Consider the following 69,984-nt stretch of genomic DNA (forward strand, 5'->3'; position numbering starts at 1 on the left):
ACTCACACCTCCTAGCTGTTGTAATAGGATTCTTAACCCACTGTGCCACAGCGGGAACTCCTCCGAGGCACTATTTTGCTAAACCTCTATGAGCTTAGTTTCCTCAGCTATGACACAGGTACAATCAACTCCTACAGCACTGGGTTCTTAGCGATTAAATGACTGACGCGCAAGGCCTAGGAGGTGCCCAGGGCACGTCCATTCTGTTCCCTCCCCATCTCCCTTGTCCCCCGCACCCCAACGCTTCCCTGGGCAGGGGGAATGGTGGCCCTGTTTGCCATCTCCCCAAGGACAAACGTCTCTATCCCAGGTCCGGCAGCGTCTGGCACACGGCCAGCACTCAGTGAACGCTGCAGAGCCGGATGGATGGTGGGGGCGTCCCCACCCTCGGCTCTGGACTGCAAACCGGGGACGCAGCTCAGTTCATCAATAGTCCGTGACGCAGAAAGCAGCGGTGAGTGCCACGGAGACAGTTCTCCTGGTGGCACGTAACTCTACTCTCGAGCCACTGGCAATTTTACGTTTTCCCCAGCAGAATGGAGCAGAAACAGATGGAGGTGATCCCCTGAGCCCTCCTGGCGGAGAAGGTACCAGAAGGAAGATGAAGGTATTCCAGGTCCAGCCCGATGTCTCAGGTTTCTCCCACCGGCAAACCCCAGCTCGTTCTTATCCCCACCAAGCCCCTGACTGCAGACATCCTTGTATATTGGGGGCATGAACCTCCCTTTCACCGTAGGCCCCCGGAGAGGCCAAGAGGCGGTGGGCACATAAGCACTTAAAACCCGAACCTGCAGGTCAGCTCTCCTCCCCTCCTCCCTCCTCAGCAGAAGCCCTGAAGCTGGAGGCTTCGTGGGGACAGATGCCACAGCCTTGGAGAGACAAGTCACATCCTCAGCTTCCTTCAACCTGTGCGAGCACCAAGTTGCCATGACGACGCTGCAGCCCTGAGATGCAATGGCTGCAGACAGCATGGGTGCTTCCAGGGCTCAAAGCTGAGGGTGATGCTGTCTGGCCCAGCAGGCCAGGCGACTGGGTGGGCTGGGTGGGGGAGGGGGAGAGGGAGCCCTCCTCTAGGATTGGCTGGTAATTGCCACTAAGTGAGGGGCTGTCACTGAACCCAACATGTGAGCGGTGGGGGCCCCTGGCTCCACACCCCATAATTACTGCACCAGACAGCACACTTGCTCCCTGTGCGGGGAGAGGTGGATGGAGGCGGAGAGCAGACAGGAAGCTCTCATCCACCTGAGCCAGCAGGGCTCTGGCAGCCTCTCCTGCCGCCCAAGCATCCTGCATCCCAAGCAGCCCCCTTCTTCTGGTCCTCCCCACGTCACCCGGCGTCGTGCGCCCTCTTCCTTAATCCTAGCTTCTGAGCTCACAGAACCCAAGGAGGGCAGAGGTACAGGAACCAGCGAAGATGCCACCTCAGGGGAGCCCTGGGTGTCACAGTGCCTGCAGAAATCTGCATTGTGAGGCTGAACTGGTGGCCGGAGACCTCGGTTCTCATCCCGCCTGAGTGCAGAGGCTCTGAGGACCTCAGGCTAGTCCCCGGCCCTCCTGGGCCTCAGTTTCCCCAGACACAGGATTGAGAGTGGGACGCAGTCATCCTGAAGAAAGCTACTGCGAGGGTTGGCGACGACGTAGAGCCAGCGGGCGGCCTCCTGGATTTGAGGGCCAGCTCTCAAGGAACACAGCCACGCCCTTCCGCTTCTCTGTCTCTGCCTGTGGCTGCTTTCCCGCTACAACAGCAGGCTTGAGTAGCTGCGACAGGGACTATATGGCTCCCAAATGGGAAATATTTACTATCTGGCCCTTTTCAGAGAAAGTTTGCTGACCTGTTTCTAAAGCACGAACACTCCCCTCGGCTTAGTGGACTGAGCAGACATGGCTCTGATCTGATTCGAACAGCTCCTAACGAGTCCCGTCTGGGTCTCCATCGGGACCCCTGCCTGGGCTTGGATGGTGGTGGCTGGTAGCGCAGGTTGGGGATCCGAAGTGTGGTGCGATGGCGCCACCTGCTGTGAGTGCCTAAAAGCTCCCGCAAGGCAGGGAGGCCAGGCCTCAGCCCCGCTGCACCTCAGCGCTGGGATCCCGCCGCTTCCCTCTCCATTTTATAAAGGACTGCAGTCTCCAGGGGCAGCGGGGGGACACATCCAAGGGGGTAAGCGAGGCCCAGGTCCCAGATCCACATCCCCTTCTTATAAGTTCCAAGGACAGGCGCGGAGGCACCCAGTCCTGGCTGTGCAGCCTGTTGTGGCCACTCATTTAGGGCTTCAGTTCCACGGCTGTTAGAAGGATTTTCCAAATCCATACATACATGACATTTACTCTGTTACCCATACTGACTCAGTCTTCAGAACAATTCCGAGGTAATTATCCACGTTTCACAGATGAAAAAACTGTGGTACAGAGAGGTTAAGTAATTTGCTTAAGGCCACACAGCTAGTGACAGAGTCAATGTTCAGATGAGGCTGTGAGAGCATCAAAGGCCCCAGAATGTGATACTCGGTACCTATTAAATTTTCCTGCCTGCAGGTGTGGAGGGGCCCCGAGAGGGCACTGGGGCTCCGTCACCTGAAGAAGGCCACGTGGGCAGGGAGGGAAGGGGAGAGGCCAGGCCCATGCCACCCCTCCCGCCCCCACACCTCCAGGCAAGGCAAGGCGGCCAGTGGACCGGAAACCCTTTATTTCCAAACTATAAATAGATCTGCTCTCTGGGAGCAGATCTCTGCTCTCCAGGTGACCAGGCCCCAGCGTCTCCATCCCCCATTTCTAACGTTCTGCAGTCCACACCCTGTCCCCTTAGCAACCCGTCAGAACTGCAAATCACCATCCTGGCGTCCGGGGCCTGGCGGGCGGCTGAGAACAGCCCACTCCCCTGGCCCGCTGTGACGCCAGCACAGCTCGGGCCCCTGCCCCGGGCAGCTCCGAGAGGCCGGCCCGGGGCTCACCCATTTGAGCAGCTCCCTACCCTGGTACCACCACCGCGCGGTCACGTGCTCTCCGAGGCCCAGCCCGGGAGGCGCCGGGCCCCCTGCTCCCCCGACAGGCTACTGGGTCCCGGAGCGGCCGAGGCGTGTTAAGGTTGGGGAGTGGCCTGCTTCTAAGCTGGTGCCCTGGCTGGTCACTGCTGCCCCTGGGCCACAAAGTACTCCTCCTCGTTGTCCTCCTCGTCCGGCTGGCTGGTCCGGAGCAGGAGCTCCAGGTCGGGGTTGGAGCCCAGCCCTTTCAGGGACTTAGGGGCGCCATCACCTGGGGACAAAAACAGCCAGGTTACAGACCCAGCAACGGGTCTTCTTGCTGGGCCCCACTGTGAGGGTGTGCTGAGACACCCAGGCCCCCACCCACCTCCTGGAGACGACCCCTGTGGCTTTAAGGAGTGGCGGTGGCAGAATCACCAGGCAAACTTCCTGAGTTAGAGGAACAGCTAGTACAGAGGCAGCTGGACTGTGCAGACAGTCGCCAGACTGGAACTGCTCTGGGAAGTCGAGAGCCAGCCTCCCGGGGGGCTGGGTGAACGGGAAGGCAGACTGTCATCAGGAGTCGGGCCTCCGTGGGGACAGGGGGAGGCTGTCATCAGGAGTCGGGCCTCCGTGGGGGCAGGGGGGCAGCTTGGTTACCTCGGGCGTGCAGGGCTTTGAGGGCCACGTGCAGGGATATCCCCGAGAGGCAGAGGGCGAAGCCCAGCCAGTTCAGGAGGCTGATCTGATCGCCCAGCAGATGAGCTGCCAACAGCAAAGTGCAGACTTCCTGCGGGCAGAGAGGCCGGAAGGGGTCATGCTCAGCAGGGGGAGGTGGCCCCCTGGCAAGCAGGGTTGGGGGGGGGACGGGCACCGGTGTGCCCACAGGGTGGGGCCAGACCTGCCAAAACTCCCACGGACCCCCACCTCGACTCTGCCAGGCAAAGGGGAAAGCTCCCCTGGGCTCGGGGACCCAGGCCTGCCTGTGACACGTTCCTCCCTCCATGACACTGAGGTGCAGCAGGGGAGCTGCTTTTCACAGAATTCTGAGAGGATTAAGAGGCAAGCCACATGTTGGGCTGGGAGCAATGTTGTCAAGCCCACCGCTGTGTCCAGAGGATGGAAGGACAGCTGCCCTTCCAGAAGACACCTGAGGATGAAGAGCCCTCTGCTACCACGAGGGAATGCAGTCACACTGGGCTCTAATGGACACACATTGGTCACGGGGTTCTTGGTCCACACTGGCTACAAATGGGACCAGTCCTCATTCTGAGAAAGATAACTTATGGCTCATTTTTTGGTTGGCAAGACCCTTGGGGAGCCCTGTGCTTCTGGTTTTAGGCCACATGCCTCTAGTACCAATTTCTGCCCAGTCCACGGCCCTGGAGCAGGAAGGAGTGAGAGATGGTGAGAAGCGAGGGCAAGTGTGCTGCTAGGCAGCAGTAAAGGCAGGACTGGCAAACACAAGGCACGCATGATACAAGCATCCCTTACTGTGCTTGTGGCAGACATTGCCAATCAATCCCAGAACCCTATACTGTCGAGTATGGCTCAATTCTGGCTTCTGGCCAAGGCCCGATGATCCGAGCTGGGATTCGTGGTAAAATGTAAATGTGTCGCAGGCCCAGTGGGGTCAGACCTGGCTTTGAGCCCCAGCTTGGCCACCTCCCAGCTGTGTGTCCTTGGGTATGAGCACCTCTTCATGCCCATGTCCCTGTCTGTGGAGCAGGGATGGCCACCCCCACCTCACAGGGCTGCGCTAATGACAGAGGCAGCGCAGGCAAGGGCACAGCACAGCATGCAGCACCCTGGCAAGGCACTTCCGTCTTCTCTGCAGGGCTCTGGGGAGCAGGAGCTGGGACACCCTCAGGGGGCTCCCCCCCAAGACAGGATTGGGGTCACCCCCAGACTGTACCTTAAAAATGCCGGCAATGGAGAGAGTGAGGCTGGAGGTTCTGGAGACCAGGAGGAACTCGGAGAAGCCCAAACCAAAGGCGAGAATCCCGCCAAGGAAGAGGCTCCCCAGAACCCGCAGGAGCAGCCCGGTGTCCTGGAAACGGAAGATTTTCTCAGATGTGGACAAATGGAGACCTGAAAGCAATGGGGGGAGAGAGCGGGAGGCCAAGTCCTGGGTGTGCCCGCCTGGGCGGCCTCACCCTACCCGGGCGACCAAAGTCTGCCTCTGCTGCACCACCGCACAGAGGACCTGCCACCTGTCTGAGGCCCTGAGGGCAGGGACACGCAGATGGCCTGGGACTTGGGGAAATCAGGGAGGCAGTGACGGCTGCCAGAGAGCCCTGGGGCGATACAAGCCGGAGATCCCAACCGGGAGAGACGGGGAGGTGCTTCGGAGCCTCCAGGCTGACATGGTCGGTCAGGGCTGGCCCCAGCAGAGGCAACCGGGGTTGACCTCCCCGTCTTCAGCAGGGGGTGGGGGAGGGTGACGTCACGTGGCCTTGGCAGCTGTGACACCCAGTGGGCCAAAGAGAGGCGGGGCAGCCCACCATGTGAGGCCGGCCAGTGCCCCAGGCCACAGGACGACCGCCTTAAATTGCAGGTGGGCCACCCATAAACAGGGACGGAACTCTATCCTTACAAACCTTGGCCATTTAATCGGGGTGGTGCTATTACGTAGCTGTGGGGTTTGGCCGAGACACGTCCCCTTTCTGGACCAGTTTCCCTGCTGATAAAATGAAAGGGTTGGGACTAGACAGGACGGTATAATTTGATGACTAGTTTTCAAAAATGAACACCCCCAACAAAGACAGGGCAGGACCACAGTCCCCTCTTCCAGAGACACTCGCAAGGCAGCCACACAGCAAGGTGGGCTTAGACTTTCAGAGTGTTCCTAGCCCTCCAACACCGCGCATCTGAGAGAATGGGTCTTTTTTTTTTTTTTGCTTTTTTAGAGCCCCACCCTTGGCATATGGAAGGGTTCGAATTGGAGCTACAACTGCCAGTCTACACCATAGCCACAGTGACATGGGATCCAAGCTGCATCTGGGATCTATACCACTGCTCATGGCAACTCTGGATCCTTAACCCACCGAGTGAGGCCAGAGATTGAACCTACGTCCTCATGGATACTAGTCGGGTTTGTTACCGCTGAGCCACAATGGGAACTGTGAGAAGGGGTCTTTGGGTTCCTCCCTGCAGGAAAGCCCCTGGGGGAGCAGCAGGTGTACAGGTCAGCCCTGGACGAGGAACAGTGGACACGTGTGGGAGTGGGAGGCTGGCCGGGGACTTGGAGATTTTGGAGGGAAGCGCCAAAGAAATGCAGAGTGACAGTCCCCGCCGGGCAAACGGCCTCCCGATGTAGGCCATCTTGTCTGGTGCTGGGCTCAGCAGTGCTGCAGAGGCAGAGGCTTCGGCAAATTGAAGGGAATTCGGGGAAGAGCAACATAAGTAATGAAGGCGCTTGGGGGATTAATTTACCAGAAAAGATTAAAGGAGCTAAATCCATGCAGCTTTGCTAAGTGATGACTACCAGGGGCTTGCGGATGAGGGTTTGCAGAGATGGGGAATGGTGTAAACACCGGGAAGGGGGGGAGAGCGTGGCGTTCCGTGCAGGGGGCACAAGGAAGGAATGGAGAGATTTTAAAAAGGAATGAAAAAATGAGGCTGCAGAACAGAAGTTTCCTGGACAACGGGGCTGCGGAATAATTTTCTCAGAAAGGTTTGAGATGCTTCACTGCTTGAAACTTAAATGGATGTGGGACAGAATTCTCTGTAATGACCCCGAGGGCAGAAGGGACTCTGGGAAGAAGGATAAACAGGAGACAAAGACTAACTCCAAAACACGGGGGAAAGGACGGCGATGGCTCACCCCCACCCCTGCCTGGGAAACTCTCCCTGCCTCCTCCCTGGGGATGACAGCAGAAGGGAACTGCTCACGGGCCAGGCTCCTGAGTGCCACCCCCACCTCTGTCCTCGAGGCGCTGGAAATGCACACCAATCCCACACACACCTCCCCACGCCTGGACCTCCTATTCTCACTTCCTGGGATGCCCGCCCCCATCAGGGTGTCAAAATCCCATCGATTCTCCGCAATGCAGTCTGGGAAGCCTGCCTTTCCCCCCACCACCCTGGCATGAGGTTTGGGAGGAGGGACTCCGAAGCCAGATGCTGGATCCACATTCAGCTCGTTTATGAACCGGGGGACCTTGGGCGAGGCCACCTCTACTTCTCTCCGCCTCAGTTTCTTTTGCCTATGAAATGGGGCGGTCATAGCACGGGCGCATGGGGCTTGGCGGGCAGGGGGGAGGGCGGTATTGAAGGAGTTACAGTGTTTACAACGATGAGAACAGCTCTGGCATAGAGCTCTCTGCATTCACCGTTATGACCGCCTCCTGTGTTTCACATGCATTTTCCATGTAGCATTGATCACGCTGGAGTCTAGCCATTTGGTTTAAGTGTCAGCTCCCAAACCAGGCACCGCCTGGGAAGGGACTGCCATATCTGATCTCAGCAACCTTTGCAGCTTCCAGTGACAGGCTTGGAGCAGGGCGGGGGACCCGCTGCACCGAGGTGCCCCGAGGTGGAGGACCCCACGTACCTTCAAATACAGCAAAGAGAGGGAACAGCCCCAGAAACATGAGTGGCTGCAGGTGGAACATGGTGTCGATGGGGTTCTGGAGCCCTGTAGGAGGCGACACGGGTGAGCTGTCGGGCTGGCCCGGCCGGTCTCCGACCTGCCTGGCGTCTGGGCCCCTCACTCACCAAGTTCCGCCTTTTGCAGGAGCATCTGGGTGAGGGTCCAGCGAATGCCGCCGATGAACGAGGCACCCAGCACCAAGGCAAAGCCCTCGACGTTGAACTGCGTGGACTTGTAGGTGAACATGAAGAGGCCTCCGGCGATGAGGAGAACCACCAAGACCAGCGCCGCTCGCTGAAAGGACGGGAAACCGCTGCCGCCAACCCGGGGTTGGGGGGCGGGGGCCTCACGTTCATCGTGTCTGGAGCTTGGGGGTCAGCAGCCATCTCAGCTGCCCCTGGGGCAAGACATCCTTCTGCCCAGGGGTCCTGGATAGCCCCTTCCCACTGATGTATCAGGACTGACATCCAGCTGGCATGGACCCGACCTCCCGAAGCACTATGGTGCTTTCTCACAGCTGTCCTAGGTCCCCACGTGGCCCTGGAGGCGCCCCCAACCAGCAAACAAAGGCCTCTTGCTGCACAGCAGGAAGCCTCCAGGACCCGCTGCCCCAGCCCTCGTCCCTGACCCCGTCTCCTGTGCTCAGTGCTCCTGCCACACCAGCTTCTAAATAGTCTCAGTAGGGCCCTGTCTGGGTCCTTCCTCGGTGAGTTACTGCCACCTGCGCTGGGCTTGTTCCCTCCATCACATGCTGTGACCAGCCACTGCTCAGATTCCTCTCTTTATTCTTAGCATTGGTGGGAGGAGGAGGGACGCAAGGAGAGCTAGGCCTCACCAGCTCCTCCAGCTTGAAGATCAGAGAGAAGATCAGGATGAAGAGGACAGCCGAGGACTTGGTCATTGTGTACCTGGAAGGGAAAATTACCCACGATGCACTGCTGGAGCCCGCGCGCCCAACCACTGCCAAGAGAGGCGCCCACGGCACAATCAGTGGGCTGGAAAGGGCCGGGGGGGAGACCCCTGACTTTCCTGAGGGCAGCAGGGTAACCAGGATACAAAAGACCAAAGGAAGGCAGCCCAGGTCTTCTGGGTTGATAGGTGACCTTTCATCGCAAGAAATCTCTGACTAAGAGGCCTCTGATTATTACCAGGGAACAAAAGCTGCAGGTCTGACATTGAGCTTAGAGCCCCATTATTCACCTACCCTGGCGGGTGGGGGCAGGAGAAGCGGGGAAAAGAGAAGGCAGAGACTGTGCTCGCTGAAGCGCAGAATCAGCTGGAAGAAATAGCTGCCACCTGCCCCCACCCCCGCCCCGTGCCCCTCTGTCCCCTGCCCTGTCACAATGCTGGCTGAGCCCCGGGCTTGCCTGGGCCTCCTGGCAGGGAGGCACAGCGTCCCCTCTGTGCCAGCTTTCTGCAGAGGCCGTGACTTCCAGGAGAGCTGCTGGGAGCCAGGGGGGCGGAGCGAGCAAGGGCCCATCCTAGACCCGCCCCCTGGCCCCTTGGCCCCTTGGCCGGGTAGCTGTGTGCCTGAGCCCCAAGGCAGGTGGCAGGCGGGCGGCACCGGTACTCACAGCGAGACGGTGATATAGAGGAAGCTCCAGTTGGACAAGCCCACGTCGAGCGCTGTCGCCAGTGCTGTGGAGACATGGGGCACCCGTGGGACCACAGCCAGGCCAGGCCGGAACAGATGTGCCAGCGGCGCACACACTTCTCTGAGGTGCCTGAGTGTCCCGTTCTGGCCTGGATGCCCTGGCTCTCTCTGGGGCTGATGAGCCCTCCTTTCTACCCAGTTAACTCTTGGCCGTGCCTGCAGCATGCGAAAGTTCCCTGGGCCAGGGATCAAACCTGTGCCAAGGCAGGGACAGTGGTGGATCCTTAACCCGTTGAGCCACCAGGGGACTCCTCCACCCAGTTACTGGAGGGTTAACCCCAGACTTCCCAAAAGGGGAGGGGGCTGCTCCAGCACGAGGGCAGGTGGCAGTCTACTCTGAATGGCTGGGACCTGTGTGGTCCCCACTTGTTGACAGTTTTGAATGTCCCCCGGGAGAGGGGAGGGGCGTTAACCTGATCTTGCCGAGCCCTTACTGGCAAACTCTTCAGAATGGCTCCCACCTGCCTCAGAATGAAACACATGCTCGCTGCTCGCTGCTGCTCTCGGAGGACCCGGTCCTCCAGGATCTGACCCTGGACCCCTCTCAGTTCGCCTTTCTTCTCACCTCCTCTCAGCATCTGGGGCACTTTCAGACCTACCCCCCCACCATGCCCCTGGCACCACACTCTCCCAGCGCCTCCCCCCACGGCAACTCAGGTGTGCCACTTCCCTCCCAATCTCCCCAGCATCCCCTTGCACACGAGGGCAGGGACTAGGCTCTGCTCACTGCCATCTCCAGGCTGTGGTGCCCGCTCAGGGCACGTGCATGCACAAGGGTGAGGGAACTGCTAGCTGAGGCGCAGCAGAGCCTCTGGGGCGCTGGGGGTGGAGGGAGGAAGTGGGAGGGAGGATGGGAGGGAGTCAGGGGTGGAGGTGGGGGTGGGAGCGCAAGGGGGAGGGCCTAAGCTTCAAGCCCGCAAGCTTCCTTTCTGGGCCTCTGGCTTTCCTTTCAGGATCCGGCCCCCTCCACCCTGGGGCCAGCCGCCTGTGGGCACATACCTGTGGGAGCTACTCTTCTGAGGTAGTCGGTCCAGCTGAGCACCACGCGGGCCCTGTGGCTGGAGCATTGAACCAGGGCCCGCGACAGGGCGGAGAACAGGAAGATCACGGCCAGGTGCAGCATCGTCATGAACAGGGGGAAGTGGAAGCTCTGCGGGCAGCCGGAGCACGAGGGCGCCTTTACAGCCCGCCAGCTCCCGAGGGCTCCCCACCTCCACCGGCCGGAGGAGTGAGGAGGGCTCGGCAGCGTATGAGGGGCCTTGACCCATATTACACTCGCCCCACCGCTGGAGGTCACGCAGGCAGCAGCAGGCCTAGCTTGGTGCCACCTCTGTCACTTCAACAGGCCCCCAAGCTGCCTGCTCTGGCCCCTCCCAGGCAGTACCTGCATGGCCCGAGCAGCTCATTACCAGGCCAGGCCTGTGCTGCCTCAGGCCCCCGAGGGTCCCCAGCTCCTCTTCGGTGGCTCCCCCTTTCCTGATCTCCCCTCCATCCAAATATTTAAGGGCCGTCCCCTCACTGGCGTGACCGGCTTCCAGTCTGCTTAGGTGAGGCCCGTGCCTTCCTGCTGGTCAATATCGGGGGGCGTTGTGGCCATGGCGGCGCCCCCGCCCCGGGGCCTGGGCCCTGCGAGGTCCCCGCGGTACCTTGGTCAGCCACTTGTTGTAGAAGGTGATGCCGATGGAGAAGCAGTAGTAGAGAAGGACCAGCCCCAGCGTCAACACCGCCCTCCACAGGAAGGCCACGTCGAGGGCCCACCTCCCCATCCGCGGAAGCGGCAGCTCCCCAGCTCTGGTCCGTGGGGGCGGCGCCTCTCCTGAAGACGGCCGGCCAAGCTGGGCCCACGACTCTCAACAGGAAAGTCTCCCGGCTGGCGCGCTCTCGGCCTCCATGATCCAGGACTGTCTGCTGAGCCCCAGGCACTGTCCTCACCTAAGGGGCTGGTGGCCTGAGCCGACCCGCTCCATGATCCACTGCATACACGGTTCGCCGGACCCCAGGGCTGAGGCTGGAAAGATGGAAAGGCCGGTTCGGTGGCTCTGGCAACGGGGAGGGGGGGACCCCCCCCGGACTTGTCACTCCCCAGCCCTGCTCCTGAGCAGAGCGGGCAGGACCCCCGGAAGGAGCCCGCCCCGCCTCTGGCCCAGAGGCTCACAGCTCCCCATCATGGCCACTCTCCTGTCACCTCAAGCTGTTCTCCATGAATTTCCACCAAAGTGACCTTTTAAAAATGTAAATCTGATCATGTTGGATCAGCCTGCAGCCCTTCCTTCGGTATTTCCAGGGCTCTTAAGATAAAGACCAAAAACCCTTCTGGCAGCTAAGAAGTCCTGTCCAGCCCCGCTGGAGGGCTTTCCTTTCCCCAAACACACCCGCCCTTTCCTGCTGCTGGAGGGAGCCCAGCCTTCATTCTTTCCTCTTATCTTCGGCTCAAACGTCCTTTCCTCAGGGAGCACGGCCCCTTGATGGGTCCCCCTGAGATACGGCCTGCTCCCCTACTTTTCCTCCATGGCACTTGTGCAAGACCTGATGATCTGAGCACCGGCTGGGTCCCCCGGGAGGCTGTGGGCTCCACGCAGACAGGAGCCCCAGCGGCCACGTTAGCTTACAGCCACCTGGCGCCCTGGTCGTTCCCCGTATGGTGTGACGGCGCAATGCAAGAGAGAGGGCACGTGATTTTCAGGAGACTGATTTGGTCTTTAGACGTTGAAAATGAACCAGAAAACCCACACCTCCTCTGCCAGCACCTCTAACAGCCACTCCCATAGGGGCGGTGCCTGCCTGAGGGTCTGGCCAGAGGAAACCAAGGAAACCACTCCCTGCCTCCTGGTCGACCCAGCCCAGCCTGATGAGTGGGGCACGTGGGCTCTGGGGGACCAGGAGGAGCCGGGTCCTGTGTTACCCACACGCTACTTCATCTGTGCGTCCCTCCTCCCCCCATCTCCTCCTCTGAGCCCTTCCCACCCAGCTGAAATGCCACCTCCTTCTGGAAGCCTTCCTAGAACCATCTGATCAGACAGAGCCTGCTCCCCCACCCCCAGTCCTTCCTGAAGGGAGAAATGACATCCAGTTCTGTACTCTGGAACCGGCTTATCATGTCCCCTCCCCCAAGGCAAACTGGGAGCAGGCACCAAGCTTTGCCTGAAGGACACCCTAGGCTGGGGTTCTCTTCGGGGACGCTGGAGCCCTGTGGTGTTTGGGGCGGGGGGGGGGACTCTCCTAGCTTTCAGTGAGTGGGGACTCCAGGGGGAGAGACCACAAAACTAAGAATTGTTCTGCATCCTGCATAAGTTCAACATTCACACTGGCGAAAGATCTAATTATAATGTCCTGCATCCAGAACCCAACTCTATTTCCCCTGTTAACACAGAGCAAATTCTCCATGGTTCTACCAGGCATGCAAGTGTCTAAGAACACCACGTACACTCAGGGGAGGTTGAACTGTTTTTGATAAAACAGTACCACGAGTTCCCGGCTGGGGAAAACTACATCACGTACGGCCATGGTTTGCCAGCTGCCAGCACAACCGGGTTGCAGCTGCAGGCCTCTGCATGGTGGCTTTCACGCTCCCAGAGGTTCTATGAGAGGTGAAAGCACGGACGGTTTCACAGTTGCTTCTAGGACTGGGCTGCCCAGGAACTCACATACTGAAACGCATTTTATTTTACTATCAATTACTTTCCTTTTATTTCTCTTCTCTATTATGGCTAAGGCATCATCAATTTTTTTTTTAATTCTGTGTGTAGATCGTTTTTATTCACCATAAATTTCATCTGAGGATAATAAAGCGGGGGTTGTTAAGGAAATATCTGTCGTTAAAAAGAGGGTGCTGCTTCCAGTGGGCTGAGAACTGCTGTGCTAGGTGGTCTCAGGCGGTCCCCTTCCTTGAAATGCAAGCTCACATCTCCTTGAAGTGGCTCCCTCCCTCTGACCTCCCCATCGGCTCCAGAAGAATATGCACTGCCTCCTTATCCTTTCTGCTTCGATGTCTAGCATCAGGCACCTTGGACCAAACCTGTTCAGGACTGACTCCTGTTTCCCAGGACTCATCCACCCTCTGTCCAAATCTTCCCACTTCAGCCAGCAGCACCAACATCTGGTTGCTCCGGCCAGGATTTTTTTGGGGGTGTGTGTGTGGGGGGGATACATCCTTGGCATGTGGAAGTTCCTGGGCCAGGGATCAAAGATGAGCCACAGCAGTGACAACATGAGATCCTTAATTGCTAGGCCACCAGGGAACTCCCAGAAATCTTGTCCTCATCCTTGACTCCTCTCTTTTCCTTGGCCCACATTCAATCAGCAAATACTGCCTGCTCTATCTTAAAAAAAAAAAAAAAAAAAAAAAATCCCATACAGGGTCCCATCTCCTGACCGCCACCACTAGGCTCTGAATCACCATGGTCCCCCCCCCACCCCAAACACACACACACAACGCACTGGTCTCCTCTGTGGTTCTCTCTGCTGCCTGCACCTCCACATCAGACTCCTGCTCACACAGCTAGAGTGGAGCACATGGGCACCAAATCCACATCTAAGAGAACTCCAGGCCCGTGCACCTTCCTCTCTACAAACATTTCTCAGCTTTGGAATGACTGACACTTGGGGCCAGATCATCTTCTTTGGGGAGATGGCCTGTCCTGTGCATTGGAGGATGTTCCACTGCATCCCCAGGTCTCTCCACCCTTGATGCCTGGAGCATCCCTTCCGCCTCATCCCAAGTTGTGACAACCAACAATGTCTGCTAAATTTCACCTGGGGGACAAATCTGCTCCCTATTAAGTCTGACTGCTGACATCCCATGGGCAACCCCAGGGCATGCCGGCGCTAAGACTGCTGTCCCCTTCCAAGCTCCCAAGCTGGGGCAGTCTGCATCCTCCTGGGAATCGCCTTCTGGCGCCTTCTTGCTTTTGGTGCGGTTCCTGCTCCATCACTGCCATGCTGTCCCTCCACTGTTCAAATCCTACCCTTCCTTCCAGGAACCAGTCCAGGTCCCCTCACTGCAGGGAGTCCCCATGACGACGGGAGCCCCCAAGGAGCACCTTCTCAAAGTTAACAAGCCTTCTAATTGGTATCCCTACTTCCTCTTCGCCCTCTATGGTCTGGAGTTCACAGTTCAGCGGGAGGGATGGCTTCAGCACAGAAAACAGACCAGGCCCTCACTGGCCCAAGAGGAAGGCCTCCTACCCTCTGGCCTCTGCCCACATCTGCAACCTCATTCTTCCCTCCCCTCCTTTCTGCCACGCTGGCCCCTGGTCCAACACAAGCCTGTGTGCTTCCTTGCATGTGCTGTTCCCTCTGCCCAGTACACTCTTCCACCGACCTTTGCTTGGCTGAACCTCCAGGGGTGTGGGTAGGGGACCCTCCTAATCCTCGTGGCACCTCCCACTGCCTGACGTTTCCTCATTTGCCTACGTGATTACTGTTCATCTCCAACTCCCACCCCACGGCGGGATGCGGCCTCTCCAAGGGCAGGGCTGGCTCGGCGTGATGCCTGCCTGGGTCACGTCTCGGGTGCTCGGGAAATGCCGGGGGGTGGAGGGAGAGCGGAGCGCGCGCGGAGCCTCGGGCTCCTCCAAGACGGGGACACCGAGGCCCGGGAGGGGCAGGTCCCCGGTGGGCCCCAAGCTGTGGCACGCGTTGCCAGACTGGGACCCCGCTCCCAGTCCTGCCCGGGTCCCCCCTCCCACCGACCCCGGGAGCGCGCCGAAGGCCCGCCGCGCGCCCACTCACCTCGTAGCGGGCGCTTGGGATTCCTCCTCCCGGAAGTGCGAGGCCGAGCGCCGCCACCCGCCCGGGGAACTTCTGCCGGAAGCCGCCGAGGGCGGGGCGGGGCGGGGATGGGGGCGGGGCGGGGGCGGGGCCGAGGGCGCTCTGCGGAGACCCCGTGCAGCGCGCCCTCGCTCTGCTTCACGGGTTGCTCCCGGCGCCCCGCGCCGAGCAGGGTCTTGGGCTGTGGTTGTTTGTCTCCTGGGTTCCACCGGGGTCTCGGCCTGGAGCCCCGGTGCCTCCTGCAGACCCCTGCGCACCTCTGGCAGCCAGAAAACCGTCAGCTGCTTACAAATTAAGTATTTACTTTCTCCAAGCTAGTGCTGGGCAACCATGGAAACACTAAGCTCTCTCCTGGGCTTTTTCTTCTGGGAGCTCAAGCCAGCTGGGGAGTGATGTTAGGGGCTTTAAATATTAGGACTTAGAAGATCCATGAGAGGTAATAAATAATAAACATTAAACATTTTCTGAATGCCTGAACCTTTAAAGAATGATCTCAATTTCAGTGAGTCGGAGAGCATCCCAGACTGAGGAAATAAGGAGGCCAGAAGAAGACTGGAGCCTGGCTTGGAGCCCACTTGTTTATAAAAAAAACCATGGTTGGAAAAGTAACCAAGGGGCAGGTTGCAATGAGCCCAAAAATGCCAGTAGGGAGTTGGGATCCTCCTCATCTTGCAGGATGGATTAAAAGGCCGAGAGCATATGGAGAGAGGGAAACATTTGGAGGCTAGGGCAGGCTAGGGTTGCAGATTGAGGCCCAGTTTGGGACTTTTTGCCTCCTAGATCTGTAGCTCTAAGGCTGGCTGCAAACAGGAGTCCTTGCAATGGACTCAGCTGGGCTCCCTGGCCTCGCTGAACAGAAGGATGGAGGCCAGAGTGTCAAAGCAGTTCATTATGCAAGCCGCTGCTGCCCAGCCCCACCAGCTGGCATCACGCAGGCATTCGCTCATTCAGCACTTACCATCACCTACAATGGCACCCAGGCTCTGGGCTTTATTCAGCCCCCAAGGCTGCATGCACTTGCTGTGCCTTTTGAAAGTGCTGATTCTCAGCCTCTTCTCCCTCAGAGGCAGGATGCAGTATCTACATCACCGTCCTCATTCTAGCCTCCCAGCTACCAAGGCTGAGGTTTGGAGCTACGGCGTAAAACACCAGCTGGTAGGCTGGGCACCAAGCATCGGCAACACACAGGGTGAAGAACTTGCCTTTTCTGTAAGGCATGAGGACTGGAGCTGTTCCTGGCTGTGTCCCTGGCAGGAAGAAGAGGGAGGACATGTCCACGCGGGTGTAGAGTATGCCTTTTCCTGCTGTACCCGGCAGGCTTGAGCAGAAAGCACTTTGTCTTGGTGTGACAGTCTGTGGCATCATTAACCAGCAGGGGTGTGTGTGTGTACCCGCGTGCACGCAGGCATGAGCTTGGTGGGGGCAGAGTCCTTGAAGAGGAGGAAGGGACTCTTGGAAGGGACTCTTGACGGCTCCAGTTGGAGCTCGCTAACATCTCCCAGACACACTGCAATGAAGCCTTGTCAAGGTGAAAGCTCCCTTGGGCAGGGAGCAAGTACAGAGAAAGAGCTGTTAATAGGAACGAGTTTGTACATGAAAGAGTATTTATTGAAAACATGGTTACTGACAGGAAGCTCCCAGCCACTCAGGTTACAATCTTAGCCCACAACTGGAAGTGTTACCTTTTTGTTTTTTGGCCTCCCATTTTATTTTCCCTCCAACATTCCATCCTAGGATAGGTAGATCTTATATAAATATATATACACGTCTGTATAAGTATGGCCTATAGTAAAGAAAATATATAGTACCCTCTTCATTGGGCAGTACCCACCATGCCAGGCTACCAATACTGAATGCCCCTGTGTTTACACGTGGCCAAGGAGAGAGGCTGTGCGTGTGGTTTACAAGCGCTGCAGCACCAGGGAAGGCCCACTGGCACAGCTGTGGCCTTGCCTGGCCCCAGCCGGCTCCCTGAAATCAAAGCCAATGGGAGGAACCACAGCGCTGGGCCAGAGAGGAAGGACAGGCAAGCCTCCTGAGTCTGGAAGGCCAAAGGGAAGCAAACGGGAAGGCTGCCATTCAGGTTAGGGGGCGATTTCTCCCCGAAGAAGGAAAAGACAAAGGGGGGGACGTGGAATCTAGTGACCTCACCTCAGTCTGGGCCGAGGCCACATCTAGGCTTTCCCTGTAGAGTCCCTTGAGACTAAGAGGGTGGGACTTAGCCTGCTTGTCTCTGACTTGCCAGGATGAGCGACTGAGGCCTTGTAGGGAGAAATGTCCATCTGCCCACCCAACTGTGTGAGCAGGAGGATCCGGTGGCTCTGGAGACCAGAGATGTCAGAGCCAGACCTCGGCGGCGGCAGCAGCAGCAGCAGCAGCGGCAGCAGCATGATGGCCTTGGACGAGGCCAGGATGAGCCCTCACGAAGACGGCAAAAGCAGGGGCAAGGCATCTACTACGCAAAGGCCGAGGCCTCCACTTAGATCTGAGACACAGGCACGGGCTCCCAAAGGCAGCCTCCCCATGGCTCTCAACACGCTCAGCACATGTGTCCTCTGCAGGCAGCCTGTCCTGGGCCAGCTCTGGCCCACATGGAGAGCCAGCTGACTGGCGAGCGGGCTCAGTTAGAAAAGGTGAGTGGCTGTTCTTAACTCCAGCTCAAGAAGCAGTTTCTTGGCCTGGAAGGCAAGGGCGTGTGCTGTTCATTCCTCACGGCCCGATCCCAAGCTCCACGGTGACGGGGCGGGCAGAGCACCCGCCTTCACGACTCAGAGTGGACAGGGACCAAGAGGAAGCTCTGGGTGGTCCGAGGTGGGTTTGAGGAGTGACTGGCATTGACTGGCCACCACAGTCACTACAGATTCTGTACAAGCAAAAGACAAGGCACCAGACTGTGAATGTTTCTCCTGGGCCCCAAGTCCCTTGCTGGGTGCCGCTGACTCTGGCTCTGGCCTCAGCCGTAGTGATAGACGAAGTCATAGCTGCTGGGCTCCTTGGGCACCGGCGGAGGGGCCTCGGGGATCTGGATATTCTCCAGGTCCAGCAGCCGCAGCTTCATCTCCATGCTTAGCAGGGTGTCCAGGTCACTCTTGGTCAGCTCGCTGGACATGTCCTTCCCCAGAAGGGCACTGAGGCCATCGATCCAGATGCAGTACTGTGGGGAGCAAGTTGCAAAATGTCACCTGGTGGCCCCTGGTCAATGGGAGGTCCTGCCAAGGTCCCTTTCCTAAGAGGGCTCACGCCGTCTCTTGGGGCCTACTCGGTGCAGGCAAGGCTGATCTGGGATGACAGCAAAGATGAACTGGGAGGTGAGAGAGACCTTTCGGTTTTTCTAAGAGGTTTACATTTAAACTCCCTGAGACAATTTGAAATGGGATTTTAATTTTTTTAATTTAAAAAAACTTTTTTAGCCACATTCGCAGCAAGCAGAAGTTCCTAGGCCAGGGATCGAACCTGCACCGTATCATTGACCTGAGCCACAGCAGTAACGACGCTGGCTCCTTAACCCACTGAGCCACCAGGGAATTCCGAAGTGTGATTTTTAAAAAGGGAATGAATGCAAAATAAGAGCTACCAACAGGGATACCAAGTATCTGAAACTACCCGAGAAATTTGTAATAGTGGGCAGAAAATACATATTAGGTGAAAAAAGCAGGACACAAAAGAAATTACTGCAGTCTCAATTTTGTTTTCAAAAAAGTAAATGAAAACAAACAAAAAAAACCCCCAAAACCCAATAAAACTCAATAGATGTTAAAAATAAGTGCTAGAAAAGTTGAACTTGAGGGTCTCATGATAAGAGGAAATAACAGAATTCTCATCCTTAACCCATCCTTCCCCGCTCCTCTTCCCATCCTTCCTGCTCCTCCTGTCCATCCTTCCCCATTCCTCTTGTCCATCCTTCCTACCTCCTGTCTATCCTTCCCCGCTCCTCTTGCCCATCCTTCCCTGTGCTTTTGCTCACCTGTCTCCCACCTGCTAGTTCTTCATTTCTTCCCAATAAAACCCACTGGCAGCTCAGGCCCTAAGTGTCTTCTCTTCCAGAAGTCCCATCTCCAGTTCCCTCCAATGGCTCTCAGAGCTCACCAGACATGTATGCTCTCAACCAGTTACTTTTCATTATCTGTATCTTCCAGCGCTACAGATGAACCTCTAGGGCCCACATCAGGAAGACCAGACCCATCCGGCTTCAAAGCCTAGGTCAGACCCACCACAGCATGTGTCCAGGGGCCCCAGGAGGGAGCATCTGTCAAGCTCACTTGGGTGAGTGGCCACACAGAAACTGAAAAGAGAATTTTCCTAGCATCCGGCAAATAAATTATCCTCAGCTGACCCTGTCTTTCTAACAGCAACCTGCTGTTGCTGCTAAGAGTGACCGGGAGAGCCCAGCTCAGGGGGGAGGAGCCCCAGCGCGGCAGATCCTAAGTGTCAACAGCCTTCGTGACACTGTGCTGCCATCCCTGTTCTGCCCACTCCCCCCAACACCCCCAGGTGCAGAGTCACAGAGAGGGCTCAGCTGTCCAAGGGAGCGCCACACTCTTCACCTCATACTTATTAGGTGCAATGAAGTTTAAGGTCTCATCGGGGTCATACAGGATGGAGAAAGCCAATTCCAACACTTCCTAAAGGAAGGAAAAGGGTTTCAGTTATTTGGAGCCATTAACAGAATGGCCTGAATTCTACACACCAAGATCTTGGCCAAAGTCCTTGTACCTTGGGACCATCACCGAATGTGCTGATTCAGATGTGATGTCATCAGGGTCGCAGGGCTCGTGCGTAAGTGTGACTAGAGATGAGGCCAGTGATGATCAACCTTCACTTACCCACTCCCCACACAATCATGCCTAGGATGTGGTGACACTTTTTTTTCTTTTTTCCAGCTCCTCCTACAGCATTAGGAAGTTCCCGGGCTAGGGGACGAATCAGAGTTGCAGCTGGAGCCTAGGCCACAGCCACAGCGAGGTGCATTGGTGACTGCACTGCAGCTTACAGCAACACCAAATCCTTAACCCGCTGAACGAGGCCAGGGATCAAACACGCATCCTCACAGAGACAACTTCGGGTCCTTAACCCACTGAACCACAATGGGAACTCCTGATGATACTTTAACGATTGGAAAAAGCCATTTCTCAACACTCAGAACCTCTGAATGTCAGAGTCAATGACTGCATATTACCCTAAGTGTGTGTGTGTGTGCGCGTGTGTGTGTGTATGTGTGTGTGTGTGATATATCTGGGTAATTAAAATGAAAGCTGTAATGGTTTAAAAAACCACCACAACGAAAATAAACTGTAGCCAAAGATGGGACAACCTGAGCATCAACAATATACCTGTAGTGGACTGAAACAAATGTAATAGGCCTTTTAAATCCATGAGTTCATAATAATACTAAAAATCGAAACAAAATGCATGTACAAAATGGGTCACTGATGGATGATGCCAGGGAACTTCATGGTTTTAAAAGTAGGTACATAAGAGTTCCCATCGTGGCGCAGTGGTTAACTAATCCGACTAGGAACCATGAGGTTGAGGGTTTGATCCCTGGCCTTACTCAGAGGGTCGGGGATCCGGTGTTGCCGTGAGCTGTGGTGCAGGTCATCGCAGATTCGGCTTGAATTCTGAGTGGCTGTGGCTGTGGCTGTGGTGTAGGTGGGTGGCAACAGCTCCAATTAGACCCCTAGCCTGGGAACCTCCATATGCCACAGGAGTGGCCCTAGGAAAGGCAAAAAAAAAAAAAAAGTAGGTACGTAAAAGGAAAGAATCAAGCATTTTCCTTCTTTCTTATATAAACTGTACCACTGGGAAACTACAGTAGATGATGGCAAGTTTCTCTATAGAGAAGTAGTTCAGCTAATGATAAAAAGGGATGACTGCACTATAATACTAGTTTGCAAACCTTAACTTACTAATGAAATGAGGCGCTGAGCATCACGAGTCTGCTAACATCACAAAAAGAGAGACGGCCAGAGTTATGGGCCTCTGGATAGAATGTAATACCATCTAGGAAGGAGTCATGCCAAAACAAAAACGTCAAGCCTGAACTGGATCAAGCCTCTAGATCGCTCTACCAATTTACAGATCTGGGACAGAGGCACGAGCTAAACTATACCACGGGGAGACAGTCAGCAGATTTCAGACTCTGAGAAACTATCAAACAAGCAACCTGGTTTCTTCAACTGATAAGCTGCAGAGAGTGGGAGGAGGGGGAGAGCACGAGAGGACGGAAAAGACTGAGGGGGAATTTATGAAGTAGGAAACTTAAAAGATGAATTACAACGTGTAAATCCTATTTGGATTCTGATTAGCAACAAAATGGGTATGAGTGTGTGTGGATGTACATGTATGTGCGAATACACATACATATATTTTTATACAGAGAAACTATAATATTTTTAAGATAATTAGTGGAAAATCAAACATCAGTGGGATATCTGACACTAAATAGCAATCTTTTATTTCCTTTTAGGTGTAAAAATGGTATCGTGAGTATATTAGAAGAGTCGTTACAATTTAGAGACACATTCTAAATATTAATCGATGAAATGATAAAATACTTGAGATTTTCTTCAAAGTAATAATGGGGAGGCACAAGTGGACGGGGAGACTTCACCCCGGTTGTTGAGGCCGGACAGGGCATGTATGGGGGCTCTATCTATTCTGGTTTCTGTCCATAGTGTTTTTAATAAAATATTCAGGAATAATTTAAGGAGAGAGAATGGGCGAGAGGCCATGCACCTAGAAAGCAACCACCACGGACTGCTCCCCAGGTGTCACGGTGACAACAGCTCAGACCCAGGCCTGCCCCTCCACTCACCTTGTTCTGTTTCAGAGCGCTTTTCTCTTTCATGTGGGGACAGTCTTTCCCAGTGACAATGGCCTTAATGTCTGCAACAGGAACTGATACATGAAAGGACTTAGTTTTTGGAAGCTTTATGCTGCAAGTTGGTCCTCGCATCAGTGCTGGAAGGGAAACTGCAGCCCCCAGACTCACGGGGCTGTACGCGCTCAGGGAGGGTGGCCTGGGTTGGCCCCTCCTCCGTGGCCACCGTGCATGGCCCGTGGCTGGCGGGGCTGTGTCAAGTCTAACTGGGGGTCAGTTCGGGGCTTTTGGATTGTCTCCCTAAGGAACAGGGCCTCAGACACTCACCTCACTTCTATCTCGCGGTAATAAAGATGACAACGGACACCGTAGTAATTACTCTTACTCCCTGCCAGCCACTGTTGTAAGTGCTTTACACAGAGGACTCATTCAGTCCTCGGACAAGGGAAATGTGGCTGTTATCCTCATTTTCCAGAAGAATCCAAGGCAAGGGGGAGAATTAACTTGTAATTCATTAGAATTAAACTGCAAAGCCAGGACCTGAACCCAGGCAATCAGGCTTCAGAGCTTCTGCTCTTAATGAACCAGTGCATTGTTTTCCATCACCCTTTACAAATCTGCAAACCCACTCACATCTGTGCTCTCACTGAATTCTCCGGACAGCCCCGTGCGGCAGGCCAGGTGCAGATGTCCTCTGACCGAGGGAGAAACAGCTTCAGAGAAATAACTGGCCCAAGGCCAGATGACCAGTTTGAAACAGCCAAGACTAGAACCCAGGTCTCCTAACAGCCTGTCCAGCTCCCAAGACATCTCAACAGAGAAATAAACCTACTTTTCTCCTGCAGGGATTCGAACGTCACCTCCCCTTGAGGGTTGTCATCCAAGTCTCCGTAGTGCAGGACCTTGTGGTTCAGGGCCAACCGGCAGTACCAGAAACGTTCTGGAACACAAGGGGGGCCAGGCAGGTAAGCAAGGACAGTTCTGGGACAAGCCTGGGCACACGAGGGGCAAGAAGACGACTTGATCCCAGGCTGCTTCCTGCAGGGACTGTGCAGCTGCTCCGGGCAGTAAGGACAGAGAGCCCAGCGCCCAGGCCCCGGTCTCACCTTGCCTTCGGCGATTCCCAATCTTTCGGAAGCTGCTGCCCTCACAGAGCCGGTTCAGGCGCTGCTGCTTGATCAGCTCAAGGATCTCGGGCTGGATCTTCTCCCTGAGCTCCCTGGGGCGGACATGCGCCGGAGTAAGAAGGTCAGGGGACAGCAGAGCTTCTGAAGGGAGGCAGAGCTGGGGCTGCCCCCTGCCCTGGCCTGGACTTACACAATTGGCGGGGACTGGAAGTCATCCTGACTCATCCTCTCTGACTGGCGCAGGCGCAGAATCTCAGAGTAGCTCAGGCTCCGCAGTTTGCTCTTAAACTGGTCCAACGAGTTGGGTTTGGAGGGCAAGGCTCGGGTGATCTGCTCTCGGACTACCTGCATAACCTGAGAGGAGACAAGAAGGCGGCCCTGCTCCGGTGAACGGGCACCAGGCTCTGTGCGCCCCCGGGGCCTGGGCAGGGTAGGCACCCACTGGGTGTGTAAGAGCTTGGACTCTCTCAGGCATGCCTTCCTGGGCAGATACCTAGGACAAACGATGCCAGATAGTGACAAAGGCTTTATTTCTCACATATTTCAATTGTCACCGGTATGGTGGAATGAGTGTAGGCTGCTGGGGCCAGAGATAAATGGGTTCATACCCTCTGTGCCTTACTCTGTCCCTTGAGTGAGTCACTTAACATCCTCAGGCCCCACCTACTCATCTTGAAAGAGAGACAAAGGAAGACACATCTGACAGAGCCCGCCGTGAGGACTGAGATGCTATGTGGACACACAACGCCTGGCACGCTGGAGCGGCACAGCGCAGTGTTCACGGTACGTGTGACTCCCTTAAACAACCACAGCTAAAGGAAGAAGCAGGACTCCACCTGCACATCCGGTCAGTGCTCCACCAATGAAGGAAAAATCTATAGGAAAAAACAAAGACTAGAGGGAAACACATAAAAATGGTTGTGGTTGCTGGGTAGAGGAATTACAGATAGCTTTGTTTCTCTTTATATTTTACGAATTGTTTGCAACGAGATGAGCAGCTTCAAAAGAGCCAAGTCCCAGATCAGCAGCTCTCGGGGGCTCGCAGTGCTGTCCGGAAAGCATCGGGGGATGACTGCTGTAGATGCCCCAGCATGCATATCACGCTCTCTGCTCCTTGATCTCAGCTGACAAAACTGCAGCTCTGCCTGCAGAGGAGCATGCAGCAACACTGGGAGCAAGGCTGGGTGGTATGAGAACCCGGAGCTTCAGCCCCCGACCCCTGCTCAACACAGCGGTTCAGGAATCCCGATCTGATCACAACCCCAGAGCTGTGGCCACATAGATCTGAAGACACAGACACTAAATTCTTGCCTTGGGGCAGCTTATGAGACTACCTTGCTGGAAGGAGCCCCAGGGGGACCCAACAGGGAAGATGGGAAGGTTGGGTGACGACGACCTGGCGCCAAGACCACCACGTGCCAGTGATCAGTAAACCAGAGCTTTCACTGCTACACTATTCTCCTGTCCAACAGGAAGATGGGAGGGGCTCGGACGGGTCCACTGGGCCAACGAGGGCCCAGGGCACTACGGGGGAGACACATGCTCAGGGCTACTGAGGGGCTGAGGCTCTCAATGCCTTTGTCTTGTGACACAGAGTCGCAGAACCCCATGGGCTTCCAGCTCAGGGATTTCCTCAGGCTCTGGCCTCCTGTCACGGGCTGCGCTGGGACGGCTCAGCCCTGGGCCTCAGAGCTCTGCCACACGGACCTTGTTGAAGTCCTCGGCTGTGGCCCTCATCTCCTTCCAGGTCTTGTTCAACAGCTGGATGCAGATTCCAAACAGCTCCTCGAAGGCTCGGTCATGGGTGAAGAACATCGGGTGGTAGTCGTTGCGGCCTTCGTTTGCTGTGGAAGAAGAGAAACCTGGGATCCTCCGCACCGAGGTCCAGGGGAGCTAAACCAGACTGCGGGCCGGGCCTGGTGAGGGTGTGATGGGCCCGCCTCCACCTCCTTAGCCTTCTGCTCCAGGCGCTTTCTCTCGATCTGGCTCAATCTGGGTACAAACGGGCTCAGCTGGCCCTTAACACAGGAGTGAGTGGATGGCAGCGCAGCTACTGGACATGCTCAAATCACCAGCTCAAACAAGCCCCAGCCATGACGCCCATAAACAAGGCAAAGATGGATTACATCTCACTCAGTGGTTTAAAAAAAAAGGCAGGGGCGGGGCGGCAAGTTCCTGTCGTGGCTCAGCAGAAACAATCTGACTGGCATCCATGAGGATGCAGGTTCGATCCCTGGCCTCGTTCAGTTGGTTAATGATCCGGCATTGCCGTGAGCTGTGCTGTAGGTCGCAGACGAGGCTCAGATCTGATGTTGCTGTGGCTGTGGTGTAGGCCGGCAGCTACAGATCCGATTCGACCCCTAGCCTGGGAACCTGCATATGCCACAAGTGCGGCCCTAAAAAAGACAAAAATAAAAGAAGAAGCAAAAGCAAAATAAGGCTGTGCAGTCCCACAGACACCTGACTCTATCACCAGGTTTCTGAGTACAAGGAACGGCTGAAGGGGGAGGCGGCGCTGCACAGACTTACGCAGTTCCCCAACCTGTAGGATTTCACAGAGCATTTTGGTGAGCTCGATGGCACTGCGGCCAAAGGGGCACTCGTGTTTGTCTTCTCGGCTGCTGTTCTCCAATACGATCTGTCGGGGGAAGAGAGAAGGAGGGTTAGGGAGGGAGGCAGGCGATGTGGCATCCGCATGGAGGGGGCTGGTCCCCAACCTTTACCCGGATGTACGTGTCCTGATGGACTTTGGCCAAGTACAGCATGTTGTCCAAGGCCAGCATGCCAGGAGGAGTCTGGGTAAAGTCCATTGCTGGGTTGATGTGGTTCTGGAGAAATAAAGACAAATAAAGATCTGAGACTCAGTAGCCTTCCCATATTCGGTTTCAGCTGAGGGGAAGCCCGATTGCCCCTCTGCCACATGCCACTAGCACCTCACACTTGCCTGTCATAGCTCTTGTCTCGTGCCCACCTCTACTGCGGCCACTGGACTGCGGCTGCCCGTCTTGTATCCCCAGTGCATACAGTGCTGCTGGGCACGGAGTAGGGGCCAATATGTACTTAAATGAATGAACCCATCCTCAAGCTATAGCCTATCACAAAATACCCCCTCCAGCTTTTCAAAGAACATAGCTGCTCTGGGGAGAGGCCCCCTCTCCACCCATTGGCCGACCCCCCCTGCCGGGCCCTCCTACAGGTGAGTGTTTCATAGGGTCCAGAGTTGCACATAACCTGGTGAACCTGCCACAGCCAGGGCAAGCCAAGTGTCAAGGCCCCTCCAGCCTCTAGGGTCATCTGTTCCAGGACCACCGTGATGCTGAGGGAGAGCTGTCAGGGCGCTGTCTGGGTGGGCTCCTGTCTGGGTGGGCCCCTGCTTCCCATCGGGGGGAAGGTAGACACCAGTGTCTGGGCTCTGGGGAACTCACGGTAAATCCCAGCATCTTGTAGTCCTTGGTGTACATGGCTTTGCGTTTTTCAGTCCCACTCCCGGGGACGTTGCTAGGGTCAGACTCCGCATCAAATGCAATCCTCCTCAGTTCAAATATGATGTCTCTCTGAGCCTGGGAGGTGAACAGACAGTCAGCAGGTGAGTCAGCTAACCAAGAGGAGCAAGGAAAGCAGAGCGGGTCGGGCTTTCCCTGCAGAACTCTGGTCCTGATCGACTCTGAGGAGTCGCCTCTACCTTAGCTGGACAGAGATGGGCTTGGCCCAGAGAGTCTCCCAGCAGGAAGGGATCACGATGAGGCACAGAGCAGACACAACCCGCAGGGTTCCTGGCACACAGCGGGTGCTCAAGACATAAAGTGCAGCGCACACAATGCGAGCCAGGAAAGCTCTGTCCTGCTGAGAGCCTACCTGGTCGTTGGGGTCCATCTTGGTCATCATCCTTTCTTCCAGAAGGTTAAAGGTCAGGACTTGCAGGACATACAGCTGATGGGCCATCTCGGTTTTGATTGGGCGGTTCCCTCGGATCACATGCTGGAAAAAGCCAAGGCAGGGAGCGGGGGTGGGGGTGGGTTGGACTGACTTTCGCCTACTGAAGAGTCACATCCATGCAGTGAGGAAGAAGGTCTGCTGGGCAAGAGGTAGGGCTTTCCTCCCCCACAAGGGACTTTATGTTCTAGAAGGCGACAGAACACGAATGGGCCTGATTTAGGCGGAGATGATTCACTGCCGGCCCAAAGGGCAGCGTCTTTTTTTCTTGCACCCCCCTGGGCAGGGAAGTGGAGTGGGGTGGAGGCTGCCCTGTTAAGATTATGACGTGGGAGGTCAGTGGCTGGACCTCATGCCAACCGCCCGGACAACAGTGTGCGTGGAGGATCTGCTTGTGGAGCTGGACAGTACGATTCTTTTCTTCTCCCTTAGAAACTGTTTTGGACGGCCCCACCAAGGAGAGGTTTGGAAAAGATCACTCTCTTAAATGACCTCCGGACACCTACTCAAAGGGGGGCATCTGCCGCTCCCTGTCCGACCCCCTCATCCCCCTCACACTGGTCTCCTGCCCTTCCCTCCGCTCACTGTGTCTGTCCCCCATCCGGTGTCCCCTTGTCCCGCTCTCTCCTCTGACTCTGTCCTGCCCCCCTTCCCTCCTCCCTGATGCCCACCCACCTTGAGGGGTCCTTCTCCTCCTCTCATGCTCCATCTCTGTCCTGTTCTGCCTGCCAGTCCCCCATCTGTCCCTCCATCTGACCAGCACGGGTTCCCTTCCCGTCTCTCTCTCTGGGCCTATTCCCATGACCACGGTAGCCTCCTGCTCTTTGCTGCCTGCTACCTTGAATTCCTCATACCCTCTGTCTCACCCACCATCTCAAATCCTGTCATTCTTGGCCTCTCCTTGTCCAAGTGAGACTCTTGCCCAGTTTCTCACATGCGCCACCTTTGGGTTCCTACCCAGTCTAGCTCTGTCTCTAGAGCCGTGCTGTCCAATACGGCAGCCACGAGCCATATGTGGCCACATGCATCGAAGTCAGTTAAAACTAATTCAAGTAAAGCTGCAGGTCCTCAGGCACACTGGCCACACTGAGGGCGGCAAGCTCGGTGGCTAGTGGCCACTGCGCATGCTAGAGGGGATGTGGAACATTTCCATTCTCACAGGAAGTTCTCCTGGACAGCAGGACTCCAGAGCCTTCTAACTTGAGATCAGCTCTCTCTAGAGCTTGCTCTGGTTCCAGATCAACCTCTTGAGGCCTGTGCAGTCTCGTTTGGTAGCCACTAGCCACATGGGGCCGGTGCACACACCTGCAGTGTGGCGGGCCCAAAGTGAGATGTGCTGTAGCTGTAAATGCATACTGGCTATCAGAACCTTAGTACAAACAGAGAAAGGGTAAAATACCTCATTAATAATTTCTCTGTTGATTACATGTTGATATCATAGTATTTTAGATGTACTGGCTTAAATGAACTATATCATCAAGATTAATTCCCCCATTCCTTTTTTAATACTGCTTCTAGAACATGTGCAGTGGAACGAGTGGCTCACGTTGTATTTCCATTGGATGGTGGTGCTCTAAACTGCCTCTCCCGACCATGCAACTCCAGAGAGCTCTTCCCTTCTCTGCCTCTTTCTTGCTCTAGATCTGCACGGCCCCATAGAGCAGCCACAAGCCACAGATGGTATGTAAACTGAAATTTTAAAGAATTACAAACTCAGTTCCCCAGGTGCCCTAGACACATTTCAAGGGCTCGACAGTCACTCGTGGCTTGGGCTACCACTCTGGACACACCTCCACAAGTTCCACTGGCCAGCGCTGCTCCTGATCGCCCCGTGGCATGCATGCCGCGCCCTCACCTCCCCACCCACACCCCCAGCCCTCGCCCTCTCTCCAGCATGAGCTCTCTCTCTTCTCAGCTTTGTATGTGTCCCTCTGTCTCCCAAGCTTACTTCTCCCAGTCTGCTCTGCTCATCCTCCTCCCCACCCCACCCTCTCACTGCCCAGGCTCTTTGTCCTGCCTCGGCTACTTCCGCCACCTCCTGTGCCTCACTCTGAGCCTCTTCCTTTCTGTGTCCCTCCCTCTGCCATTCTGATTCCCCCCTGTCTGTCCATCCCTCCTCCTTCCTCCCCATCTCGCTCCATGATTCATAAAACCACTCTGAAGAGAGGTTAAAATGAATGGGATATTGGTTTTCATTCACTTTAACCCCCCTTTTGCACACTTAGAGATGTCATCGCGGGGTGGGGGGTGATTACTCTAGCCATCGATGGCTTGAAGAAGTACAGCTCCAGTCTGATCAAGTCTTATTTGACTGTCACGTATCTTGACGTCTCCGCGCTCTGGCTCAATCGTGTTAAATCCCCGGAATTTCGTGAGCATGCATTAACCGTTCGCTAGCAGACTGTCTCAGTGCTGAGTCCTAACTGCCTTCTACAGTGGACGGAACCTTTGCTTGTTCACCAGCTTGGCCCAGAAAGTTAGAGTTTAACTTCTAACCCCATTCGGGTAAGTAATAAGCCTTGAAATTCATTAAAGTTTCTTCCTCACTCCCACACGTGCAGGACAGCCCACTTGGCATGTGGACAAGAATGTGGGGGCCTGTGTGACAGGTCAGATCCCTCCTGCCGGCTGGGAGATGGCCTGGGAGATGGCCTGAGGGCAGGTGCTAGGTCTGCGAGGTGAAGTCTGACGGGCTTTGCACGTTTAGAGCAGCTGGTCGCTCTGCTTCGCAAGTGCTCATGGTTGCTCCTTGAACTCTACCAGCTTTGTATCGCTTTCACGGTGAAGGAAGCGCCCATGTGAGCAGAGTGCTCACCAAGTGCCAGGTACTCTGCTAAGCCCTGTATATATATTAGCTCGTTTGGTCCGCACATCCAGATGATCAAATCGAAGCCCACAGAAGTTAAGTGAGTTGCTCAAGATCAAAGATTGGTTACCTGCAGAGCAGGGGCTGCTGACTCCAAAGTTCACGTTCAGAGTTGCGAAGCCTTCCACTCTTGACTCCTGATTTCTCATTTCATTGCCTTCACTCTGATCTCCCAGTTTTATCTTGTTTTGATAACTGATAAGAAGGCCTCCTATAACCTAGCTCCCTGGCTCTCCTCGACCCCCCTTCCTCTCCCCCCCTCGCATCCCAGGTGGAACAGGGACTGAGACCTCCCTTCAAACGCCTCCCCTTCCCCACCAGAGCTGGCTCTGCTCGCCTCACCCCACCCCCTGAAACACACAGGTCTTGTAGTGGGATCTTTCTGAATGCCAGTGTGGTTATCTCACAATCCTCTGAGAGCCCCTCAACGGCTTTTGGGAAAAAGACTGAGGCCCGGCTTGATCTGCTCTTTGCCACCTCTCCAGCCTCGTCACAGATCCTCGCCCGCCTTCTACCCAGTCACAGTCTTGGAGGAATCCCTTTCCTGACTGGTCTGCTTGCTTATCCTCAGCCTCGTCTGAAGGCACGCCTCTAAAGCCTCCCGACATCTCTCCTTCCAGCAGGACTGACTGCTCTGCCTCTGAAACCTCCCAGGCCCCACACAGCCCAGGCTTCCGACTGGTGTCAGCTGAATGAATTCCTCTTCTGTGCCTGTTGTAGCACATGCCCTCTGGATAAAACTTTTGGAGTTGTGGGGCAGCGAACGGTACAGCAGGTTAAGCACCTTCTTAGAGGCTCTGCAACTGCTGGTGGGACGGCCTCCTAGAGACAGCTTGACTTACAGAGGATCACAAAACAGGCTCTCCAGCTTAGAAAGTATTTAGTACCTACTGGTAAGTTCCCTCTGAGTGTCCATCCCACTCCACAGTAACTTCAGTAATAATAATACAACCATAACAATAGTAATAATTGCTGCTAATAGTAAAAACATAGCTTTCTCTGGGAACTCACATTGAGGATTATGGACCGAAGGTGCTTCTGTGCAAATGCGTTGGCCATATCCTATTGAGAAGAAGAAGGGAACGTGAGACAAGGCGGCAGGCACGCAGCTGCGACAACTGTCAAGAGGAAGGTGACGTCATGGCGCTGGAGCTTTTTCCCTGAACATTTTTTCCTTTCACATGAAAAGTGGACAAATGGAAAGAAGTTCACGGACTATCAAATATGCACCTTACACGCTGAACAAAGTTCCCGCACATTTTTTTTCACGAGTACAAATTAACGCAAACAGGGCTTCCTTTCCCAATGGCACAATCGACTGAGTCATCTTCAGAGAGGGACAAAAACTGCTTCAGGACAAGACAACTGTGTTACAAGGATGCCGGGCGATGGACAATGAGCACAGGGCACAGAGCAGCATGATGGTCCCAAGCCACATGCACTGTCCCAGACCGGAACCACTGCCAAGGCTGAAAGGGACTCTAATGAAACCCTGACTCCTAACAGAGGAAAGAGCCTGGGCCCCAGCATCCCCCTCCAGCCCCCCAGCAACACGCCAGCACACAGAGCTGGGGCAGGACACGCCGAAACAGCAAGTGCTCCATGACTCACTTCTGGCCGGTTTAGAGAACAATGTGTTGGGTGCTTTGGGGTAATTTTTCATAATAGGGTCACTGTTTTTATTATATTTGATCCGGTTTTGACAGTAACACTTTATTTATTTAGCACACTCAGAAATAAAGTAGCCCAAGTTAAGCAAATCTTCCAGGGAATGAAGCCTTAAGGGTCCTCTCAGAACCATTATTTTGATCATTCTTATGCAAATCTTCTAAAAATATATACACTTCTTTATTTCTGAAGGGATAACCATGATTATAATTTAATCAGTGCTGAGGACTTGGCTTCATCAAAAACCCCACATTGGTTATTGTTCTGTGCTGTGACACTGCAATACCCTAAGGAGCTCCTGGGAGGGGAAGCTGTTTTCCCCTAAACAAAATGGTCCCAGATTACAATGCTTTTTATTTTTCTGACAGCTTTTCATAATTCTTCTGTCTCCTCCTTCCAATGTCAGCCATCACTTTTTATAATGTTAATTAGTATGACTTCACTTTCTAAACTGCTGCCTTAATTTAATTTTATAGATAATTCTAAATCAAAGGGCCTGAGGGAGCTGTCACACCCCTCCTCTGGAGCAGTATCTGTGAGCCCCAGCATTTTTCTCAGAGCTGGAAGGCCTTTTTCTCTCGCTTCTAGATTTCTAGCCATATTCCAAATGGCTGACACTGCCAGAAACATGAAGTTTTACTTCGCATCCCCTGAGCACACACTGGCTGGCAGGAAAAGGTAGACTAGAAACTACTTTAGCAGCTATGGGAGGCCGGTTCGAGATTAAATCTTGCTATAGACACTTACCAAGAGGGTAACTGACAGCGGTCTGCTGCCGAACATAAAGGCCTTTGAGCAAAGGCTTCTCTGTGGTGCCAGGGAAGCACCCGGCCAAGCTGACCTCTCTGAGCTCCCTCGAACCAAGAAACAAGCATCCGAATTCCCTTCAGTCAACTGTCGAAAACCTTTCCAATTCCTACAGACTAATAAGCATCCAAAAGGGCATGGATTTACCTTCACTCTTGGCTATAGCAAGCTGGAAGGCAATGCACCTGCTCTCATCTAGATGAAAGTCACAGGCTGTTTCTGAATCTCATCTTCCCTGGCGGAGGCACAGCGCCACGTGAGGGCAGGTTACAGAGGAGAGACTGGGCCACACTCCCTGGGGCGCCATTCCCTTAATCCTTTGTGTGACCCTGATCTGCAGTGCTCCTCTGAGTGTCCTGACAAACAAGATTTACAGCACACAACCTCTTCCTGTGTCTTCAAGTTCCCTGAACAACTAGATTAGATCGTGAGATTCCTGCCCAGCTTTGACCTCCCCACCTGGGAGAGCGCGGGGCCCCTCTCCACACGGCAACGCTACTTACAGTGACAGGCAGGTCTAGAGGATTAAGGTGCTTGTCCTGCCGGCAGAAAGCAAAAAGCACAGAGAGAAGCAGATGGAAGAATGAGCTTTCGGCTTACATTCAAAACAGGACTAGGAAGGGAGAGATTATCAGAGCAAGCCATCCAAGAAGGACAAGGACAGACAGAACCACAGATGCTCCTGGTCCTCCCACCAGAGTCTACCAAGAACTTGGTACATGATCACAGGAACCACAACTCACTGAGCCCACGGTACTGACAGAGGATCACAGTCTTTCTTTCGTACATCCCTTGGGCTTTTACCAGAGAAATCTAGGATGGTAGGGTTGGAAGGGCCCTTAGAGATCTTTTAATCTGGTCTTTTCATTTAACAGAAAGAGAAATGGAGACCCAGGGAGGCTAAAGTACTTGCCCAGCAGTGGCAGGAAAAGTATTCTCTCGGCCTCAGGGCCCTGGCCTCTTAGGGCCCTGCTGACTCTACTGCCCAGCGGACTCCTGGTTTCCTCACTCGTAAAGTAGGGATATGACATCCTTATGAAATAAACGGGCAGACGTTGTTGCACCCATACTAGAGGTGAGGCAACAGGGGTTCAGAGATGTCGGGTGACTTGCATCATGTCACACAGCTAGGGGAGAAAGACGTTTAGAACCTGGTTCAGAGGCTCTTCATACTTGAAACTTCGAGCTAAGCCCCTCCCCTCCTGCTTCCTTAAGCAAAGATCACATTTTGTTTTTATCTCCTTGGACTCAGGGGATCTCCTGTCCCTGCTCCTTGATCCTCTAGCCCAGGGATTGTCACACTAGGGCCAAGTGAGGCCTGTCGCCTATTTGTGTCTGGAAGGTCTATGGAAAGACAGCCCCTCCCACCTGTCTGCCTCTTGTCAGGGGCTACCTTTGGCTACAGTCACAAGGTTAAATAGTTGCCGCAGAGACCATAAAGGCCACCAGAAGAAAAATATTTTATTTATTTGCCCTCGAGAGGAAAAAGTTTGCAGGCCCCCTGCTCTGACCTAAGACCCAGCTGGTTTTCCTCCTAGGTCTCCCCTGGGTCGTCCTTAGCAAAGCCCCTCTGACGGGCTCTGGCCACAGAGGGACAGGAGGAAAGACTCTTGGAAAATGACTAGGTGGGTGAGAAGTTTTCTCTCGGAAAAGCCCAGATAAAAAGCTTGAAAAGGCAGACACAGACCTGTCTCTTGTCCTCAGGAGCCTTCAGAAAAAGTGCGTTAATCAGTGCAATGGCGTAGGTCTGAATCTCCTGGTTGGAGCTGTGTCAATGGAGAAAGAAGGCAGAGGGAAATTAGAAGACAGGCCAGCAAGACGACCCTTAGAGATGGTTTAAAACAATCATTCATAGACTGTAATCAAATCATAAGCGGAGGTGAAGGCTCAAAAGCCTTAAAAAAAGTGGGCAGATGTCCTGTCCCAGCAATTCCACTAACAGGAATTTATCCGAAGGAATTTATAAATTTTAAATATATATATATAATTTATATATCCAAATAAACAGGAATTTATTCCAAAGACAGTCATCAGAGAGCTGTGCCAGCATTACTGGTAAGATGTTTCACTGAAGTACTCTTTAAAAAAAGAGTTACATTTGGTAAATAATCCCAATGTTCACAGTAGCAACTCCAAAGCAGTCATTAAAAACCATGTTTTAGCATAAAGGTTCTTCACTTGGGATCAGAGATGGCTTTAGAGTGTCTGTGAACCCTAAAAATAGTGCAGCAATTAGTCCATGTAGCTGGTTGACTATATATTTTTTCCAGGGAGGTTAAGAGTCCATAGCTGTTATTGATTTTTCAAAGGAATTTCTGGAGTGCCAAAAAAATTAGAACGACCTTTTGAGAAGATTCTTTGACATGGGGTATGTTCAAGATCTATGATTCTGTAAAAAAGCCAAGGCACGCACCATTTGTGTAGGAAGATTCCAACTTTGTTAAAAACATGCGTAGAAAAAAAGACCAGCGGGATAATCAGTTTCATGTGAACAGTGGTTATGTCTGGAGGGGGGATAATGGGCAAGTGACTTACTTTTTGTGCTTTTCTGTATTTTCAAAGTCTTCAACTACGAACTTACTTTAAGTAAACACAGTAACTACAACCCTTCTCTGGAAACCCTTGACAAGGGTTTCCACCTGCCCCGTGGTGGGTGCACTCTGTGGCTCTCTTTCCAGAGGGGCTGCTGGGCTTCCTGGTTGGGTGGGGGCATCGTGGAAGTCTAACGGAGGACACTAAGTGTCCCTCAGCCCAGCAGCAGAGGACATAGTTTCTCGGGACAGTAGTGGGCTGAAAGCATTCAGACTGACCCCTGAGAAACGCCTCGATCCTCCATCAGCCCTAGGGAGGTAACTGAAACAAAGAAACAGAGGTCAATCTGAGGTCAGGAAAAGCAGAGCTCTTCATCTGAGTTGGTAATGTCCCCCTCGCTTCCGCCAACCTTTGGGGCTTTTGGGGTATGAAAGCAGAGGCTGAAGAATTCCTTAGAGGAGAGACAAGGAGAAATCAGAGCTGCAAATCTCCTTGTGCTTTCTTTTTACTTGGACTCATGGGAAGGGGCAGGCTGAGCACAGAGCTGCCATAAACCAGCACGCCTGGGAGCTCTGGCTTCCCCGGGAACCAGCAGGGTGTTCTTCTGTCAACGTCCCACAGGCTGTAAGGGAGCAAGAGTCAGAAGGGAATCAGCAGCATCACCACCTTTGTTTGGGGAAGTCTAGTCCTCTTGAATGGTGCGCAGTGGTTGAGTGTGAAGTAAAAAGAATGGAGAACAGAGGAACAGGGCTCCTAAGGGATCGTCTGTCTTCGGCTTTTGTTCACTATCTGGTAAAATGTTTGAGGAGGTAAAAAGCTTCTTAAAGAACAAACAAAAGCAAAAAACAAAACAACGCTCCCACCCCAAATCTCCTGAATTTATGGAATACCTATCCTGTGCTGGCCACCACGCTAGACCTTTGATCTCCGTTGAGCCTCCCAAGTCTGGGAGGCTGGGAGGATTAACCCCAGACTGGAGATGAGGAAACTGAGGTCAGAAGAGAGCAGGTAACTTGCTGAAGGCCAAGACCCAGGGGAGCCTGGATTTGAACGGATACCTGGACTTGAACTCACGCGTTAGACGATACTTCTTGCTGCCCCCTCCAAGAGCAAACTTTAGTTCAGCAAGAGTTCATTCAGCAAATACTAGTTGAGCTTCAACTTAAACAAAGCAAGGGATACAAAAATGACTGGTCCCTGTTCCCAGAGAGCTCAAAGTTTAAATCAGGAGACAGATAATAAAAGTATAGTATTTTATATAAATATAATTCTCACAGGGACAGAGACAATTTGACCCATGGAGAAGAAAGCATCTAATTCTGCCTGGGGCCACGGTGTAGAGGAAGCCTGGGAGAAACACCACTGAGTCCTAAGAGGCAAGGAGAGATACAGAGGGTTTGAAGCAGGAACATGGCATGAACGGGTCTCAACTACGGGAGGAACGCCGGCAGTTGTGGACGAGGTGATGAGCGAATGAACGAGCAGACCAGCATCGGGGAATACAGCAAAGCAGACGGAGGACGGAAGGCTTGAGCAGAGGTGAGAGGGGAGAAGAGACCAGGTGGGGAAGGGAGGCTGGGCAGGGCCTCTACTTACACCTGGAGATGAGAGATGAGCTGCCCCACGGTGATCTCCTCAGCGATCTTCTGGTACAGACTCTGGCTGTTCAAGACCATGCTCTCCAGGATGGCCAGGGACCTCTGCAGGATTGACACATCCACCATGGGCTGGCTCACGTACCCTGCGATCTAAAGCCAGAGAGGGCAGGTCAGTGAGGAAGCTCAGGGCCCGAGAGAGCTGAAGGCTTAGCTTTTAGATACCCGCCCAAGCTCTCCTCTTAGGCGTGCTGCCCCCATTTGGACAGGTGTCCTCAGGTGGACAATGGTATGTGCTACACTGGCCGATGTGCCAGGGAGCCCCCAGATACGGTGTCCAATCAACTGTGTTTCCTTAAACCTAAGGGCTTAATCCTTTGTTTTCAAAATAAGGGTTCAGGTGTGAAAACGCTGCGTGTAAAAGGCAGATCTTCCTGATGCTGGGATCTCATTTGCTCTCCACATACATGCAGAGACTCGGAGATGCAGCAAGGACCTCAACGTCTTGTTCTCTAATCCCTTTCTCAAGCCCCATTATTACTATCCTTGATACAGGACCATTTCACTTTTGCCTAAATATCTCCAGCATCGGGCACGTCTCAATATCCCAGGCCAAAGACAGGTGCAATTCTAGGTCAGCAGGTCATATCATCCCTTGGTTTTAGTCCGGCTGTCTGAGTGGACACTGCCCCTTCTTATAGAAGAAAGGAGGACAACGCTGGAAGTATCTGTTCCCACCAAGTTCAGTCTGATAATTGAACAGGCTACCTTGCAGATTTGTAAACAGAAGACAGACCAGTAAATATAAGGCTAATAAAACGAACATTTCTCTTTTTTTAATCCTAAGAGGAGGGAGGACTCAGGAAGCAGGTCGGAAGACACAGGGATGTACTGGCTGGCTGGCAGCCACCATCCCAGGTCTCACTGACAGTCCAGTTCCACTTTGGTCATACTGAGCTCCGGGAGCCCTGTGAGCAGAACCAAGTACATCTTCCAGGAGCCACAGGAAGGCCAGGGCCTGAAGATGAAAAATCTGGCCTTGGGGACAGAATGTCAGCCCTCACTGGAACAGCCGTGTTGGCTGCATCTCCCCTCAAACCTACAGAACAACTGGCGACCAGGGAGGAAACAAAGACAGACTGTTGGAGGCCTCACCTGCTTAATGAAGGTGATTGAAACCATGTCCCAGGAGACAATGCCATGGTCCATGAGTTCTAAGAAGGCAGTCAGGGTGAATGCCAGCATCTCACTGTAGCTGAGACGTGCGACACACACACAAAACAATACAAAGATTCAGAACCTGGGAACACAAGCGTGGCAGCCACAACAGGAAGGGATTTCAGTGCAAGCACCCTGTGAGAATCAGCGGAGGCCGCTGTGACGGCCCCTGTGCACACCTACGCCAGGTGTGGAGCAGATTCCCCCCCCCCCCCGCCCCGGGATCTGTCACTGACAAAAGGCTGCCGGGTGATTAGGCTTTCCTTCTCCGCACTGCAGCATCTCAGGGAAACAGTCGCCTATCCGTTTCCCAAGAACAAAAAAGATAGCAGATCTCTGTCAAACTCCGACACTTGGTGGGGGCACCTGGGGGAGCTTATGTTCCAGGTTCACTTTAAGGCCCAGGGGCCGCAGAGGGCAGACTTGGGACATGTGCTCAACTGCCTGTGCACATTGCATCTTTTCAAACTTCTGTTTCTTTCTCTGGAAAACTGAGTTCATCTTGCAGCCTTAACCTCACTGGGTTGTGATGAGGGCAAAATGACAATGCATGTGAAACCCTTACCAGAGTGCTGACAGAGAACAAGGATTAAAATGTCTTCTCCCCTTTGTCTCTCCTCTTTATACATTTTGTCTGTTACACATCTGTACAGTGCTCTGTAATTTACAAGTGGTATTGCCATCTACAAAGCATGTTCGGACCTATTCTCATGAACCATACTCCCCACGACAGTTCCACAAGGTTAGTGTCACCCCCATTTTAAAGAGGAGGAAATGAAAGTCAGTCTAATCCTGCACTCTTGGGAGACAGCAGAATTCCTGGGTCAGTGCTGGTGGCAGCCAAAGGCTTCAAGATTTCAGTGCAGCTGGAAAATCCAAGCCTTAATACCCAAGATTAGTCACTTGGTTTGGCTAAAGATTTCAATAGATCATTCATTGGCTGAAAAATTTCTGACCCCTTCTCTGCCAGCTTAGGTTCCATGAGCTTAGAAGACAAACTAAACATCTGTTTATTCACTGCGGATAACAGCACACGTTCACCTTGGTGCTGGAGCATTACCAAGATGTTGACGGTGCTCAGCAAAGCTCTGGATCCCCCGCCCGTGAAGATGACGGTAGGGAGACGGCAGGTGGGCAGGGGGAGTGTGTCTGTGTGCCCAGGAGTCTGTGTACAGAGCTGGGGGTGCCTGGGAGGGGGAGGCAGGGGTGTGGTTAAGGACAGACAGACAACTGCTCTAGTTGATCACGGACAGTCTGCTCACTAACCTCTATCGGGCCAGTCGTTTTCCAGAAGTGATTTCAGCCATGAGCCAACCTCTCTCTCCCTTCCCGACTCCTCTGGCCTCGACTTTCGCTCCTCACTTGACACAGTACATTTAATGTGTGAGAGCCCAACTAGACTACACCATTTCATACCACAATGGTGAATTCTATCCCTCAGCGTGGACTGGGCCCCGGCACACTGCTCATCTGATTCGATGGAGAAGGAGACTAGGCTGTCCTTCGAGTGTCATGAATCTGAGAGCCCCTGAACAGGACCTCAGGGATACTCACTGGGACAGGAGCTTGGTTCCGCTTTCCACCAGCCGCGTCAGCACAACGATGCCATCCATGTTGATGAACTCGGTGGCGAAAGTCACGTCAGCAGAGAGCTTGGCCAGCTCCTTCATGGCGTCCAGCCGGGTCTCCATGTTGGATGACTGGGTCCTCTCCATCAGCTGGCGTGCAGCCCGGGACTGTGAGACCAGGGACAAGACAGATGCCGTCTGCTCTCTGGGGCAGGTCACTGCTCTGTGAATAGCTCACAGGGGCCTCTCTGTGGACTGCCAAGCCCAAGGCGGAAGTCATTTTTCACACCGCTTAAGATTTGCTAAATAAACGTTTATTGGACCAGTTAGCAAACTGCTAGTAGGCCGAGACCAACCTGTAGCTATGTACATCCTTTCTGTACCACTCTGGTCTATGGATTAAAAACATCCCCACCAAGGGAATGCAAGAAAGATCTGGAGGATGGCAGTCCACTAACTAGGGCAAGTCACAAAGAAACAGGTACTGGTTCAACATTGGAGAGTTTTTCTTTTCTTTCCTTTTTTAACTTGAAGTGTAGTTGATTTATAACGCTGTATTAATTTCTGCTGTACAGCAAAGTGATTCAGTTATACATGTCTACGTTCCTTTTCATATTCTTTTCCATGATGGTTTATTACAGGATACTGAATATAATTCCCTGTGCCCTACAGTAGGACCTTGCCGTTTATCTATTTTATTTTAATTTATCTTTTTGTCTTTTTAGGGCCACACATGTGGCATATGGAGGTTCCCAGGCTAGGGGTCGAATCAGAGCTGTAGCCACCAGCCTACACCACAGCCACAGCCATGCCAGATCCAAGCCACATCTGTGACCCACACCATAGCTCACGACAACGCTGGATCCTTAACCCACAGAGCGAGGCCAAGGATGGAACCTGTAACGTCTTGGTTCCTAGTCGGATTCGTTTCTGTTGTGCCATGACGGGAACTCCAGTTTATCTGTGGTAGTTTGTATCCGCTCATCCTAAACTCCTAACTTATCCTTCCTCTACCTCCATTCTCCTTTGGTGACCATAAGAGTTTTCTATTAACTAAAGCCAGGAGACAGTGGAAGAGGTATCTCTTGAAGTACTGGGCTCTCAGTCACTAGAAGCAATCAAGGAAAATATGGACAACCAACTGCCAAAGATGCTAGAGAAGGGATTCCTGCACAGGGTGGAGAACTAACTATGATGACCTTTAAGGTTCCTTTCCATCCGAAAATGGGGTAAGCCTGACAATTTTTTTTCTTTCTTTCTCTCCTTCCTTCCTTCATTTCATTTTGGCTTTTTAGGGCTGCACCTGTGGCATACGGAGGTTCCCAGGCTAGGGGTTAAATTGGAGCCGCAGCTGCTGGCCTACACCACAGCCACAGCAACGCCAGATCCTCTACCCACTGAGCGAGGCCAGGGATCGAACCCAAGTCTTCATGGATACTGGTCAGGTTCGTTTCCACTGAGCCACAAAGGGAACTCCCCTGACAATTTTTTTTTTTTTAACTTTCTCTCCAAGTTTATATCATTGCTCCTCAAAGTCCTAGCCCTGGGGAATCTTTAAGAATATCAAGGGGCTGGAAGCAGCGGATTTCAAAACGGCTTTTTGAAAATAATGGCTGGTGAGAGAGCCTCCTCTGAGCACACGAACTTTTCCTAGTGGGACGCTTGCCTCCTGCAAATTACAACTACAACCCTTCCTCTCGTGTTCACTCATCTTTCCTGTTGCTGAACTTATTAACTGTACAGTCAGTGACTCAAAATTTACCATTTCATCATTCGCTATTTTTTGTGTGTCAATGTTCTCAGTTGGAATGGAAGAGTCTGAAGAGCAGAATCACTTGTGGGGTCTCTGTTTTTTTGACAGTGCCAAGCAAGTGACTGGAGCCCAGGTTCTGCTGCTGCCAAGGGGTCAGGCTGCCTGTCTTTCTCCCACTTCATGTCTTTAAGATGGCCCTTAAAGAGCACATTGCTCTCGAGGACACAGAAATCCTCCGTTACCTCCGAGGTGGAGAAACTGGGCACCGTGAGAAAATGTCACAGGATAGCACAATTTGAACAGCACTGGTCTGCATCACACTTAGAACCTTCAGACTCCAAATGTTAATTTTCCTCCCAGGATAGTATTTCCAGGCCGCTGCTTCCTGCTCCAGAGAGATGTGCTCCTGGGAAAGTCAACTGCTCTGTGCGAGAGGCCTGTGAAATGCTTTGGCACCTCTATAAAAGTGCACATTAAATTAGCAGAGCTTAGTGGGGAGAAATGAAGTCTTCCGGACGAGAAGAGTACAGGAGGAGAGAAGAGAGCAGAAGAACACTGCTGAGAACACTGGCCTAGGGTCAGCCAGACCTGGGTGTGAGAGGCAGCTCCACCGCCCTTAGAGCTGATGGCAACTGGAGAGTTTCTTAATTTCTCTAAGTCTCAGTTTCCTTGTCTGAAAAATTAGGGTTAACCAAGAGTACTAATTTATAAGTCAACTACACCCCAATAAAACTTATTAAAAAAAAAAAAGTACTCATCTCATGAGGATTTGTCAAGATTAAGCCACACCATATATATAAGGTATTTAGCAAAATACAGGAGGTGCTCAGCAAATCCTAGCTGTTATTACTCTGCACACCCTTCCTCTTAGATAGACCAGCCCTCTCCTCAAGAAAACAGGTGCCATCATGTCCCTAATCCTTCAGCAGCCCTTCCACAAACGTATTAAGTTACCCCCGTATTACCGGTCCTTCTCCGGGCCGAGCAGTCAGGCCAAGTCCCTCCACCTGGGCTCGGGTCTCCTCCCATCCTGACCCGGTATTCACTCCCTCTTTCCTGCACTGTCAACCTTCCTCTCTTCCATCGTAACATACTTTCGAGGACACATAAAAAGTTGCAACAGAAGTTAACAACTGTGAAGGCTCAGTGGAGGCGGGGAGCCGTCTACACGAGGGGAGGGACGAGGGATGGGGTGGGAGGGAGACCTTACATTGTATCTTTGTCAAACTTTGATTTTAAAACACATGAATGTTTAAGCTCTTTTTATGGAGCTAGTACCTTCTCTGTCTACTTCCTTTTGAATGAAGCTTCCCGGTGACGTGGTAAACACAAGGTCCTCACTTTTCCACCGCTCTCATACTCGGCTCACGGCAATCTGGCTGCCTCCCAGCCATCCCACCCAAACGCTTTTCACGAGGATCACCAGTGACCGGCTGACCCCCAGACCAACAGTTTTCTGTGCTCAGTTTGCCGCCTCTCTGCTCGCTGCAGACCACGCTGTCCTCTAGCCTGACACTGCCTGCCCTCCGCTCCTAAGCCAGTTCAGGCTCCTGCTTTCTTCCTACCTTTCTGGGTGCCTCCTTAGGGACCCTGAAGGGCTGGTCTTGCAGAAGTCAGGCGGCCGTCTTGGACTCTCCCATTCCTTCCTTGGCCAGGGTACCCCCTTCTTCACCGGTACTTTTCCTGCCCACCCTTTCACCTCCAGTGCCATGGCATTCATGGGCTGTTAACACTGCTCATCAGCTTCTCAAAGATTCCCCCTGCCATCAACCTTCCTTTTTTAAGCCCATCTGTCACACTGTCACTAAAGGTGATCTTTCTAAAATATAAATCTAAACACATACATGTTCCTGCTTAAAATCTTTCAATGTCCCCATGGTCCTTTCTGGATAAAGTCCAACCCATACACAGGCCACCCAGGAACCTTCCACTGGCTTCTGGCTGACTGCTCCAGGCCCTCAGCCGCCCGTCCCTCCCAGCTCCCCCAAACAAAGCACATCTCTCTCCTTGGAATAGGTTTCCTTGTCTTCCTTCTTCAGCTAGTTCTTGCTTTTTCTTCAGCATCTGAGCTCAGGGGCCCCTTCTCTGGAAAGGCTTTCTGAGAATCCTAGGCTGAATTAAGTGGTTCCTTTTTTAAGTTCCCACAGCTCCCTAAGCAACTCTCTCTTAAGGCCCTTGAGAGAGACCTTATATTGTATTTATTTGTTTCCTCCCAACTAGGCTGTGAGAGCAAAGATTGACTCTTGAACCCCCAAGTCTTAGTTTCTAGAACGGAGTCTGGCCCATGGTAGGTGCTCACATGTGCCTGTCTAATAAAGGAATTCCAAAAGAAGGCAGAATACCTACCGGGGAGATAGCCAGCTGTAAGATTGTCCCATTCTTGATGTCATTGCGAGTCTGGGGAGTGAAGAGAAAAAGGAGTGGCTAAGATAAAATATTAAAATTGTTCAAGCAGGCTGAATCGACAAGAACTTTCTGTTATTTTAAAAGTAGTTGTAACTGAGACTCTTCAGTCAGGCCCTCTTCTCCTGCTTGTTTCTTGGCAAAGAATTTCTCAGATCCTTTTCAGGCACCTCTGAGGAAGGAGAAGACACGTTTCTTCCAGCCACCAGAAGAGAACAAGGGCCGGCACTCTCTGCCCTGCCCAGGAAGCAGCTCTTTCTTTACCGGTCAGTGGATGCTCCCCGAATGTGAGGAGCAGAAACAGGGCCGCCCCCGCAGATGGTTCACTTCAAAGCGAGGTCTGTACTGGGTCCGCTTCTCCCTGTACTGACCTGTTCGGTGATGTAGAGCTGGGGGCCGTCTGCGTAACGGAGGGTGTAATACTCCGGGTTTGGCAGCGACCACCTGTGTGAGAGAAAACGAGTACTGCCACTTGGGCCATGCCTGGGGGTCTGTCTAGAAGCTGCACATAAATAGTTTTCAATAGAGTTGCTTAAGGGATTGCGTGGTCGGTTTGATGAACAGGAGAAAAAAAAAAAAAAAGCTTTGGATTGAGATGTTAAATAGTAACCCTCTCAGTCTTCTGCCAAGATTGGCACCACAAAAGGTAGCACATATAATTCAGCGCGGGTCTCAGATCCCACTAGGACCTCAGGCTGGTCCTTCCAGGACTTAAAGGAAAAACTAAAGATTCACAGGAGGCCTTAGGGACATCGCCACCTGCTATTCCTCCTTTGTGAGACAACGACCCACAAAAGCCCTGTACTGGGGACTCAAGTAACGCAGATCCTCCAGCAGAATTCCTTTCTCGGTCTGGCAGGGCTCCCCTCTCTTTAGCCTGTCACTGTCCAAAATGAGGGCAGTTTCAACTTACCCATCACAAACTTCCTTGATGATGGACGCCAGGGGCCGTTTCTGAAAGAGGAAGAGAGAGAGATTCTTCACCAGCAACTACATCCTTTGAGTGCCAAGGTCCTGACAAGAGGGTCTGCCAGGCAGGGGGGGTCAACCAGGGGCCTGAGCACCGATTTCTTCTCTGAGAGCTTTTCTCAAAGAGGAAGCCTCTCCCAGGCCATGGTGACCAACCTTCCACTGGGCAGGACAGGGCTCGGCTTTCCTATTGCTGGTTCTTACTCCTGACCACCCCCTAAAGACAGCTTCTGTCATGCAATCCCCAGACTCCTCTCCTTGCCTCGCTGCTTCTCACTTCCACAGCTTACCTGGTCGATTTCGAGGAGCTGAGCATTAGCACCTGGCCACTCGATGGCCACTTTGACGATGTCTGAAGGTGGCGGCATCGTTCCCACTGGGCTTTACTTCTCTGACACACGCGCACACATACACACACAGCTGCTGGGGGAGAAAGAGTCAGAAAAAGGAAAAAGTCTTCATTTTTCACTTTCGTATATTTTGGAAAAACGGAAGATAAAGAGTGTCCAAAGAAACATATGGCACTACTTAGTTCGAATGTTTCTAGATCATACCACAACCTTTCCTTGGGCTTGTTGTCTCTTTAGATTAAATCAGCAAGTAGAAATGGGACAAACCTATCTATCAACTGCACATAAGCCAGCAGCAAGATCTGCCAACGTGACACTTCAGCTTAAGGGCCAGGAGGACTCCGTGGTCGAGGAGCACATTTACTGCAAAGTCCTGTCCTGGGACCTTGAGAGGAGGAAGCACACGCCCAGAGACAGCGAAGAATAGACCCGGCCTTCTCCTGGCTGAGCAGGTAGCTGAAGGAGCCAGCCTGCTCTGCTCCCTCAGTCATCCTGGAAAGATCCCAGAGTCAGCAGGGCCCAGCCACATGCTCTCTTGTTTTCTTCTCCCTGCTTATTGCTGCCACTCCTGCTCCACCAAGGGACACAATGCAGAGCCCCCTCTGTGTGGGATGGCACAGAGTTCAGAAAATGGAGAACAGAAGCGGGACAGGAAATGCTATTTTAATCCCAACTGCCAAGGGCAAGGGCCTCTGAGAGGTCAAGTGTAGGGAGGTGAGGCAACCCCCACAAAGGCCCCACCAGAGGAGGACAAGGCTTTGGAAGTACCTCTGACCCCTCCCCCACTGCTCTCCAAAAGAGGAAAATAAACCATTTTGAACAAGTCTGGAAGATGGGCCCATGTGACCAGTATCCTAGGCAACTCTACGAGCTGAGTGGTGTTCCAAGCCGCAGCGAAAGCATTCTCTCTCCGAGGTCTGATGAGGCGAAGTCACTCCACTGATTTCTTATTTCAATGTGTGTTTACACTCCATGCCTGCAGGTTCAGGAGAGGCCGCTTTCTTAGTGAAAAAGACCTTTCTCCTGCATCCTCCAGGTTTAACCACTCGCCCACAATTCACGCTTCACCAATGGAGACTGCTGGCCCCTCCTGGAACATGCAGCATCGTTGTCGCTATGCTGGTATGCATGGATGCCATCAATTTTTCAGCCCAAACACAGATGTCAGTTCTCACAGCCTTGTAAGTACAAACCTCTCTGTCAAAGAGGTGAGGTGGGTCCTTCCCCTATAATTCCTCAGGCCTCGGAAAAAGGGAGGCACTCACAACCATTTCCTGATCAGAGTGGGCTGCTTCAGAAGTCAACTGCCCAAAATACCAGCCCTTCCAGAACATGGCTGCGTAGAGGAGAGGGTTCTCAACATGCTACCACTCATTCTGCTGGGGCCTCCCAGCAGCCTTATGAAGCAGGCAGAACAGGATTATAAACTCCACCTGAAGACAACAAGACTGAAGCTCAGTGTGGTTACGTTGCCCAAGTTCACCCAGCTAATAAGAGTAAAGGGGACAGAACGGGGAACTGACTGTGGGTCAGTGCCCTTCTGCCCCCCGCCGCTGAGCTAGCCTGAATGTCTGCTCATTGCAACGAAATCAAGCCTGAAGATGAAGTGGGCTGGCCTCATGGCCCTGAGAACTTCCACAGCTGCTGCTGCTCCAGGCTGAATTTTCCACAGGTAATTTTTATGTGCCTAAACACATAACAAACCTCTGAAAAGATGGCTCAGCGGGTTTGATCTCTGGCCTCGCTCAGTGGGTTAAGGATTCCCGTGTTGCCCCAAGCTGCAGCGTAGGTCACAGGTGCGGCTTGGATCCAGTGTTGCTGTGGCTGTGGTATAGGCCCCAGCTGTAGCTCTGGTTCAGTCCCTAGCCCGGGAACTTTCATGTGCAGCAGGTGCGGCCATAAAAAGGAAAAAAAAAAAAAGCCAAAAAAAGAGAAAGAAATGGGCCCATCAGAAGCAGTCTTGTTGAGATGCTCTGCTCTGGTGACACAGCAAAGCAGGGGTGGTACCATGAATCTCCGGATGCCTAGGGCAGGAATCCTTATCCAAGTCTGTCATAATTAGGAGGTATGACTGTACGATTGTGAGATCATTTTTTAAATTGAAATATAATTTACATATAATAAAATGCACAGAGCTTATGCGTGTGTATATATAAAAATATATATAATAGAAATACACACACATATAAACCTCCTCCTGAAACCATCACCTACAAGACACTGAACATTTTCACACCCCCTAAAATTCCCTCCTACCTCCTTCCTGTTAACCCCCACCCTCCAGCCCTCCAAGAGGCAACTTCTCTGACTTCCATCACCATAGGTTTGCTTTGCCTGCTTTTGTACTTCATAGATGTGGAAGTGAACAGTTTGGCCTTTAAGACCATTTGCTACTTAGTTTCTTCTTTTTTTGGCTGCTCCAAAAGTGCAGAAGTCACCGGGTCGGGGATCAAACCTGTACCACAGCAGTAATCCGAGCCACTATAGTGACAAGCCCAGACCCTTAACCTACTGAGCCACCAAGGAACTCTTGAGTTTCTTCTTTTTAAAGTAAGGAGGCCCAGGAGTTCCTGTCATGGCTCAGTTGTTAACAAACCCGACTAGTATCCATGAGGACACGGGTTTGATCCCTGGCCTCGCTCAGTGGGTTAAGGATCTGGTGTTGCTGTGAACTGTGGTGTAGGTTGCAGATGCAGCTCAGATCCCGTGTTGCTGTGGCTGTGGTGCATGTAGGCCGGCCGCTACAGCTCTGATTCGACCCCGAGCCTGGGAACCTCCACATGCCGTGGGTGAGGCCCTCAAAAGACCAAAAAAAAAAAAAAAAAAAAAAAAGGTGCAGAGGCACAATAGGAAGAGCGCTGGGCTGGGATGACTTTCCCTGTTGAGGAAAGCTTCTGGACTCAGAGCTGGAGGGCTCAGGACCTAGTCACAGCTCCATCACTGAACGCCCAGGAGATGTATACATGTCCTTTTCACCCAAGTCTAAGTTTTCTTCTCCTGTGAGGGGAGAGTATTGAACAAAAGCGTGTGTAAAACGCCTAAGATTCTAAAGTAGAACTTAAAAATCTGAACAAGCATTGTCCATTTCAAAGTCCTCTCCAAAAGAAGCTACACCCTTATTTCAATGGTGCTACTAAGAAACAAATCATATTTTTTGGAACCCTTTTCTGGATACTGTCTTTGGAGATAAACAAAGCTAAAGCTTGTTATTTTATGGTTATACTTTACTTTGACCCCATATGGCATTTTGCTTTTTTTTTTTTTTTTGTCTTTTTGCCCTTTCTTGGGCCACTTCTGCGGCATATGGAGGTTCCCAGGCTAGGGGTCGAATTGGAGCTGTAGCCGCTGGCCTACACCAGAGCCACAGCAACGCAGGATCCGAGCTGTGTCTGCAACCTGCACCACAGCTCAGGGCAACGCCGGATCCTTAACCCACTGAGCAAGGCCAGGGATCGAACTCACGACCTCATGGTTCTTAGTTGGATTCGTTAATCACTGAGCCACGACGGGAATTCCTAATTTGCTCTTTCTTTATTAAAGTCAGCCCTGAGTGATTCTTGTCTGTTCCAAAAATTCCTATCTATTTTATTGTTTGTTTGGTGGCCATGCCTGTGGCATATGGAAGTTCCTGGGCCAGGGATCGAATGCCCACCATCCATAGTGGTGACACAAGCCACTGCAGTGACAACACCAGATCCTTAACCCACAAGGGAACTCCACAACCATTCTAAAGCGTGGGGATTTGCAACCGCCAGGACTATTCCAGATACCATAAACCCCCGTTCAGAGACTTTGCCCTTTCCCCAAATACCCAGACAACCTATGTGTACAGAGCAGCACTCTCTCCACCTAGGCCACAGCTGATGAGACCAACCTTAGTTGGACTAATCCAATTCTTTTTCCTGAGCTGAAAGACAGAGTAAGGCAGATGGATGACAACGGCCCCTAGAGCAGAAAGGTCATGGTCAGCTCCAAAGCACGTGCCACGAGGAGCCAAAGACATGGAGGAACAAAAACCAAGAGCCTCGCAGAGGAAGCTGTTCGGCACGAAGAATTCAGAAACTAGAAACCGCAAAGTCTCAGAAAGAGATGGAAAAAGACTGCCTGAAGACTGTCCAGATTCTATGGCCAGACTTTCTACACCTGGGGTACCTGACATTTCCCTGGATTCTGCCAATAAAACTCCTTTAATTTAACCTAGCCTGCATTCCTATTCATTGCAACAAAGGGCCTTAGACAAAGGCTGACCCCCAGCTTTGAAGAAGGATGTCTGAATGGCGGGCTGACTAGAAAGAAGCATAATAGGCATACGATGGCATTGAGCAGGCCCTTAATTAACACCGGCTGAAATAATAATGAGCGAAACCCACTTAGATCAGTCTGGTTTGTTCAAAACAGTTCAGTTAGGTGGTGACTTTAAAGGTGTCATCTTGTATGTGGCAGTGATGTGTAGACAGCCTCTTTATACTGGATAACTCGTGTCTATAGCATTATTTTTGTTAATGCCCACACGAACCCTGAAAGTCACCTCCATTTTACAGAGGCAACTGAAGTTCAGATGGATTGAAAAACGTGTCTCCCACGTGCCTCTTTTCCTCCCCTCCCCCACACAAAAAGAAAGAAATCACATCAGACCTGGGTCTCAAGACAGGGTCCCAGGACTTCAAAGTCAGTTCTCTGCCTTCTACACAATAGCTCCTTTGACAAGGATGATGACTTCAGCTGACAATTACACAGTGCCAAGGCCCTGCTCTAAGGGCTTGACACATACTAGCTCATTTAAGCCACACGGAACCCAGTACACTACCCCGTTTTACAGACAAGAAAATGGAGGCACAGAAAAATTAAGTACCATGCTCAGTGTCACGCAGCTACAGTAAGTGGCACAGCCCGAATCTGAGCTCAGGCAGTCTGGCTGTTTGAAAGCCACGTGATAGCAGGTGGCCCTGTACCCACAGCACGTGCTTCATGGAGGATCTGGGTTTGTTGGACCTGGAGCTGAAACACACCGAGGCTCAGAGACCAACGACAAGAGCTCACCACTGTGACGGATGGAGAAGCCCACTGTCTAAAGGTGACCCCTACTCCTTTGCGTGATGCCCAGTCCTTCACAGTCTAGCCAGACCTTCCTGGGCTGTTTCTATTGCTATTTCTATGAGGCAGGTCATGTTCTTCCTCCTCTCCTATACCTTTGCACATTCTCTTCCTTCCTTTGACTGTCAGAAGAGCTCGTATACAAACTTCAAAGCCCTGCTCAGATGTCACATCCTCTGTGTACCAGTCTCAGCTTTCCCCACAGTTCCCTAGCAAGGTGAAAGACGATGGGCCTCAGTGTTCCTGTGACATTCTGTTCACAGCTCTGAGAAGGCTCCTTCCTGCCCTGTCCCATCACAGTTATATATCCACACAGCTCTCCCCTCCACCCTCTCCTCCTCTGGGGCAGGTCCAACCCTGCAGTTTCATCCCCTGGCACAAAACCTGGCGCTCGGTTACGGCTCCATAAGCACCTGTTCTGCTCAAATCCAACAGCTCTGACTTCCTCAGCTCACACAAACCAGAGCTGGCTCTCCAGGGTTTCATGGGGCTCAGGCGTGAAGTGCTCCGATTGACGGTGTTTCCACCATGACCCACCACAGAATTTCCATTGTTTAAAGTTTTGTTTTTGGAGTTCCGTTGCGGGTTCGATCTCTGGCCTTGCTCAGTGGGTTAAGGATCCGGCGTTGCCATGAGCTGTGGTGTAGATTGCAGACGCAGCTCGGATTCTGTGTTGCTGTGGCTGAGGTGCAGGCCGGCAGCTGCAGCTCCAATTTGACCCCTAGCCTGGGAACCTCCATATGCCTCGGGAGTGGCCCTAGAAAGGGCAAAAAGACAACAAAAAAAAAAGTTTTGTTTTCACATCTAAGGTTAGGACGTGTCTCACTGGAAAGTCAGATTTAGCACCCTGACTCTCATTAAAAGCAAGGGGAAAACATCCCTCCGTTCTTCTCCCTCAAGAAACCTCAGGACATAGAGGAGAATGAAGAATAAGAGTCTCCAGGTAACAGTCCCAGGATACAGGGTCTCCTTGTGGGGAACCTTTTCAGCTCTTGTTTGCTTACTCTTTTCATTTTCATTTTAGAAAGGAAGTGGAAATTAGGTCGAAGCAATTCAATAACATTGCGAAATCCTCAGGGTTATAAATAGCCCCTTGCTCTCCTGCTCAGCAGCTCTATCGAGTTCAACAGCAAACAGCCTGAGTTTCATGTCCAGGCCCAGAAGGCAAAAAAGTCTTGAACCCTCCTCCCTCCTCCTTCAAGTGGTACAGACACAAAGATGGTCTGGAAAACTCTAAATGTCACAAACAAGAGAGAGGCACACACTGATCTGGGGAGGATAATTCTACTCTAAGGCATGAGAGAAAAGTCTGGGTTTTCAAAGGCAAAGACCAGAAACAAGAGAAAAACAGGACCTTCGGGGTCTCCAATGAACTTTCTCTCAGTGGATTCTGGAAGGTGCTTACAAAGTCGGCGGAGTTACAAAAGGCCCCAAGGAGGTTCATCAGTCACCAGCTCCTGCAGGGACTGGTCCAGGGAGCTGGATTCTGAGCCTGGCAGAAAGGAAGTGAAAGATGATCCCTTCCCATTAGTAAGGAATTCAGATCGAAGGCCAGAAGGTTTCCAGCTCCCCGCCTGCCCCCGTTCCTTTAAGGATAAGGATCAACACATGTTCTTTGGCTTTTGATTCAGAGGGAGAGGCTTGGGTAAGTTTGGCTTGTTTCCTACAGCAGGAAGTAGCACACCAGGAAGGCGATCAGAGGTGACACCCTCTTTCTAATCGAGAACACAATCTCCACAGAGGCTTCTTCCTCTGAAGTCCAGCCAAGTGAGACGTGACACAACCTCCCTTGGTTCAGACCCTGAAAGAGGGTGAGACTCTGAGGTATAAAGAGGGAGACGGGTCTGCAGATTCAGGTTCTGACATCGACTGCTGGAAACACTGAGCAGAACCATCACACCAACGGCAGCTGAGGTTTCTCCTTTCTGATGAAACTTGCCGGACACAAGACACACCCAAATATGTAGTTAAAAGCCACCCAGGGAGTTCCCGTTGTGGCTCAGGTTAAGGACCAGATGGTGTCTCTAAGAGGATGCGGCTTCAATCCCTGGCCTTGCTCAGTGGGTTAAGGATCCTGCCTTGCCGCAAACTGTAGCATGGGTCACAGATGTGGCTCAGACCAGTGTTCCTGTGGTTGTGGGGCAGGCCGGCAGCTGCAGCTCCGATTTGACCCCTAGCCTGGGAACTTCTACTTAAAGCCACAAGTGTGGTGAAGAAGGGTGTGGAACAGGGTCAGGCTTCTTTAACACCTACCCTGAGGATTGCCCAGGTCTGCTCTTCTGCTTAAAAACCTCCTGCAGTGTTCCTATCCTTCCAGAATGAGCCTAGACCCCTCAGGAGAGCACCCAGCTTCTTCCAGTCCCGAGGAGCCTCCAGATGACCCTTAGACATTACGCTCGCCTGTCACAGCAGACCACCTGCTTCCCCCAAACTCGCTCTCTTCTGGTTTCTGCCATCATTCCCTCCACTTTGTCCGGCTGACGAAGACCTACTCGTGCTTCAAGGCCCAGCTCCTTCAGTCACTCCCCTGTGTGGCCTTCCTAATTCTTACCTCAGGCAAAACGAACTGCGCCCTCATCCGCGCTCCTGTCCCAACCCCACTGACAGGTTTCTTTCTCTTGATGTTCAAAGTGTGGTCTGCACTCCAGCACCATCGACACTGTCTGGGCGCCTGCAGTAACGCAGCAACGCTCACTCCAGCCCAGACCCGCCGAATCAGAACCTGCCTTCTAACAAGATCCCCAGGTGCTTCACATGCACATTACAGTCTGAGAAGCAGAGTCTAGACCGGTGGTTCGCAGCTCTGGTGGTGCCTTGTCGATGCCCACTCCAGGGCGCCGCAAGCCTGTCTGGTGATTCTAACAAGTGGCCGGGGCTGGGAGCTGTTAGCTGAGGGCAGGGACCCAGCAAGTCTGCAGCTACTCCCGGGTCTCCTGCGCTGGCGGCACAGTGCCAGGCGCACCGGCCTGACTGCCTTTAAAAGAGAATAAAAACTCTTAATGACGGAGGACTAGCCATTGCCTAGAGCTCTGCAGGTCCCTGACCATAGTCATCGAGAGGGATGTAGAGGGCTCAGTGTTTCCAGACCGCTTGCCTCAGTTTTTGGAAATGAAACAGAAACTGAAGTAGTAAATACAGATGAATGAGAAGAAACTGTCTGCCTTCATGGGGCTGCCATGGTTGCAGCGGGGAGGGAGGGAGGGAGCGTGCTGAGCTGAGAGGCCCTGCGTTAGGACTGAAATCCCAGGCTGGTGACCCGACGCCTTCAATACCAACCACAACAACACAGCACTGTTCTTGCTGGAAAGTCAGGCCAAGCCTCTTGTTTTATAATAAGCGAAAGGAGGTCCAGGGAAGCTGGCCAGGCTACACCACCAGTCAGGCACAAAAGAAGGCGTAACCCCCCTCTTCTGGGTCAGCCCTCCCCCTGCAGCACAGGAAACCTGACTGCCCAGCTCTGCCCCCAGCACGAGCCTCTCTGACCTTAGGTCCTGATCTACATGAGGAGATTGGACTAGACGTTTGTGAAGCTCTTCCAACCTTGACCTTCTAGCGAGGCAGAGTAACAATGAGGTTAGGAGCTTGTGTTCTGCTGGGGGACAGGCCTGGATTTGGCTCCAGCTCTACGAATTTCCATTTCCTTATCTACAAAAGAGGGCTCGAATCAATATCACTCTATAAAGTTACTGTGAACACATGGGGTGGGATAATATACGTAAATCTTTTAACTTAATACCTGACACAGAGGAAGCAGCATTCCAACAGTGTGAACTTGAAGAAGTTGCAAAAACACTGTAGCCCTGTTTCCCCGGCATAAAAAAGCCCAATTTGCCAGGTTTTAGTATTCTGATGACAAAATGAGAGAATACCTGTGAAGGTAATTGGGGAAGAAAATCAACATACAATTATTATTATTATTACTTTTCTCCTAGAAGAAGCTTGGAGAGTTTCATAGTCAGTTCCAAAGCAGCGGCCGTACAATGCCTGGCACATAACAGGTGCTCAACAAATCTTTCCTAGTGACTCAGTTCAAACCAGTATGTCTGGATGCAACTAGAGATCATCATACTAAGTGAAGTAAATCAGAAATAGAAAGACAAAAAACATATGATATCACTTACATGTGGAATCTAAAATATAGCACAAATGAATCTATCTACAAAACAGAAACAGACCCCGAACAAGAAAAGACTTGCGGAGTTCCCGTCGTGGCGCAGTGGTCAATGAATCCGACTGGGAACCATGAGGTTGCGGGTTCGGTCCCTGCCCTTGCTCAGTGGGTTAATGATCTGGCGTTGCCATGAGCTGTGGTGTGGGGTGCAGACGCGGCTCAGGTCCCGTGTTGCTGTGGCTCTGGCGTAGGCCGGTGGCTACAGCTCTGATTCGACCCCTAGCCTGGGAACCTCCATATGCCTCGGGAGTGGCCCAAGAAATGGCAAAAAGACAAAAAAAAAAAAAAAAAAGACTTGCGGTTGCCAAAGGGGAGGCGGAAGGGAGAGGGATGGACTGGGACTTTGGGGGTAGCAGATGCAAACTAATTCAGTTAGAATGGGTACACAACATGGTCCTACTGTATAGCACAGGAAACCATATCCAACCTCCTGGAATAAACCATAATGGAAAGGAATATTTAAAAAAGGAAAAGAAAAAAAGAATGCATGTATGTGTATAACTAAGCCACTTTACTGTAGAAGAGACATTAGCACAACGTTGTAAATCAACTATGCTTTAACAAAAAAGAAAAAACAGTCTAATGGGTTTACAAACTCTGATGCTTAAGCAGCCAGACAGGTAAGTGAAAAAGCCAAGCAGCATCTATGTGGGAATTGCAGCAAGTTGCAAAGTGTCCCGTCCCCCCACCCACCCAGCACTTTGGAACACACCATGCAGCCTCTGCACACACTGCTTCCGGTTCTTCATTTTATCAGCCTGGTGCCCTGAACCTCATTTAACCTCATCACTTTGTGACCTGGTCTTGTCTTTCCAAGTACACAGTTAGCATTCAGAGGATGAGGGCCGGGAGTTACACTCCTCAGTCACCCTAAATGGCCTGGAACAGTGCTGGCCTCACTGTGGTGAGGATTTCACTCAACGAGCAATTGTTGCACAGAAAGGCCAGACTGTTAACTCAGGCCTTGTATGCCTAGCACCTTTGAGATGCTGCAGGCTGTGTATATTTTTCTACCCAGGACTAGAGTAGGGTTGGTACGGACTAGGCTGAGTTGGTGGGGACTGTGCTGAGCTATGGTGACTGCATCAAGAAACATTTGCCTTGCAGGTTTTTCCTTCCACTGCACCAAATACATATGTTCCTGAGCCCCTAGGCAGGTGGTACCAATGCATACAGACACACTGTCTCTGTATGGAACAAGACAGAATATTCAACATACTCGCAGGTGCCACTGTTTTCAAGAAGTTTAGCCCCATTTCTTGCACCACCAAAAGTTCCTGGCACCTCCTGGAGGCAGCAGAGGGTAACAGATGAATAGATGGGGGTCCTGGTCTTCAACTTGCCTCCTCCACTCACGAACTTTAGGAGGACCGCTGGCAGGCAGCGTAACGTTCAGAAGCTTCATGATGTACATCAGTAAAATGTAGACAACACTAATTACCTCAAAAGGCTTAAGGTGATTAAATGTCACCGGTATATAAAACTTCTAGCATTGCACACCCCCACATGTGGCTACTGAGCACTTGAAATATGGTTACCACAAGCTGAGATGGACTCTAAGAGTAAAACTCCTACCAGATTTCAAAGATTTAGTACACACACACAAATGTGGAATATCTCATTAGTATTTTTATATTGACTACATGTCAAAATAATATTATTTGGGAGTCTATTAGGTTAAGTAAAGTATATTACAAAAAGTAATTTCACCTGTTTTTTACTTTTTTAATGTGGCTACTAAAAAAAAAAAACCATTTTAAAATAACTAATTTTCTTTTCCTTTTTTTGTCTGCCCTAACACATATGGAGTTCCCAGGCTAGGGATGAGATCCTAGCCGCAGTTATGACCTGTGCTGCAGCAGCACGGGATCTTTAACCCACTGTGCCAGGCTGGGGATTGAACCCGTGTCCCAGCGTTCCAGGGACACCACCGATCCCATTGCACCACAGCAGGAACTCCTAATAATTTTTAAATTACACGTATTGATTGTATTTCTATTGGTCACCAATGGTCTAGCGCAGAGCCTAGCACGCTTTTTTTTTTTTTTTTTTTTTTTTTGCTTTTCAGGGCAGTATATGGAAGTTCCAGGCTAGGGGTCAAATTGGAGCTGTAACTGCTGGCCTATGCCACAACCACTGCAACGCAGGATCCGAGCTGAGTATACGAGCTGAGTATATGACCTACACCACAGCTCATGGCAACACTGGATCCTTAACCCACTGAACAAGGCCAGGGATCAAACCTGAATCCTCATGGATCCTAGCTGGACTCTTTATAACGGCTAAGCCACAAAGGGAACTCCCTGACACACTTTTTGTGTAGGACCTCAGGGACATGACTCACACGAACACCCTGTTCCTCCTGCCAAAGCCAAGTTTTCCATTCATTTATTTAAAACATATTTACAGTGCCTGGCCCTGTGCAAGATGCTGGAAATACAAGAAGCAAAAGCAGATACTACCTTTTTCCCTGTGAACCTTATTATCTGGTGGAAATAGACAAGCCTATTTTCAGCCATTCAAGGGTTGTGAAGGAGAAGTATACAGGGTGATGAAAGTGGGGAATTCATTTGGTGAGGGAGTCGGGCGCCAGGGATGCCTCCTGAGGAAGTGATACTTGAGTGGAGATTTGAAAGATAAAGAGGAATTTACTGGAGTAAGCCAGGCAGGGAAGATATGCCCCGGAGTAGGAAGACCAAGGGTGAAGACCCTGAGTAGGGCTGGGGCTTGGTATGTAGAAGGAACACGAAAAGGTGAGGAGAGTATTGAGCAAGAGGGGTTGGTAGACTGAGACCAGGGAGGAGAGGTCGGTGGGTTCCCCTCTCCAAGGCTTGGGAGAGGATCCGGGGCTGGCCCTGCAAGAGGTGGAAGAGGCGTAGTTGTAAGCAGCGGAGCGTCCGGATCCGAGCCCTCCGGCCAAGGGGCAAGGCCCTTGCGGATCGGCCAGAGGGCATGTGGGCAGATCTGGTTAAGACGCGGCATCGGTCCGGGTAAGAGGCGAAAGAGGGCTGAACTGACGAGCAAGCAGCGGAGATACAAGTAGACGGACTGGGGTCTACCGAGCCGGGCCGGATAGACCGGGCGGGGTGAAGAGCCTTGTCTATTGAAGGGGGTGGCGACATCGAGAGGATCTGGGCGTCTGGCGCCCGGGGCCACCCAGCCCCAAACACTCTCTGGGCGCCTATCAAGCCCCTTCCCATTCGGTCCCTCTCCCGTCTCCTCCCTCACCGTCTCGTCGCACTCCGCGTTCCACCCACCCACCCTCCTCCTCCCCTACCCCTCGACCCCTACCCGGTCCAGCCCCCGCCCCTCGAGGCCTGGCCTGCCCTCTTCCCCACCCGTAGACCCTTCCCTGTCGGGGACCCAGTGCCCCTCAGGTCCGGGGGACCTAGCTGGGCCGCGACCCCTCTGGGGCCTGTCGTACCGGCGCGGTGCAGCCCAGGCCCGCCCTCTCCAGCCCCTCGGTCCCCTGGGCAGAAGCAGGCCGCAGCTCTCCGCCCGCTTCCCGGCCCAGCCTCTCCTCCCTGCGTCCCTCAGGCCAGGCCCCGCTCCGAGGGCGGGAATGCCCGAGCCCCCGGCGCGCCCCTCACTCACCAGAACGCCAACCTAGGCCCAGCTCCCGCAACCGGGTCTCACCGCCGCCGCCGCTCCTCCAGCCTCCGCCCGCCCCACCTTCCCGGGACCCCGCCCCGCGCAGGCCGACCCGGGCTCCTATTGCTCCGCTTCGCCGTCACGCTGAACTCTCCTCCTTCAACTGGGTTGATTGCCTGTCACTCAAAGGAGGGCGGGCCCAGATGCTGAGGGGAAAAGCCGGCGATCCCCGCCCAGCTAGCGGAGGCCTCTTAAAGACATAGGCCTCCTCTGCCGCCCCAGGCTATGGGTTCTGGAGGAATGGGATTTCTCCTCAAATTCAAGAGGCATTACCAGCCCCCCACCCCACCCAAACTTTTCTTTTGGCACTGCCTGGGTTCCTTGTGATAAATCAGAGCTTTTGAGGGCTCAGCTGTCCTCTGGTGGCACTAAGCCCTGTGCCCGGCGGGCATGTAACGCACTCATCAGTGGGATAACTGTGGCTTGAAGAACTGAGTGGGAAGTGACAGTCATGTCAGAGGCTGTGAGCAGCCGCGGCTGCTCACCACCGAGTTGGAGCTAATTATACCGGCACCCAGGGCTGACCGTGGGCGCTGAGCAGAGGCAGAGGGGTACAGCTCAGCTGTACTGTTGGTAGGGACCCGTGGGAGGTGGTATTCGTCACTGCACCTGCAGATCGGAACAAGGCCAGGCACTGCGCCAGGGCCTCGCGCTCGCTCGTGCTATCTCCATTTACACTCACAGCAACTCTGATGTAGGTATTACGCTGATCCTCTGATGGCAGACTTAGTGATGGGCTGAGCAAGATGCCAGCCTGTGCCTGTTTGATTCTAAAGTTTATGCTTTAACCTTTTTTTGGTCTCACAGATCCTTACAACCACAATGGATGGTGGGTATTTTGTTGCCTCTTTTACCGACCCTCAGCTGGAGAGGCTAAATAAGGAAACTCTTACCCAGCAAAGAAACTAAATGACAGCTCCCATTTAGATGGTGCTTCTGTCAGGAAAGCATCAGAAAAGCAGTTTTACATATGTTGTTTCATTTGATCCTCAAAATATCTTCGAAGTGAAGATGATTCTTATTAGTCCTATTTTACTGGTGAATACAGTGATGCTCAGGGAGGGTGAGGTTTAGGAATAGATAACATTGCCACTGCCCTTGCAGAAGTCATCAGTTTATTTTCCATAAATGACCATTGGAAATACTTTTGGCCATACAACCTCTGTCAAAACTATTCAGCTGTGCTGTTATAGCCTGAAAGCAGCCACAGACTATATGTAAGCCAATGCGTGTGGCTGGATTCCAATGCAACTTTATTTACAAAAATAGGCAGTGGCCTGTGGCTATAATTTGTCCACTCTTAGTCTACAGGGCTGTGGATACAAAAGTGTTTAATAGACTTTTGCTTTGTGGGATTCTCACAGCAACCTTGTTATTATTCACACTTTGTTTTTCTTTGTACAGCCTCATCTGTGGCACATGGAAGCTCCTGGTCTAGGGGCTGAATCGGAGCTGCAGCTGCCACAGCCACAGCAACACTGGATTCCAGCCACATCTGCAACTTACACTGGATCCTCGACCCACTGAGTGAGACCTGGGATCTAAGCTGCATCCTCACAGAGACAATGTTGAGTTCTTAACCTGCTGAGCCACAGTAGGAACTTCTAGTCATACTTTAAAATTTTTATTTTATTGTAAAACAAGGAATTTTACTTTACTGTTCAAAAAAATGTCTTTCTTTTCTTGCCTGTGCCCATGGCATATGAAAATTCCAGGGCCAGGGATTGAACTGGTGGCACAGCAGCAACCTGAATCACTACAGTGATAACTCGGGATCTTTAACCCACTGCGCCACCAGGAGAACTCCCATACTTTTAAAAATTATTATTAAGGTATTATTGTTGCTGATGATCATCCTCATCCTTTTACAAAGGAGGAGTCAAAAGCTTGCAAAGCTTAGGCTTTTTACTCGAGGTCAATTCAGGAACTTGAACTCAGGTCCAGCTTTCCTCACTCCCAATTTCATCTTCTGTCTACAAAAGTGGATTATGGGAAGGCATGAGCATTCCACCTTGGTCTAGCAGATCTTTTTCTTGCCCCATTGCAAGATAACAGGCCAAGTTCATTTTACCTTTCCCAGGCTCCAGTGGTAACTCCTGTAGTTCCCCTTTTTGGGAACGTTCTCCCACTCCTTCCTGCCTTCCCAATTACTGCAGCCCAGGAACACCTCCCTCCCTAAGCCCCCAGGGTGCTTCTACCCAGCACTTTTATTACTGAGAATAGCATCTGCTTGGAAACAGGCTCCACGTGGGCAGTGACTTACTTCTGTGGAGTCTGCTAGCGGCCCTCCAAAGCCCTTTCTCCTGGCCTTCCACACTCACATGGCTGCCTGGCTTAAGCTTCTCTTCCCAGCCTCACTTAAAGCTAAGATTGGCTGGGTGAGTTCTTGCCAGTGGAAGGGACGTGTGAAACTGCAGGCAAGGCCTTTAGTCAGTGGGCCCGCCTCCTCCCTGCTCTTTCTCACCGGCTGTGTCCAGCTTTGACCTTGGATAATGATGATGATGTGTGGGGGATGATGGCACCATCACATACAAAGTAAATGATCATAAAGCTACCTGTTGACTCAAGGTACTTTTAGGCCCCTTCATACTCTTACATGAAAGAGAAGTAATCTTTGTTCTTTAAGCCACTGATTTTTCTAGGGGGTGTGGGGGGTGGGTGGGTATCTGTTTGTCAGAGCTAGCCCTGCACTGACACAACCCTGAGTGAAAGCTTCCTTAAATTTTGTGCCCTGGGTATCTCACTTGCCCCACCCTAGTCCTGGCCCTGCTCAGTACCCATTTATCCAAGGAGTGAATCATTCACTTTAGCTTTAAATACTTTGTCTCCCTCCTGCCCCTTGATTTGCCAGTGCAAGTTCTTTAATTGCAAGTCTTGGGAACCAACTCTGGCTAATTTTAGCAGAAAAGGAGCTTATTGGCAGGCTAGCGGCTAATTCACAGAGGGGCAGGAAGCTAGAGGACTAGGCTTAGAGAAGGATGGAGCCTAGAGATGCTTTGGGTGTTTAGGTAGCCAAAATGAATTAGTCCTATCTTCTTTTCCCTTTTTTTGATCAGCTCTTTCTTTGATCAGAGTCAAGATGCCTGGTGCAAAAGTCCAGTTGGCTGAGCCTGCATACCATGCCCTCCCCTAGCCAAGGAAGGCAGGAACCCTTACGGACAGCTCCACCAAGACTGCACACAAAGCAAGAATTTCAGATCCCTCCACCTCCAACTCCCAGCTGCTACCCCTGGGCAACAGAGGACAGGTGCCCTGTTTACAGGCTGGGATCAAGTCGAAGAAGTACATGAAGCTGAATGTCATCCTCATACAAAGCCAACACAGTGTCTGGCACATGGTAAAGCGTAATAGTTACCATCCCTGGGCCTTGTCATTATACGGAGCTCTTTGTTATTGTTGGGCTGCACCCCACAGGCCCCCAAGACTGAAGAAAGAGCCTGGAGACAGTAACAGAGACATCAATGGCTTATTGGACAGAGGATCTTACACGAAGGGTCCTGGAGCAACACCTTTCCAAATACAGCAAGCAGTGGGCAGGACATGGCACTCTGCTACCCAGGGGTGGGAGGACCATTTACAGGGGGAAATGACATCAGGTGGGCCCATCAGTTACCAGGAACTAGTTAATCCCCATAATTAAGAGGACTGGATAGTCCTGTGAGTGAAACAGGGCCTGGTAGAGCAAGGGATATACAGAGAGCAAGAGAACATCCATATTGAATGGCCTAACCATACGGTTACTTACCGGCTACATGTTCTTGTGCAACTTACTAAATCTCTCCGAGCCTCAGTCTCATCTGTACAATGGGGATAATAACAGGACCGACCTGAGATTGTTGTGAGAGTTCAATGAGATATAGTAAATGTCCAACACCTAGCATGGTGCCAGGCACATCATTCAATACATTGTATATAGTTTTAAAAATCATAGTAGGCCTTCAATAAGTCTTTATTGCCTTTGTTTTCAGTTCCTCTAAAATCGCATCTGAAACTGGAGCATATCGAAACACTCCTCTCAGTTCTCTAATTCTTTGACCTTCCACATCTGTCATCCCCTTGGTGGCCTCACGTCCCTCCTTAGCCGGCTCACCACCTTTCCCTGAACTTCATGATCATCTCTCCTTGGTGTGTGTCGTCCCCCGCCCCCCGGCCCCCATGCTCCCTTCTCTTTCCATCTGCTCACCTGGAGACTCCCAACTCTGCTTCAACCTAAATCGCTACCTGCCACCCCTGTGCCCAGTAATTGACTGGGACCAGAGAAAGATACAGACCCTTTGGGGCTCAAGCAGGTCCTCCCCAGCATGGGGAAATCCTTCACCACCCATTTCCCTGGCCAACTCACTCTCACTCACCCAGAGGCTACCCTGAATCTTCTCCTCTCCTCCGCCTCAACTCCTCACTCTTGGTTAATGATTTTATCATCTCTCTGACAAAGAAAGAAAAAGAAAGAGAGAGAGAGAAAGAGGAGTTCCTGTCATGGTGCAGAGGAAACGAATCCAGCTAGGAACCATGAGGTGGTGAGTTCGATCCCTGGCCTCGCTCAGTGGGTTGACAATCCGGAGTTGCTGTGTGTAAGTGGCAGATGTGGCTCGGATCTGGTGTGGCTGTGGCTGTAGCTCCGATTAGAGCCCTAGCCTGGGAACCTCCATATGCCGTGGGTGCAGCCTCAAAAAAAAAAGCAAAAAATTTTTTAAAAAAGAGAGAGAGGAAAGAAAGAAGAACGAGAAAAAGAAAGAAAGAAAGAAAGAAAGAAAGAAAGAAAGAAAGAAAGAAAGAAAGAAAGAAAGAAGGGAAAGAGGGAAAGAAAGAAAGAAAGAAGGGAAAGAGGGAAAGAAAGGACACAATCTCATCTTCTCATTTGCAAATCCACCCATCTACCTGCATGGGTGCCTGAGTGCTCTGCATCCCCTCCTGCTATAAACGCACCCTCTCTGATCCTTCATGAGGGTGATCCTGTGGGTGCAGGAGTATTTCATCTCTTCTCATCTACTCAGAATTTTGCTTCTGCTGTTATCCCCTCTCCCCTGCAAATCCATGTTTTGGTTATTCCCATCAGCATCCACCCATGCTGTGCTGTGGTCCAGAGTGCAGGGGCCCTAGGCAAAAGCTTCACCATCCATAAGACCTTAGCCGACCTGGCACTTGGCTCTTTCCACCTTCCCTTTAGCTCACTCCACTTGGGCCTTACAGGTCTGACTTCTCCTTCCTGGAACGCAGTGTCTTCCCTCCTCTGTGCTTTTGCACTTGCTGTTCCCGCTCTTGGAATGCTCTTCTCCCGATCATCACGTGGCCTACTTCTTCATCGTATTCAGACTGTGCTCTAACACCTCCTCAGGCGAGTCTTCCCTGACCACCCTATCTTCTCTAATCCAGCCCCTCCAACCCCACTCTGTGTCCGTATCCTGCTCCGATCGCCTTCTTAGCGCTTGCTGCCATGTTACTGTTTTGTTTTCTGACTTCCACATTAGCTGCAGGCTCTAACAGCAGGGATGCTGACTTGTTTCTGGCTGTATCGGGGATATGTTAGGTAGAGCATATCTGGCACATAGTACGTGGTCAGTATCATATTACTGCATCATCAAATAAGCAAATACAAAGAAATCACGGGCAACTAGAGCGTCTCTATGAACCTGACTCACACCATGTTTGAACTTTCGTAAATACTCATAAGTTAAGCATGTCCCTTTTCGCCAACGATTATTGTTGAGGAGTTCCCACTGTGGCTCAGCGGGTTAAGGACCTGACATTTTCTCTGTGAGGATGCACGTTTGATCCCTGGCCTCACTCAGTGGGTTAAGGGTCCGGTGTTGCCACAAGCTCCGGTGTAGGTTGCAGATGCAGTTTGGATCCAGCATTGCCGTGGCTGTGGCATAGTCCCCAGCTGCAGCTCTGATTCTATCCCTAGCCCAGAAATTTCCATATGCTGTAGGTGTGGCCACCCCCCCCCACAATTATTGTCGAAATACAATTCCTGCCACCATATCAGAAAATCTAAAACCTATGTTTATCTGCTAAAAGAAATAGCACCAGCATTTATTATAGATCTACTATGCACAAAGACTTCATATTGGGGATTTTTATATTCATGATCTCATTTAAACCTGCCAAGTTTCTATGGAGCACTAGCGTACCCACTTTAAGAAGAGGAAGACTGAGGAGAAAGGAAACTTGCCACACAGCCTGTCTGGCACTCAGGTCAGTCTGACTTCAAAGAACATGACCTTCTCTTCATACGAGCCACTGAAAACAATAGACCGGGGCATTTCACTCTTTATTTTCAAACGCTTATTAGGCCTGGATACATTTGAGATTTTGTGCCGAGGTCTTTACATGATTTATCTCGTTCAATCCTCACATTTCAAGGAGGTACTTACTCTTATTACCTTTATTACACAGATGAAGAAACCGAGGCACAGAGAGGTGGAGACATTTGCCCAGGGTTATTGGTGGGGTGGTGAAGCCAAAATTCAAATCCAGATCTGTCTAACTTCAAGGCCTGGGTGTTTTCTGCAACACTGCGCTGTCTCCCTTAAGACAATCCTCTGCCTCAGAAAAAGAAAGATGACTAAACAGGCGAATAAAGCATCATTAAGAAAATTCATGGTGACTTGGTTCTTTGAGTGGGAAGCAAAGGGCAGGAGGCAGACAGCCAGTCTGGCCTTAGCTCTTGCAGGTTGGGGGTTCACATAACTCACCATAACCTAATTTGTGAAGATCTTTCTTCCAGGAACTGGGGCTTATCTTGTACAGTGTGTGAGTGGAAGAGGGGCAGTGGGTAGGAGGTGGACCCCAGGGTGAGCAGTTACTTGTCAACCCCAGTAGGGACCTAGTCCTGCCGCTTGTGTGAGACCAGCGCCCTCTGCTGGCATAGGAAATCATTTTCCAAAATCTATAGCTGTGTGTGTGTGTGTGTGTGTGTGTGTGTGTATGTGTGTGTAAATCATTTTTTGAACATCTATAGCTCTGTGTGTGTCTGTTGGGGCAGAAGGGCATCAGGGGAACGTATTCAGTGAATGTCTAGCACACCCAGTAAATAAAAATAATAGCTACCTCTACCACTTACCAATATAACATTAGGGTAGGGACAGACACTGTTTTAAAGATTTTGCATTCATTTTATTTACTCCTTGGGACTTTTACACACTGCATCTAATTGAACCTTCACCCCAACCCTCTGAAGTCAGAATTATTATTATTATTATTACCCCCATTTTTCAGAAGAAGAGCCTGAAGCACAGAGAGGTGAAGACATTTGCTATGTGGCTATCAAGTCGAGGATCTGGGACTTGACAAATGGATTCTAACCTCAGCATCCTTTGTGCTCTGGAAACCACTAAATGGCCATTCCTCATGCCCAGAGCGCCCCCTGGTAAGTCCCCTGTAAACAGCTTCCCTGAGAGCCGATACACAGCAATGGCTCAGTCATTTCTTAGAGAATGGTAAGCATGCTAGGATTTGGTGGTGAGTCTGCTGCTTCTGGACTCTGGTGGGGGTGGGGAGGCTGTAGATCCCTCCCCGGGATGGTCTTAACAGCCCACTGCATCCTTGTGAACCGGAGATAAGCCCCAAGCCAGCGCTAAGCTAGGGCCCCCCTGGATCTGCTTCTCCAGCGGGAAGATCTTGGTTACAACAGAACCAGAGAATCCTCAGCAATAATGTGAAATATTTAGCAACCAGTGAGGCATGAATACGGACTGATCAGAACAGACAGCTCCTGGAGAAGATTCCTAGAGGATTGCTCTGCCCCTGCCCCCATCCCATATGGCCAGCACGCTTTAACCCTTTAGTTACCGGAATGTGGGGAGGTGAAGGGGTTATGGAAGGAGAGGCCAGGGCTGCTGGAGAAGTGGGGTTTGAGGCTTCTATTATTTACCAATGAATGTGGGAGAACGTCACCACTTTAATGACGGACATGGCCATGCAGGCTGAACACTGCCATCTTTACTGCGGGTCCTCGGGCACTTTGCTCGGCTTCTCTGAAACGCATGAACCTTATGTGTAAAATAGGGGTAACAGCAGCAACTGACCCATGGGGCTGCTGAGGGGGTTATATGAGGAAAAACCAAGCAAAAATCTTGCCTACAGCTCTGAGCGGGCATTCAGCCAATGGGGTGGTTGTTATCGGCCAAACGTGTGTGTGTGTGTGTGTGTGTGTGTGTGTGTGTGTGTGTGTGTGTCGCTGTTGGGTGTGGGGAGAGTGACCCAGGGCCCCTTTGTCTCCCCATCCCTCACCTTCATCCTTGGAACTGTAAGCCCAGCCCAGCCCTGGGTATGGGGTGGGTGTTCCTTTACTGGTCCATGCTCTCTTTGCCACTGTAGTCACTGCCATGACTGCTACTGAATTGGCCTGGTTTGTCTGGAGCAGGTGCCCATTTGTTGAGATGCCAAGATGGCCACAATAGAAGAAATGAAGATCCACTCTTGCCGAGGGCCTGGCCTTGAACATCTGGCCGGGGAGGAGACCACATGGAAGGGCTTCTGTTTATTGTAGGAAGACTCCCCTGTTTATCTCTTCCTTCCACAAATAGTTGAGCCTGGTGCACACCAGACACTGGTTACATAATGGTGAGCAAAACTGACATGTCCCTGCCCTCAGAGCATTCGCAGCCCTGCAGGGGAGAGAGCAGACAAACAAGCAAATTAACTAATTAGCTAACTAACTAAATAGAATGTGTTATTATAAACAGGGATGGATGTTCTGGGAGAATGACTGGCCTCACTGCTCCACATTTCAGCAACTAAAGCAGGAGGCTTGCACGGTCAGGGAAGTCCTCTCTGAGGAGGTGATGATTATACTGAGATTTGATGGATGAATAGGAGTTTTCCAGGTGAATGGTGAAGGGGAGAATGTTCCAGGCAGAAGAGACAGAGAGGAGAGACCTTGACTTGAACCGGGTTCTTAGATTATAAAATAAAGGGGAGAGGAGGGCAGAGAAAAGCCAGCGTATGCAGGTCCTGTCAGCTCCGTGGTCAAGAGTTTCAGTTCTGCTTGATGTGCAATGCGAATCCATGAGAGGGGTGGAGGCAGGGGCATGACAAGGTCTGATTTGAGTTTTGCAAAGAGATCTCTTGGGTGTTGTGATCAGACTGTGTTGAGAACGGCTGGTCGAATTCAAAGACGGAGGCAGGAGGACCAAAAGAGATGTGAATATTAAAAAGCCTGCACATTCCTAAGAAAAGACTGATTTTTCTATAGTCCTAGTAATAAATAACCACCAGAATTGGTCTAAAACCTAACAGAGCAACTCACCTCACTGACCCTACCTCTAGAACCAACCAAGCAGCGAAAGTATGTGCTTTGAAAACCAGCCAGTATGCGGCAGATTCACTGCAATGAACATGCATCTGAGGCTGGCATCGCTCCATTCCTGCTTTTGGAGTCAACTGGATCCCAAAGCAAGCTTCTCCCCAAACCTATAGGGGAGCCATTTGCTTTGCTCATAAGACTATGCTGACCAGCCCAGCGCTCCTGCACATAAAGAAGCTACAAACTCAGCTGGCTGCCGTACTGAGTGGTGGTCTTACCCTCCAGCAGACCTCTTTACCGTCACCTGGGCTAAGGATGATGATGCTTTGTCCCCTTGTCACTGCTGAGGATGTCCTGCTGGGGCTCCTGCTGCTGGTTCTCATGGTCGGTCCAGGCTTCAGTGGTTGACCCACCCTTTTTTGATGTTCAACCTCTTTCTTTGGAGATTTTTGTCTTCATTTCAGCGCATAGTCACATCTTGGCCTGTGCGGGGGGGGGGGGGTGCACCCCTCGAGGGGATGTGTGGGTCAGGATCTAGTCAGGAGTTAGAAACCACACCTGTTCTTTGAAAGACATAAATCAATAGAAAGAATTGTTAACTAGGTGAAAGTTGTTAAGTTGGTATCTAAAAAAGGATCAAAAGAACTCTTAAGTTCTCGGGGGAGGTAGTGACTTCAGGAAACATCTACCACCACTAAGGCTCAGGGAACAAAGGAGAGACATTGGTATTAAAAAACTTAGAAGTGGTTTCTGAAACCTCTGAGGAGGGGCCCCCCGGTCAGCTGTCTGAGCTCAGAGGAGGGGCTGTGAGGGTGGGACGCGTGGGTTTGAGGGTTGGTGTCCAGCCAGGGCTGGTTTCTGCAGGGGCATAAGAAGGCTTCTGCAAGTGTTGAAGAGAGAGCTAACTGGATTCAACTGGAGTTACAGGAGGCACAGCCACTGCCAAGGTGGATGAGTGATGCTGGGTGACGGTCACAGGAATTCCACACAGGAATTCCAAAAGAACAAGTCCTTTTTCTCTTCTAGGCTTGGAGCTCCTGCCAGCACCCTCCCTCCAGAACAGAGACTGGAAGGGGGCTGCTGGCAAAGCTGCAGTGCAATCCTCAGAATCCCAGCGCCAGCATCACAAAGCAGAGAGAGGACAGGTGGGTTTGGAGCTGAGATGAAAGCTTAATAACTGAGTAGATGACATTCTAGGTCTCCATTTCCAGCCCATGTTTTGGTGTGCCTTATTTACGTGGCAGAGAGCAGCCTTATTTCTAAGATTTGGGGACGTCACCTCAGGCTTCTCTCCAGTGGCTTCCTCTCTGGTGGTGGGCACAAATGCAAACATGATTAGCTGATCCCCAGCAAAGTGCGCCTCCAGTGAACGAAGGGACAGAGGAAGTGGTAGAATGTGGTGCGCGTCCAGCCCCGGTGGTTCTAATCCTTGGATGTGGCCACAGTGCCTTTGCACTGGCCTTGAAGGATGAGGGATGAGTGGCATCCCAAGAGATTTGACAAAAGAGGCTGTCACTCCACTTCAAGAAGAAGACTCTGAGGGTCAGAGCATTCCATCACGGAGTCAGAAGCAACTCCATCGGTCTGACTGCCGATCCCAGATGCCTAAACCACTGCCTTGTCACTAGAGCTTGTAATTTCTTCAGGTTTATCATCCTATCAAACGAGGATAATGACAACTGCCTTTCAGGGTGGTGGTGAGGGTTAAATAGCTTCATATATTAAATAAAAACATAAAGCCACTCTGGGAGAGAGATGCTGGGCAGATTCCCACTCCCACTCACCATCCTGCCAATGTGTCCCAGGAAAGTCATAAAGCAGTCTGTGTAGTGGATCTGGGGGTGAGAGAGGTGATGGTGTTCTCACTTGGCTGAAACCAAGCATGCAAAATCCTTGAATGTCATTGTCTCAGCGAATAGTAATAATAGGGATAATGATAATAATGGCAATATGCTCCCATTTAACGAGCACCTACTACGTACATGCCAGGTATTTTACATTTATTATCCTGCTTTGTCTATTCATCAAATGGGTATTTAGCTCACTACGTGCCAGGTATCATGTTATTTTAACGCTAATCATCACAATGAAACTGAGTGGTAGATATTATTATTCCCGCTTAAAAGATGATGAAACTGAGTTAAGAGAGCAAATAGATCCAAACTACATAAAAAGCATCATTACTATTTTGGTCGCATGAAAGAGCCTATTATATCACTTTTTAAAAAGTTCCCCAAAGTTTTGTGAATGAGAAAGCTCCAAAAGTTTGATTTAAAAAAAATAATTCTTCTTAAAATAAAGATCTCAATCGATGGGTTGCATAGCAAAATGGATTGAAGAGTTAGTGAACCAGAAGATCAAGCTAAGGGATTCCCCCAGAATATGCACTGCAAAAGATGAAATAGATGAGAAGTGTGAACAAAAGGTTAAGAGACGGATGCACAAGTTCACTGTCTGCTTAACGTGGGTTACAGAATGAGAGAAGGAAACGAAGGAGAGAATCCGGGAAGCAAGGCAATAATTCAAGACGTTTTCTTAGAATGTAAGTACATGAGCTCTTATATTGAGAGGACCTAGTTACAGATCCTCTGTAGCTCAGAGGCATTGCTTCCTGTAATTTATAAGAAGACTGTCAAGGAGTGACTTTGTGGTGCAGCAGGTTAAGGATCCTGGGTTATCACTGCAGCAGTGCAGGTCACTGCTATGGTGCGAGTTTGATCCCTGGTCTGGGAGCTTTCATATGCTGCGGGCACAGCCAAAAGGCGACAGAAAGAAAGAAAGAGGAAGGAAGGAAAGAAGAGAGAAAGAGGGAAGGAGGGAGGAAGGAAGAAAGACCTATGTGAGAGTACTTTGTGATGAATTTCAGGACACTGAGGATAAAAAGGAATTGAGAAAACGTTATCTAGGGTGGAATGAGAATGCGATGGAAATCAGTCTTCTCATCTGCAACTTTGTCAGCAAGAAAACAGGGGAGGAACATCTTCAAAGTTCTCTGGTGAAATACTTGTACATTTAAGCTTCTTTACCCAACAAGCTATTAAGCAAATGTGAAGGCATCATAAAGACATTTAAAGATACAAACAGACTGAACAAGTTACAACTCACAGTCCATACAGAATAGCATTTCTCAACAGGGTCCTGTTGGCATTTTGGGTGGAACCATTTTTTCAGCATTTAAGACGGTTCCACCTCCTGCAGATGTACTTAGTGTCCTTCACTGCCATCCACTAGATGCCAG

General features: G+C 51.7%; 2 protein-coding genes across 14 annotated transcripts; both read right to left on the minus strand.

Moving 5' to 3' along the window:
* Positions 2,308-15,027, minus strand: SLC35C2 (solute carrier family 35, member C2). 3 transcript variants are annotated; one of them, NM_001185159.1, is given in 10 exon segments: positions 2,308-3,249; positions 3,618-3,747; positions 4,873-5,048; positions 7,513-7,596; positions 7,677-7,845; positions 8,387-8,459; positions 9,126-9,189; positions 10,205-10,355; positions 10,852-11,213; positions 14,936-14,978. In NM_001185159.1, coding segments are annotated over 9 exon segments (1,095 nt in total). In that variant the 5' UTR covers positions 10,972-11,213; positions 14,936-14,978; the 3' UTR covers positions 2,308-3,121.
* On the minus strand, positions 16,558-57,531 carry ELMO2 (engulfment and cell motility 2). 11 transcript variants are annotated; one of them, XM_021078302.1, is made up of 23 exons: positions 57,443-57,524; positions 53,414-53,546; positions 53,161-53,322; positions 44,524-44,653; positions 44,178-44,218; positions 43,636-43,708; positions 43,208-43,258; positions 39,095-39,276; positions 37,478-37,577; positions 36,324-36,475; positions 33,883-33,961; positions 30,732-30,782; positions 26,777-26,899; positions 26,347-26,481; positions 25,645-25,749; positions 25,451-25,559; positions 24,629-24,765; positions 23,112-23,275; positions 22,901-23,013; positions 22,627-22,734; positions 21,789-21,871; positions 19,519-19,596; positions 16,791-18,128 (listed from the first exon to the last, which is right to left on the minus strand). In XM_021078302.1, exons 4-23 carry the CDS (start codon positions 44,599-44,601, stop codon positions 17,928-17,930), a joined length of 2,163 nt encoding a protein of 720 aa, XP_020933961.1. In that variant the 5' UTR covers positions 44,602-44,653; positions 53,161-53,322; positions 53,414-53,546; positions 57,443-57,524; the 3' UTR covers positions 16,791-17,927. The 11 variants fall into 11 exon arrangements, with proteins under 11 accessions (XP_020933968.1, XP_020933966.1, XP_020933967.1 ...); XM_021078303.1 differs by lacking the exon at positions 53,161-53,322 and having other exon boundaries at positions 57,443-57,518; XM_021078304.1 differs by lacking the exon at positions 53,161-53,322 and having other exon boundaries at positions 44,524-44,656; positions 57,443-57,518.

Source organism: Sus scrofa, chromosome 17 (genome assembly GCF_000003025.6).
Source record: "Sus scrofa isolate TJ Tabasco breed Duroc chromosome 17, Sscrofa11.1, whole genome shotgun sequence".
Lineage (NCBI taxonomy): Eukaryota > Metazoa > Chordata > Mammalia > Artiodactyla > Suidae > Sus > Sus scrofa.

Coding starts and splice junctions, on each gene's coding strand:
- SLC35C2 (XM_021077211.1), bottom strand. CDS start 10,971: ATGGGGAGGTGGGCCCTCGACGTGGCCTTCCTGTGGAGGGCGGTGTTG. Junction 7,597..7,676: donor CCTGCAAAAGGCGGAACTTG/GTGAGTGAGGGG, acceptor CGCCTCCTACAG/GGCTCCAGAACCCCATCGAC. Junction 3,748..4,872: donor CCATTGCCGGCATTTTTAAG/GTACAGTCTGGG, acceptor CTCTGCCCGCAG/GAAGTCTGCACTTTGCTGTT.
- ELMO2 (XM_021078300.1), bottom strand. CDS start 44,601: ATGCCGCCACCTTCAGACATCGTCAAAGTGGCCATCGAGTGGCCAGGT. Junction 26,482..26,776: donor AGATGGACCCCAACGACCAG/GTAGGCTCTCAG, acceptor TTCACCTCCCAG/GCTCAGAGAGACATCATATT. Junction 19,597..21,788: donor GCGCTCTGAAACAGAACAAG/GTGAGTGGAGGG, acceptor TCCTTCCTTTAG/GAAGTGTTGGAATTGGCTTT.